The sequence below is a fragment of the Impatiens glandulifera genome, chromosome 4, assembly GCF_907164915.1.
Source record: "Impatiens glandulifera chromosome 4, dImpGla2.1, whole genome shotgun sequence".
Taxonomy (NCBI): domain Eukaryota; kingdom Viridiplantae; phylum Streptophyta; class Magnoliopsida; order Ericales; family Balsaminaceae; genus Impatiens; species Impatiens glandulifera.
The window spans coordinates 51,636,209-51,708,297 of NC_061865.1; the positions used below are offsets into that span (position 1 = coordinate 51,636,209).

The 72,089-nt window shown below is 32.5% G+C and overlaps 4 protein-coding genes across 5 annotated transcripts; 2 read left to right on the top strand and 2 right to left on the bottom strand.

Annotated features, from left to right (window-relative positions):
* Positions 1-22,613: 22,613 nt before the first annotated feature.
* On the top strand, positions 22,614-26,590 carry LOC124935835 (anthranilate synthase beta subunit 2, chloroplastic-like). The gene is made up of 7 exons (XM_047476268.1): positions 22,614-22,999; positions 24,597-24,667; positions 24,746-24,783; positions 24,872-24,982; positions 25,938-26,037; positions 26,121-26,256; positions 26,365-26,590. The coding sequence occupies exons 1-7, from the start codon at positions 22,670-22,672 to the stop codon at positions 26,467-26,469; spliced, it is 891 nt and encodes a 296-aa protein (XP_047332224.1). The 5' UTR covers positions 22,614-22,669; the 3' UTR covers positions 26,470-26,590.
* An 896-nt stretch (positions 26,591-27,486) lies between these two features.
* On the bottom strand, positions 27,487-35,110 carry LOC124933605 (cullin-1-like). 2 transcript variants are annotated; one of them, XM_047474037.1, is made up of 20 exons: positions 34,887-35,110; positions 33,940-34,091; positions 33,732-33,831; positions 32,785-32,970; positions 32,520-32,567; positions 32,162-32,365; positions 32,003-32,080; positions 31,249-31,338; positions 31,090-31,170; positions 30,924-30,983; positions 30,258-30,287; positions 30,079-30,165; positions 29,841-29,990; positions 29,479-29,534; positions 29,276-29,396; positions 29,030-29,191; positions 28,812-28,955; positions 28,406-28,624; positions 28,129-28,296; positions 27,487-27,851 (listed from the first exon to the last, which is right to left on the bottom strand). In XM_047474037.1, the coding sequence occupies exons 2-20, from the start codon at positions 34,071-34,073 to the stop codon at positions 27,750-27,752; spliced, it is 2,220 nt and encodes a 739-aa protein (XP_047329993.1). In that variant the 5' UTR covers positions 34,074-34,091; positions 34,887-35,110; the 3' UTR covers positions 27,487-27,749. The 2 variants fall into 2 exon arrangements, with proteins under 2 accessions (XP_047329993.1, XP_047329991.1); XM_047474035.1 differs by having other exon boundaries at positions 34,884-35,110.
* Positions 35,111-42,079: 6,969 nt separating this feature from the next.
* Positions 42,080-44,965, top strand: LOC124934184 (mediator of RNA polymerase II transcription subunit 27). Its single transcript, XM_047474676.1, has 7 exons — positions 42,080-42,468; positions 42,643-42,808; positions 43,575-44,037; positions 44,126-44,185; positions 44,320-44,388; positions 44,462-44,505; positions 44,599-44,965. Exons 1-7 carry the CDS (start codon positions 42,189-42,191, stop codon positions 44,786-44,788), a joined length of 1,272 nt encoding a protein of 423 aa, XP_047330632.1. The 5' UTR covers positions 42,080-42,188; the 3' UTR covers positions 44,789-44,965.
* Positions 44,966-50,190: 5,225 nt separating this feature from the next.
* Positions 50,191-51,136, bottom strand: LOC124937029 (zinc finger protein 4). The gene is made up of 2 exons (XM_047477544.1): positions 51,084-51,136; positions 50,191-50,882 (listed from the first exon to the last, which is right to left on the bottom strand). The coding sequence occupies exon 2, from the start codon at positions 50,873-50,875 to the stop codon at positions 50,324-50,326; it is 552 nt and encodes a 183-aa protein (XP_047333500.1). The 5' UTR covers positions 50,876-50,882; positions 51,084-51,136; the 3' UTR covers positions 50,191-50,323.
* Positions 51,137-72,089: the final 20,953 nt, after the last annotated feature.

Below are 72,089 nucleotides of genomic sequence, written 5' to 3' on the forward strand. Positions count from 1 at the left end.
CACTTGGGACACAAAAAGCGTGATATACAGACACAAGTGACATCAAGAGCTAAAAGCATTTAATATAGTGTGGTACTCTAAGAAAGCCTAAAGTGTTGAAAGAGCCTAAGTGTAACTACAATTTCGGTGTAAATTGTACGAGTGTTATCGAGCAGGAAATAAGTCTCGATCGGATTGTATTTGTATTCCTTAGTGAATATCCTTCTCGCGGTTTCGAGAGGAAGGGGTGACGTAGGAGCTTTATCTCCGAACATCCATAAAATCTGTTGTGTTATTTACTTTCTGTTGGCTTCTTTACATAACCGACTAATCTAACAACATCACTCAGAACCGAATCTACATTAACTACACCAAGTATCCAGATTGCCGAAACCGACCCACCATCCTTCAAATCTCCATCATCCGAAACCGACTCCGCCTATCACACAAGCATACCGCTTCAACTTGAAAGCAAACCTCTTCCGCGCTTGAACCTAGTTCAAGGGTTTGTGACAGGTTGTGTAGTATTGAAACCCCGGTGTTAATCTCTAACAGGATTAATCACCACCCTACGAGTGAGAACCGCTAACCGGTCCAACCCCCGGTCCACCAGCGGCGATCTAGATCCTAACAATTGGTATCAGAGCAGTTAGTTTCAATACTCAAGCAAGCATGTATCAAGATAGGCCTCCAATGCTAGAAGGTGATGACTTTGCCAACTGGAAGGCACGTATGCACCTACATCTAGTCACCTTGGATGATGAAATGGAATCCATTCTGATCGAAGGACCGATCTTCATTGATAAAGAAAGAAAGGAATGGACAGCTGAAGATAGGAGAAGGAACAATCTGGACAACCATGCAAGAAACCGGATCTCCAACAGCGTGGACAGAAACACATACTGCAAGATCAGAGACTGCAAAACCGCGAAGGAGACCTGGAACACGGTCATCCAGATCTTTGAGGGAAATGAAAGAACAAAGGAGAACAAAGTAATGGTAGCTACACAGAGGTTTGAAAGCATCAAAATGAAACCAGGGGAAACTATGAAGGAATACAGTGACCGGTTCACTGGTGTATTAGATGAGCTAGCAAATCTGGGCAAGAAGTATGAAAACAAAGAGGTCATTATGAAGGTTCTGAGATCTCTTCCGAGTGCTTGGGACATAAAGACGATGGTCATGAGAGAATCAAAAAGCCTACGTAAGATGAAACTATACGATGTATTCGAAGATCTTAAGGCATATGAGTTCGAAATGAATTCCAGAACTGAAGAGGAAGTCTCGGTCTCGACGTCAACCAGAGCACTCATCACATCTACGGAACCGGCTGCACCTGCTCCTGCCCCTATACCTGCACCTGCATCGGTACCGACTCCTGCACCTGCACCGATCAGAACAGCCGAACAGTTTACTGAGGACGCCATGGCAATGCTTGCACAGAAGTTTGGGAGATTCATGAATAGAAGCCAACCTACAAACAACTACTATGGTGATAAATCCAATGTAAGATGCTATAACTGTAACTGTATGGGACATTTTAAGTGGGAATGCAGGAAACCAAGGAGAGACACCCAGAAACCGGACTACCAAAACAACCGGAACAACTATCACCAAAATGGTGAAGGAAGTGGTAATAACCGGAATAACTATCAAAAAGTCGAAGGGAGTGAGATACCGAAAGCACTAATAGCCGACGATGGAGGAAGTCTATGGGCTCACAGTGACAGTGACGATGACCTCACATGCCTCATGGCAAATGAGGAACAGGTATTTGACTCTCCCTGTGAAGAATTTACTAAAGATGAGTTGTACAATGCATTAAATGACATGGTAGAGGAATATAAGAACCTATTGACCATGCTACCTAAGCAATTCAACTTTAGAACTGAGCCTATAGTACCTATCCTAGTAGAACCAGAGGTACCCATCATAACCGAACCAGAGGTCATTGATACCCACACCTTAGAAACCGAATCAGACCCTAAGATCGAACAACCTAGTGAGCCGACCAGAGAGCTAACCGAAAAAGAGAATGCCCGTTTTGAATACACGATGGCCGCCTATAGGAGATCTAGCGATATAGTAAAGAACCTGAATAAAGAATACAGGCATCCTCGTTGTAAGAATGGCCTAGGATACACAGAGAACAGATCTAGAAAATGAAAGACCTATGTGGAGAGCAAAGCTTACAAAAGGAAACCTTCCCTTTATAAAATTCCTTAAGAGCACCTGTACAGCTGAAGAAGAAGAGACCGAATACTATAGGGAAGAAAAGACAAAATACGACTATGTTAACCCAACCGACTCATGGCTTGACCTTGAGAAAAGGAAAGCAGAAATCCTGAAATATAAGAAAGACTTCCCTGAACCACGAAGGTCAACCTATAGATCATCAAAACAAAGACCATCACCATTTAGGTCATTTGCAGGAAAACCGAGAAACACCAGACCAAGTGTCAAAAGAACAGTTGAAACTTTAGCAAAGAAGACCGTACGATTTATCAAGGTTTGGGTACCTAAGGGACTAACCACATGTGGACCCAAGTAAATGTGGGTACCAAAACAGTTGTAAATATGTACATTTTGCAGGACCCAAAGAAACGGCTAGGAAACTCCGAATGGTTCTTGGACAGTGGTTGCTCCAGACACATGACCGGAAATAGCAATCTGCTAACCGACATTAGATCAGCAACCGGTGCTCTAATCACCTTCGGTGACAACTCCAAAGGTAAAACCGTGGGCAAGGGTAAGATTGTCCATGGTAACCTAACTATTGATAATGTACTTCTCGTTGAAAACCTACGTTTTAATTTACTTAGCAATAGTCAAATGTGTGATGCTGGATACACGGTAGAATTCCTTAAACATGCATGCTTAGTTAAGAATTCTCAAGGAATAGTACTACTAACCGGAAACAGGATAGGTAACATCTACAAGGTAGATTGGAACAATAGAATAGAACATCCTATATGCATGATAGCTAAAACTGATCAAACCTGGCTATGGCATAAGAGACTAAACCATCTAAACATGAAAACCTTAAACTACATTCGTGGTAAGAAATTAGTTGAAGGCATTCCAGATATAGTATTCAACCAGGATAAGGTCTGTTCAGCATGCCAGATGGGTAAACAAACTAGGTCATCATTTAAAAGCAAAGGAAATCTCCAATCTAGCCGATGCCTAGATCTTCTTCACATGGACTTATTTGGACCAATTCAGGTCATAAGCCTAGGAGGTATGCTTTACACCATGGTAGTTATTGATGACTACTCTAGATACACATGGGTAATATTCCTACCATCTAAACGTGAAACGGTATCAAACCTGATTAATCTTCTTAAGCGTTTGCAAAATGAAAAATCAACTAGTATTAATTGCATTAGAAGTGATAGAGGTACCGAATTTACTAATAGCACATTAACTGCATATCTTGATGAATCCGGCATTAGACACGAGTTGTCTAGTGCTAGGACTCCTCAACAAAATGGCCTGGCCGAGAGAAGAAACTGAACTCTCAAGGAAGCCGCACGGTCCATGATAGCTGACTCCGGCATTGCTCAGAAGTATTGGGCTGAGGCTATCAACACTGCATGCCATACACAAAACCGGTCTTTGATTAACAGATTTCACAATAAAACACCGTATGAGGTTTATTTTAACAGAGTTCCTAAACTTAAATACCTCAGGATTTTCGGTTGTAAATGTTATATTCATAACAATGGTAAAACTCAACTTACTGCTTTTGATGCAAAGACCGATACCGGTATTATGTTAGGATACTCCTTAGTAAGCAAAGCATATAGAGTGTATAATAATAGAACTGCAACCATGGAGGAAACAATTCACGTTGTTTTCGATGAATCGGTTGAGAGCAATACTGCTTCATGCTTTGATCTACACAACAGACTGGAAAACAACGATATTCATTCTGATAGCGAAGATGAGACTCCGGTCTTCAGGCGGTTTGTCCATGACCTAACGGGTAATATTGATACCCAGCCGGATCAAGCTGCTCTACAGCAGGAAGCTGACACCTCGGTTCAACCCGAGGAAGCCGGTCGGTCTGACAATCTCGGTCAGCCTACCGACATGTCTAGCCTTGATCAAACAAACGGTAACTTGGTAGACACCCCTGAACTGAATCTCAGAAGAAATAGTAAACATCCTCCTGAGCACATTATAGGTGACCCTTCAGAACCTGTTCGAACTAGGAGTCAACTTCTGGAAGGATACTTTAACTCTGCTTTCATATCCCAGATTGAACCGAAAAGAATAGATGAAGCATTGTCAGATCCGGATTGGATCTTGGGAATGCAAGAAGAACTAAACCAGTTTGAGAGTAGTAAGGTCTGGTACTTAGTTCCTAGACCGAAGGATCAGTCGGTCATAGGGACAAGATGGGTATTCAGAAACAAGCTCAATGAGGATGGTTTGGTCACGAGGAACAAAGCCAGATTAGTGGCTCAAGGCTACAAACAGGAAGAAGGCATTGACTTTGAAGAGTCATTCGCTCCTGTAGCCAGGATTGAAGCCATTAGGATTTTTCTTGCTTTTGCTGCTTTCAAAAATTTCAAAGTTTTTCAAATGGACGTTAAAAGTGCATTCTTAAACGGTGAACTACGTGAGGAAGTGTATGTCGAACAACCACCCGGTTTTAAGAATGCGGCACTTCCAAATCACGTATACCGGCTAAACAAAGCCTTATACGGTCTAAAGCAAGCACCTAGGGCCTGGTATGATACACTAACCGCATTCCTAGTAGAGCATGATTTCACCATCGGTTCAGTAGATAAGACCTTGTTCAAATTTGAAAAGAAGGAACATATCCTACTTGTTCAAATCTATGTAGATGACATCATTTTTGGTTCCACTGACCCCAAACTATGTGATAAGTTTTCAAAAATGATGACTGACAAGTTTGAGATGAGTATGATGGGAGAATTAAGTTTCTTCCTAGGTCTTCAGGTCAAACAACTCAAGGAAGGAACATTCATAAGCCAACCTAAGTACACCAAGGAGCTAATAAAGAAGTTCGGAATGGACACCTGCTCCTCGGCTGCTACTCCAATGAGCTCATCAGTTAAGCTGGATAGGGATGATGAAGGCCAATCAGTAGATCAGATTGCATACCGGGGAATGATCGGCTCCCTGCTGTATCTGACAGCGAGTAGGCCGGACATCCTGTTCGCAGTCGGTGTGTGTGGGAGATTTCAAGCAAACCCAAAGCAATCCCATTACACAGCCGCAAAGAGGATACTAAAGTATCTAAAAGGCACACCTGATGTCGGTCTGTGGTATCCAAAGGACTCATCATTCAATCTAACGAGCTACTCAGACGCAGACTATGCAGGTTGCAAGATTGACAGAAAGAGCACAAGCGGAACATGTCAGTTCCTTGGTGACCGACTGGTATCATGGCACAGCAAGAAACAGACATCGGTGGCTACATCAACCGCAGAGGCTGAATATTTGGCGGCCGGAAGTTGCTGTTCTCAACTTCTCTGGATCCAACAGCAACTGCGGGATTTCGGCATCATAGCCGAAGAGTCCCCGATCTTCTGTGACAACACAAGTGCCATAGCGATTACCTACAATCCGGTTCTCCACTCCAGAACTAAGCACATCGACATAAGGCATCACTTCATTCGAGAGCATGTCACGCTGAAGCATATCCGGCTGGAATACGTACCAACAGATCAACAAGTAGCCGATATCTTCACAAAGCCTCTACAGGAAGCTAAGTTCTCTCAATTCAGACTTACTCTCGGTTTAACCGATATTAGTCAGATCCTTCCTAAGGATGCTTAAAAGGGCAAACCGGCTTCGACAGATAAAACAGGTAGTTCTTCTTAAGCTGTCGATTTTTGAATTTTCAAGATGCCTATGGAAGAACCGCCCAGCTCATCAGATAGAGTAAACCGACCGGCTACTTGGTGGAAACACCAACTAACCGCATCGGGATGAACAACTGATGACTGACCGGTTCGGAAGCAGGTTATCCTAGATTATTTGAATTTCCCAGTTGTGGAACAACTACCAATGTTTGCAGATGTCTGATCTGAAAAATTGCCTTTTCAAAGAAAACTGGTCGTGCCTAAAAAGACGTGAAGATCTTTTTGATATCTTTCATGGTTCAGGCCTATGACCGACACCTAGACTGCAAACATGTCTATTTTGGTGAAAAACCTTTTATCCTGCAGTTAATATATGTCATTCCATCTAATACCTGGACAATAGGTTAGCCCTAAACTAGTATTTAAGAGAGGTAATCACTCACCACAAAACTCACAAGTCACAAGAACATCCTCTCACTAAGGCAAACTAACCATGTCTCAATTCCCAAACATCCTCCAAGTGGATTTTGAATCCTGTACCGGTACCGAACACTATGAGGTGTATAGGATGATTAAGAAACTGGAAGACACTGGTCTCGAGCATTTTCTGGATGATAAGCAGATCATCTACCCTGAATCAGTTATGGAATTCTACTATAACGCCAGGGTATTCCGGGGCACACCCCACTTTGAGACCCACATCCAATCCAAAGTTGGGGGTGTAATCTTCGACTTCACCGAGCAGGAATTTGCTCGGTGCTTCAGTCTGCCTAAACAAGGTATCACAGACCTCAACCCTCCAGCTGACATTAAGGCTGAGGTTTCCCTAGCCTTTGCTCGGTCGGATGAGCCCGTCAATGACCGTGGCTCTAAATCTCTCCTGAGGGCTGAGTACCAGCTCCTCAATGATGTCATAGGTAGGGGCATCTTTGGAAGAGATGTCACTAATACCTACTGCGTGGCAAGTTTCAACATGATGGCCGCAATCATCACCGGCACTCCGGTAAACTGGTCCCGGGTGCTGTTCGACACCTTGGTTTGGATGATTAACGTCCAGTCAGTTAGTCTCATTCCCCAAATGAGCACCCTCCTGGTGGAACTCGGCGTTCCAACATGCCCTGGCGAAGGCCTGAACCAGGCTCAGGTGCTAACTAGGGAAATGACCGACTCCTTCTACAGTCGGTTTGAGAGGGAATGGAGGAGGAGAAACTTCAACCCTCCTCGCTAAGTTATTCTGGCTAGCATCCGGTCGTTTTGCTGCATGTACCGGATGTGTCATTAACCCATTCAACTTTAACCATATCGGCCTCATCCATGTCCACTTCGGTTTTATTTGTGCTTTTCTTAACTTCATCACTTATGTATGTCATTTTCGGTACTGTCTCTACCATGTTCGGTCTCCATCTAATCTATATCATTATGTGTTAAAATGCATTTAATGAGATAATGGCATTTAATGAGATAACTCCATTTAATGAGATAACTCCCAACCACCCGCACATTTAATTTCCAACTAATCTGGTTGGTTTCCAACGAATACTTATCTCGAGATTTGCAAACCGCCACTTCCCAATGTGCTTTGAAAAGGAAAAGATTCTCTTCCTTAATAAAACAAAACTGACCATCAATGCTCAGATTTTCCCTCCAAAAACGATCCTATATAAAGAGCCACTCTCTTCTCATTTCATCACACTTGAAAGTACAAAATCTTTCTTCCTAAATTCCGTCTCTCTCTCTAAGTACCGAAATCATGCCGAGCCGAACACTAGGAAACTTTCTAAGTGTCGATTTCGACTCTTGTCTGGCAGAATGGGACTATAATCACCCGAAGAAACACATGTTCGAAAGCCTCATAGTTACCGGTCTTCAATCATTCCTTAGCGAATCCGGTCCTATACTAACTGAGGATGTAAAGGAATTCTTCAGAAATGCGGTCAACTGGGGAGATCGCATTGTCACAACTGTAAGGAACCACACCTTCCGGCTCGATGAAGCCGAATTTACAACCCTCTTCAATCTGCCCAAAGAAGGGCTCTCTCATTTTCCGGCCTTTGAGGGAGTCAATGCGTACTACCAAGAGTTCCGCTGCTCCGCATCACTTAATACGGTGGAACCCCACGGGTTAAAAACCCGCCTCGGTCCTAGCACTCAGCTACTTCTTGAGATTGTCACTCGGTCCATTCTGTGCCAATCTCCGAATCAGCGGTATTCAAAGAATACCTATAATATCATGACTCACATCTACCACCACTCGCCCATCAATTGGGGAGCGATCCTATTTCAAACCCTGAGAAAAATGGTGCGGACCAAGAAAGGTCTCGGCTTCGCACCACACATCAGCAAGTTCATCCTCAAGTACCGGCCAGATTTTGGACCAGGCACACAGGCATCGGCCTCTAACATTCTGGATAACGATGCGGTGGTGGACAAGTATTCCAAATTCGTGTTTACTGGTTAAACATCTTTATTTAAATGTCTTCCTTTCGGTTTCCATTCTAATAAAATACCGTTTCAGTTTTGATCGCTTCTCTTCACTCTTTGTATCTATCTAACATAACCGGGTTAATATCTTCCGAATCCGGTTTCATAAAATCGACTTAAAACTGTTAAACACCGATCAATCAAAATTTAAATTAGAAACCGATCTGCCATTCGGTCTCAAGGAAAAGATTGCGTCACCGATGACATAGGCGAAGAATTTTGGAGGGAAATCTCCCGCCTAACAAAACCGCCCACCGTTTCGTACGAAACCGCTCAGATTAACGTCTTTTCATTTTGGAGGGAAATTTCCCGCCCATTTATGATGGGACGGTTTGGCTTCCAAACCGCGCCTATAAAAGGGGAGCCTTCGTCATATTTTTCATTCTCACTCAAACTCACTTTCTCTCTCTAAAACTCTAAGCTCTTTGAAGCCGATTTCTTCCCCTTTTCAAACTCTTCAAATATGGGTCGTGATACGGCATTATTCAAACTATACTCTCAAGTAGACTTTGAGGAGATTCGGCAACATGGAACGGCCGAAGCAAAAGAAGTAATTAACCGGCTAATTGACACCGGTTTGGAATATTTACTAGACGGTCCACACATAATATACAAGGAAGCGGTAGAAGAGTTCTTCAAAACAGCAACCATCTCTTACGATAGAATTCTCGCAACGGTGTGCGGTTCTCGAGTAGAGATCACCGAAGCGGTAGTAGCCGAGAGTCTGCGTCTCCCAACGACCGGCATGGACGCAACAGCAGAGATGGACGATGACGTTTTTATGATGGCTCGTCGCCGTCTATCAGCAACCAACAAGCCGGTTCCCACATTCGGAAAGAAACAACTGCTGAAACCGGAGCTCATCCCGGCATGTGACGTTTTTGCCAGGGCGATACTGGCAAGGGGGGGAAACTTCAGCAATCTGACCAAGGATAAAATCAGAATGATTTTTCGTCTAATGGAAGGCACAGAGATCAACTGGGCGAGAGCGGTCTTCAGCAATCTTATGGCAATGGTGAGACCGGACTCGGACAGGTCTTGGGGGTATGCCGTACAACTCGGCAAGATATTCTTACATCTGAAAATCAAGGTCGGCCCCGGCGTCGGGATAATAAAACGAGGCATCATCCGATCAAGGCACTTTCTTCCAAGAAAGCCATCGGCCTCCAGCTCCACAGGTGGCCGAAAGAAGAAAGCCGCAAAGAAGAATACCCCGGCGAAAGAAAACACCGGAAGGAAGAGAAAAGAAAAGGTAGTTTTCGAAGACCTACCTCAACAAACAGAGGATGAGGAGTGGGCTGATGAGGAAGCCGAAACAGAGGCAACCGAAGATGAAACGGTCCATGAGGACGATCTCTCGGCTCGGAGTCCGACCGATGCCGAACAAAGCTTAAATCCTGAGACCACCGAGGGTGGGGAAGGGAATCATGAGGGAGCCGATAATGAAGGCTACAACCAGGAAGAAGCCGATGAGGCCGAAGCCGAAAGATTAGCCCAGAATATCTTTCAGGGCATCATCAGGCGGAATGAGGACGTTATAAACTTATACTTGGAGTGGCATGAGCACCGCTTCAACACGAACTATACAAACATGATGACAGACTTGAACAAAGAGGACTGCTTCGCCAGGTTGGAGGACGTGGAGGACAATATCTTAAGCCTCACAAAATCCAGTACCATTCATGAGGTACAATGCCGAACCTGCCTACTGATACCGAGAAGTCATCTTCGACAGTTAAGAAAGCGCATGAAAAAGATTAAGGAAGAATATGTCAAAGGGGGATCGGTGTCTACAATAGCACCGCGAGTATTGGACAAGCTTGCAAAGGGCAAACTGGAAATTCGGCAGGAAATAGAGCGGCTGGAAGTCATATGCAGTCAGAAAGAAGTACCGGTATATACCGCTCCGGTAGTCGAAGATTTTCAACTGGACTGGGCATCAACTTCGAGAGAAGACACCGCGACACCGAGGGACATCGAGCTTCCGATGCCAGAAGACGATGAGGTACCGACTCCAAGCACCGATGAGGTACCGACTCCCAGAACTGTTGAGGTACCGACTCCAAGAACTGTCGAAGTACAATCTTTAGAGGATGTCGAGGTACCGATCCTGGAAAATGCGGCACTGAACTTGGAAGAGACGGTCACATCGGAAGCGCCTACTGAGGTTGTTGAAATACTGGACTCCGATGTTGAGAAAGCCGATCCTAATCAGACCGAGCAGTCCACTCCTACTCCTCCACCGGCAGCCACCGTCTCAGTTCCTTCTAAGGAATGGATTGAAGACCGGCTTCAAGAATTTGAAGCATCCCTTTCGGGACGATTTGGCGAACATCTAAAGAAACTTGAAGTGTCCACATCGGGGCAGGTTGAAGACCGGCTTCAGAAATTTGAGGCATCAATTTCAGAGATGATTGATGACCGGATAAATGAACAGAACGTCTCTAAGCTTCAACCGCTCAAGGATAGATGTGAGACCGTTTTCGACTCGGCCATGCAATTCGCCGATGTGACAAAGAACGTTGTGGATCTCCATCAAGCGCGCCTGGAGCAACTCAGCACCGGACTATGGGAAGAGGCCGGTGAGCGAGAAAATTGTGCTAGTCATATTATAGCTCTGGAGGGTCTCACTTCGGAATTACAGAAGGATTTCGAACGGGTTGATCCAACAATTGAACGAGTCTCGGTACTAGAAAAGAAAAACGACGATCTCGTGGCCGAGGTAAAGGCACTAACTGAGCAGATGGCCGAAATTCTGAAGGCTAAGGAAAACGCTGATGCCGCGGCCATAGAGGCCGATGCTCTAGTTGCCAAGAGGGTCCAAGAAAGGCTGGACGCCGAAGTAAGCAGGAACAAAGAGCCGCAGCGAGCGTCTCAGATGACCGAGGCAGATGAAGAGGCCGAAATAAGAAGGGGCGAGGCCTTATTCCCAGGGTATGCTGAGAAAGTGGCCAGACTGGCTGCAGCGGATGCCGAACGATTAGAAACGGAGCAACGAAGGCTGGCAGGATTTGCAAAGGAACACGAGAAAAAGATGAAGGCAGCCGCCTCTGTTTCAGCACCAGCAGCTTCAGCTTCGGCCTCAAAGAAAAGATTAATAAGGTGAAACACATACAGGTTTAATGCGCAATCTGATTTCTGTTACACAACTTGATGAAGAAGGTCACAATTTCAGTTGTGGAAATGATGCGTGGAAGGTGACTAAAGGAGCAATAGTTGTTACTCGAGGTCACAAAACTGGAACGTTATACATGACTTCAATTTGTAGAGAAACAGTTGCTGATGTAGTTGATAACTCGAAGAACAATGAGCTGTGGCATTGCAGGTTGGGTCATATGAGTGAAAAAGTGATGAAAGTTTTTTTGAAGAATGTACAAATTCCAGAACTAAAGTCTGTTGAATATTAGTTATGTGAAAACTGCATTTTTGGAAAACAAAAACGGGTGAGTTTCTTAAAAATTGGGAAGAAGCTCAAGAAAGAAAAACTAGAATTGGTACACACTAATGTGTGGGGACCTGCACTTGTTTCTTCTATTGGTGAATCATAATACTACGTGACGTTTATAGATGATTCGACAAGAAATGTATGGGTATATTTTATGAAGCACAAGTCGGAAGTATTTGCTATTTCAAGAAGTGGAAGACTTTAGTTGAAAATAAAACAAATCAAAAAGTTAAGTGCTTGAGATCCGACAACGGAGGTGAATATATCAATTCAGATTTCAAAGAGTATTGTGTTGTGAATGGGATCAGTATGGTGAAGACTATTCCCCGAACGCCTCAAGAGAATGGAGTAGTTGAACGAATGAATCAAACATTGAACAAGCGTACTAGAAGCATGAGATTGCTTGCATGGCTGCCTAAAACCTTCTGGACAAAAGCTATCAATACTGCTACCTATTTGATAAACAGGGGACCCTCTGTTTCTCTTGAATTTAGAATTCCATAAGAAGCCTGGAGCAATAAAAAGGTAAACCTTTCTTATTTGAAAGTGTTTGGTTGTTTATCATATGTTAATATGATAGGAACAAGTTTGACCCAAAGTCTAATAAATGTTTTGTTAGATAAATTTGTTAGATAAATTGATACCGGTTCAAATAAACCTAACTTAAACAAACTTCCTATGCAGGAACAAGGAACCGGACCGGATGAATAAGAAAAACAAGTCAAGGTACCGAACCGGTCAAGCTACCAAACCGATCAAGAGCATTCGGTACGTGACCGCACAGAGGAAGGATCGGCCAAAGCTCAAACAGCCGATCAATCCACAAGACCGGAAGAAGTCCGGTCACTTCACCATCAAAAGATATTCGGCCAAGTCAAATGGTCAACACAGGCCAAGTCAAGAGGCCGACCTGCACAAGAAGACACTTTGGGTATCTGCTGAGAATGATACCAAAGGAACAGACTGAATACTTCCATATCCATGCAAGTCTGAGGAAAGACTGCAGGCTGCAGAAAACAGTACTACCGGATCCTTCTACTTCGGGATAAGTCAGAGAGGAGATCTTCAAAGTACAGACAACTGTTCAAGCAGACAGAGCCTACATTGAGTAAAAGACAAACCCGGCAAGTTTGCTTTAACAGACCGGCAGGTCTGAAACAGGATGCCAGGTATCAGATTGACTGTCAGGTCTGAGGAGAAGACCGGCAGGTCTGAGACACTGAATCACTGCACCTCTGATTAGCCAATCAGATTCAAGGCAGTGAAATATGACCGTTGGCATATTTCACCTATAAAAGGAGGCAGTTGAAGAAGAGTAAATACAGCCACTTGGGACACAAAAAGCGTGATATACAGACACAAGTGACATCAAGAGCTAAAAGCATTTAATATAGTGTGGTACTCTAAGAAAGCCTAAAGTGTTGAAAGAGCCTAAGTGTAACTACAATTTCGGTGTAAATTGTACGAGTGTTATCGAGCAGGAAATAAGTCTCGATCGGATTGTATTTGTATTCCTTAGTGAATATCCTTCTCGCGGTTTCGAGAGGAAGGGGTGACGTAGGAGCTTTATCTCCGAACATCCATAAAATCTGTTGTGTTATTTACTTTCTGTTGGCTTCTTTACATAACCGACTAACCTAACAACATCACTCAGAACCGAATCTACATTAACTACACCAAGTATCCAGATTGCCGAAACCGACCCACCATCCTTCAAATCTCCATCATCCGAAACCGACTCCGCCTATCACACAAGCATACCGCTTCAACTTGAAAGCAAACCTCTTCCGCGCTTGAACCTAGTTCAAGAGTTTGTGACAGGTTGTGTAGTATTGAAACCCCGGTGTTAATCTCTAACAGGATTAACCACCACCCTACGAGTGAGAACCGCTAACCGGTCCAACCCCCGGTCCACCAGCGGCGATCTAGATCCTAACATGTTTTTTAATTGGTTATGGTGATATCGAGTTTAGTTATCGTTTTTGGGATAATCAAAATCGGAAGATCATTCGTAGCAGAAATGTTATCTTCAATGAACAGTTTCTCTACAAAGATTGTATTGGGAAGACATCAGATGGTGATTCCAAGTTGGAAGAGACTAGTACAGTCGATTTGAGAGAGTTTTCAGCTCAATATATACTAATTTTCGATGAAGAACAATGTGTTGTTGAAGATGAAATCGTTGAGAATGTGGCCCTACAAGTAAATCAGCAAACATTGTTTATATAGTTGAGAAAATCGTCAAGGAATCGAAAATCAGTTGATAGATGGTCTTCATCTCTGAACTATATCTTGTTGACAAATAGAGGTGAACCTGAATGTTTTGAGTAAGCAATACATTCTTATGAATTGGTTAAGTGGGATTCTGCGATGAAAGATGAGATGGACTCTTTGATGTTGAATCAGACTTGGGAGCTCACTGAGCTGCCAAAGGGAAAGAAAGCACTTCACAACAAATGGATCTTCAGGATTAAAAATACATGATAAAACCATGAGGTACAAGGCAACGTTGGTTGTAAAAGGATTTCAACAAAAAGAATGTATTGACTACAATAAGATCTTCTCTCTAGTAGTTAAATTGATGATAATCAGAACTATTTTGAGTTTAGTTGTGAAATAAGACCTTCATCTTCAACAAATGGATGTCAAAACTGTTTTTCTTCATGGTGATTTAGATGAAGAGATTTATATGCGACAACTAGAAGGATTTGAAATCAAAAGAAAAGATGAGCTTATGTGTAAGCTTCAGAAGAGTCTGTATGGTTTGAAACAGGCTCCAAGGAAATGGTACAAGAAGTTCGATAGTTTCATGAAAAGTACCAATTTTCTGAAGTGTGAAGCTGATCATTGCTGTTATATCAAGAAGTTTGATAAATCCTACATTATTCTTCTCGTCTACGTTGATGACATGTTGATTACTGGAGCAAGTTTGTATGAGATTAACAAATTCAAGAAATAGTTGTCTGAAAAGTTTGTAATGAAGGATTTGGGTGCTGCAAAACAAATCATTGGGATGAAAATTTTCAGGGATGAAGAAGTTCTCAAGCTTTCACAAGAAAAATATGTGAAGAAAGTTCTTAGCATGTTCAACTTGTATGATGCAAAACCAGTTACTACCCCCTTAGCTAGTCACTTCAGGCTATCTAAAGATTAGTCGCCTTCAACAGAGGAGGAGAAAAATTACATGACCACTATTCTGTATGCCTCTTTCATTGGTTGTATTATGTATGAAATGGTTTGTACAAGACCAGACATAGCACATGTAATAAGAGTTGTTAGCATGTTCATGAAAAACTCGGGTAAACAACATTGGGTAGTAAAGTGGATACTACGGTACTTAAGAGGAAGTACAGGTCTCGCTTTGTATTTTCGAAAGTCTAATATGAATTTGGAAGGATATGTTGATACTAACAATGGTGGTTATGTTGATAGGAGGAAGAGCACAATATGGTACATTTATACTCTGGGAGGTACTGCAATCAATTAGGTTTCAAAATTGAAGAAGATTGTTGCTCTTTCTAGTTGTGAGATAGAGTATGTTGCTGTGACAGAGGCTACTAAGGAGATGATGTGGTTACAACCCTTTTTTGCAAGAATTGGGTCAAGACTACGGGAGAAGTGTGTTGTGATGCGACAGTTAGAGTGTCATTCATTTGGCAAAGAAACTTGTTTATCATGGTACGACGAAGCATATATATATTCGTAATCATTTCATTCGGTCAACTTTAGAAGATGGAGTATTAGCTCTTGAGAAGATTCCTAGGAGTGAGAATCTAGTTGATATGTTGACGAAAGTTATGACAAATGAGAAACTAAAGTTGTGTGTAACTTCAGTTGGTCTTCTTCGTTACGACACCAGATGGAAAACTGCTACCGATCGAGAGATGATGAAGTTAGTCTCCAAGTGAGAGATTGTTGAGTTATGGAGCATACACTTATAATAAACTCTACATTGTTAATTATAGTTTATTGGGTTTGTATTTAGTTTTTGGCTTGGGTCTGACCAAAAGTTATTTAGGTTTATTACCTGAATGTTTACCTTATAAATATGTGATTATGAAGGATTTACAAAAATGAGATAGAATTCTAGAGTGATAAAGTGTGAGGAAAAAACTTTGTATTCCTTTTTTTTCTTCATAGTGAAATCTGGGGCGGCTGAAGTAGACGTAGCTCAATTTGAGTGAACCACTATAGATCTGTGTCTTCTTTTGTTCTTCTTTTTTCATTTTTTACAGATTGTTTCAAGCAGGTCGGATTTGGGAGATACAAATCCTCACAAATTTATCCCTCGATATACTTTACTCCATTCTCATTTTTTTAAATGCATTTTTTTCTTTACAGCCATTTCTTGAAGCTTTTGAGAGCTTATGACAAGTTTTCCATTGAACATAAAACCTAGTGGTTTAAGCTTATGGCCTGGTTCTGTAGCACCAATTATCACAATATTTGACATTTGTTTCGATGGTATACGTCTCTCAAATTGATGTGTTTGGAGAGTTGCAACATATGGAGGCGTTCGAGGTGTAACATAGGGAGATGCTCAAGGTGTAACATAAGGAGGTGCTCGAGGTGGTTGAGGTGCAGCATGGGGAGGTGGTCAAGGTGTTGTATGAGGAGGTGGTCGATGTGCAGCATGGGGAGGTGCTCGAGGAGGTGCACGAGAAGGTGGTTGGGGTGCAGCATGAGGAGGTGCTCGAGATGCAACACTCATTGGACCTTCACTTAGATCAACTATCACTTCTAATTCTACAAGAAAATGAAATATATTATAAAGAAAATAAACACTATCATCAAAATAAATATACTTCCAATCGGCGGTTGAGAAGCAATTACACCACTCATAATTTCTTCACAACTTCTTTTATTGTGTCCTTCTTGATCACATTTGTTACAAACTGTGATTCGACCAACTCTCCCTCTAGGCCAACTTGTTTTTGGTTCCTCAATGCCTCTATTCTATTATTTTTTCTACCCCTTCTCTCTTTTGAACATTAGGTGGTAGAATCAAAGTCAAGCCGTCATACAGGTTTTTCCAAAATTCTCTTTCACTTAATTGTTTAAGGACCTTTCCATACGTCTTCTTGAACGTTATTTTCTTATACCAATTCGAAATATAATCTTCTAGATTTCCACCATAATGGTATATAACACAAACATCGCGTGCACAAGGTATACTTGTGAGTTTCCACGCTACATGTGCAACTTCTTTATTTATTGTTTATGGAATGTCTATGCATTCCCTTAGTAATCTCATATCTAAATTCTCCGTTAAAGTCCACTGTGCACCTATGTAAATTGTTTTTGCAAGTTTGAGTCTCTTCATTGACATGGGAGAAACGTCTTCAATCTAATTCATCTCCATTTCTTCTTCTTAAACGACAAACCCTTCTCATTATTATCAATCGGATGTGCTCCTACATGTTAATGATAGACATATATCTACTTAGTAATAACCATGAATTAAATATTTCATAAATATTATTGTCTACCATGTCACACTTTGGAACTTCTTTGAGGTATGCCTTTAACCATCTTTTCTCAATAATTCGGATTACAAAGGTACTGACTTATTGCTTGTTTTGTTTGAGTACTCTTAAATTGACATCAAATTGTTCTAGATAGGTGGATCGAGCACACCTCCAAAACAATAATTTCAAGTATTCTTCCATATTTTCTCATCTAGCCCAATTTGGATACCAATGGCGACAACAAAATCTATGTTCTGTATTTGGTAATAATTCAGCAACCGCTCTTATTAATCCTTAACAACATGACATTTTAAAAATCAACTAAATCCCATGTGATTAAATTTAAATATCAAATTGTAATTTGAAGACATATTGTTTGCATGTCTGAAATAATGTTAATATTATCTCCTTTTTAGATCCTCAATTAGAAGTTTGAAAAATCATTCCCAAATTGCCCAACTTTCTCCTTCCACCACAACTCATGCTATCAAGAACATGTGATCATTTGAATCTTGACCAATAATATAAAGTAGTCCCCCTTTGCATGTAGCCTTTAAAAAACATCCATCAACCCCAATTATTGGTCTGCAATTGTTTATCCAACCACTCTTACATATGTCAAAGTATACATACATTCTCTGAAATTTTGTCTCGCTTGTGGTTTCATCTTTGATGATTTTAAGAATAAAATTAAGTACTATGATTTTGTGATAATAGTTCTTCCAAATAGTTCCATAACTCACTGAAGTAATTCTCGATGGGAGAAATGTCAATTTTATTTATAAAGCTGGAGGAAAGTGTCAAATTTATTTACTAAGTTGTAAAATTTTATTTATGTATATAAATTTGTTAAAAAGTGTCAAATTTGTTTAACTTAACATAAATTACTAAAGGCATTAAGATGTAGCACAATTGTCCTGCCATGTCAAACACACATATATATATATATATATATATATATATATATATATATATATATATATATATATATTATTTTTATGGATGAATATTCCATTTCAAACTAACATTATCATTATCACAACAAAAATAATAAAAGTAGGGTTTAAGATTTTGATGAAAATGTTGGCAATAACTTCCCAGAACGGAATGTAATTAATATGTTTATTCGATGGAGGAATTCTTTTAACTTCCACATCCAACAACTCTTGAATTTATTCCCTCTATCTGGGTCGACGAAACTTCATCTCCACTTGTCCACACCATTCTAAATCCAATTTTTTTTCAAATTAAGAATTCAACTTCCCTAGTCATTGATAAGCAGAGATGATCAAGAACGAGACATAATTAATTGATGAAAATCAAAGATATAATTCTTTTTGCTTACAATTGGATCCCATATAAGGTTCACGAGATGAGTTTTTGTCGTCTACTACCGCATTCGGTTGGTGGCCATTAAAACATCCATCAGGGATGTGCCAAAAATCCGAGAAAATATTGAAGAAGATAACAAAAAAAACTCAAAAAGAAGGTAATTTCGGTCATATAACAATTCTATATTAAGCATTAACCCAGTTTTTTTTATCCAAAACGATAAATACAAACATACTAAACTCAATCCGTCAAAAATTTCTATCTGAAAGAGAAACCAATAGAGAGATCCAGAAGTTTCTCCTCAGAAATTCCTGATTGGAAAACCCAATACAAAAATCAGTGGTGAACGGAGGAATGTACGTCCCCTAAACCCTAAGAAGTCGAGCTCGATATGATCTGTCGAATTATCGGAAATGTCTCTTTGGGTTAAAATTTTATTGAGAAATTTCATTGCAAAATACTTTACATATCAATAGTGCTTAAGACAATAATTCTTTATTATCCTTTTTTTTTTCTGCTTTGTCCTTGTAAAAAATATCATAAATATCATTCTTTATTGTATTTCACCCTCATTTTGTGTAAGAGTCTTGTTTAGATCCATTTTAATCTAATTTTGCAATCACATGATAATATGTTATAGTATATTATTTTTTATCATATTTTTTATTCAAACACCATTACAGTGAACATCCTTAGATCCTTAATAAAATGGTTGAATGTTAAATGAGGAGTGTGTCATCTCACTTGTTTGATGAGATATTACATCATCATCAAGTTCCTCATAATTATTTTCTTTAATACTACTCCATAAATAAGTCACGAGTCATTTTTACCAAAATATTCAAAAACTCTATCTTTATATTTTTCATCATCTACGTCATTTATATCAGTAGTATAATCTCACTCAACTTCAGCTTTCTTTTCAGAAGTAGGGTCATCTTCTTCATCCTCATATTCACCTTGAAACCCACTTTCAACCTCACATTTATCCTCAACATTGCGTTGAATTGGGACATTTTGATATTTCTTCAGAATATTATTCTTTATCATCCACATCTTCAACTTTCATATTTTCAACATATATCTCTATAACTTGTAGAGATATAGGAGAATAACTTGATTGAATATCATAATCTTGTAGAATACAGTCATCTTTTTTACTTCAAGATAAATAGCAAACCTCAAGGCACGTCTAATAGAGTTTTAATACATGTAGCAAATGTTGATCATTGTTAAAAGCCAATAATTGTTGATTTGGTGGACACTAAAACTCCAATTTTTCTTTATCCCTATATTCAAGAGATACCGCAAAGTTCACTAAATTCTAGAAGCAAAATCGGTCAACATCTCTAATGAGAATTCAATATTTTTTTACTATATTGTAAAACTTGAAGAAATTTGTAAAACGTTAATAAAATATAATATTAAACCAAAAGAAGTTACCACTTTTAATAATTGGGCATCGATAATCAGATGTAATTGGTCTAGTTGGTTCACTAAAATGTCTACTTATCTAGCGGTGTGTAACATTTGGAGGAGATTTTTTTGGGGGGAAATGACTTAATGTCATTTCATTAAAGAAACCCAGAAGTGGGGAAGAATCCAAAATGAGTCAATATCAAAGCTAGACAAACCCTAGGTTTGATTAAACGAAACACATCAAACCAAATGAGTAAAAAATCAAAAAGCATACAAAACCTACAACATTAAAAATCTAATTCAAATGAGAAATGTCATCTTTGACTAAGCCCCATTGCCTTCAAACATTGTTCTTCATTTTCTTTTATGAATATTCTTCTTTTTTCTATGAATATATTGTTTCTCAACATTAATTGCAATTTTTCTTGATTGTTCCACTTATTCTCTTTTAGTTGATTCTCTATTGTGCTTTTACTAATTCTCTGTTTATAAGTGATGGGGCAAATTCTAACTCCCTTCTTCTTTTGTTTGACTCTCTTCTGTACTATTGGTGATTGAACTATTTCAATTGATGATGACTGTTTATGAGTAATGATTATCTCGTTCCCTAAGACTTTCTTTAGAAGTTTTACTTTAGTTGTACCAGAACTTAATATTTTCATTCTTTCCTGGGAAATTTATTCTATGTGGAAAAAATTTCGTGAGCAGTCTAGATTCATTATGGGAGGTTCTTCGCTTAGATTTTGGGATGGTATTTGATGTAGTGTCAAAAGTCTAGTTACGACGTATCCCGGGCTTGTTTTCATTGTAATGTGTAGAGATGTCATAGTTAAGGCATGTTTGATCATTTGTTTAGTGATTTCGCTAGTCGAATTAGATATAAAAGGAAATTAAACATTATGAAGATTTTGTTCCGTAATAGAGTTTTATTTTTTGTAGGACGCAAGCAAATGTCATCGTCTGAACTAGACGTATGCGTTGACAAGATATGGATAGCTTCCATGTGGGTCATTGCTGCAAGTTGTATACTAAGATGATTCCATATAATTTTTTTTAACATATAATATGTGCATGAAAAATATTGTGTTATGGCTAGTCATTGTCGTATTTGTCATGAATAGGTTGAATCGACAACTCACTTATTTTTGCATTGTCGATGAATGATTGGTATTTGAAGTCTTTTGTGGAATATTACTGAGAACCATTGGGTGATGTTCGAGTCTTTCGGTAGTTGCTAAGAAGTTTGAATTGATACGGCTGATATGACAGACAAACATATTTGAGTTATCATCCCAATTATTTTTTAGTGGACTATCTAGTTGTAGAGAAATCGTCGATTTTTCAATAATCATAGTCGTCCGATGCATATCATTCATTATACTATTATTATGACGCTTTCTGATATTTGTGTCGGAAAGTATGTAGAGTCTGTTTGGGGAATTAATCGGTATTCCCAAGAATTTATGATCTTGATGACTTATTAAGTATTTTTATTTATTTTTACTATCATGCTTTATTGTTATGTTTAAAAGATTTTTTCATTTTAATATAATATGAACTTTAAAAAGAATTTATGTTTACATTTTTTTTATTATTATATAATAAAAGGATAGAATAGAAATATCTGAAGAGCTTATTTGATTTGAGTTTTATTAAAAAATTTATTCCAAAATCTTAATTCTATATATTTTAAATAGTTAAATTATTAAATTCATTAATTAAAATATTCTTACTTTATTTTATAAATTATAAATAAAAATATATTATAATAATTTTATAAGATAAAACTCCAAATAAAATTATTTTTTTAATCAAACAAGATTTTTAATAAAAAAAATCAAATAACTAAAATAATAATTATTGTATTTATTTATAAAAAAAAGTTATTTATTATTTTTATATTGTTTCATAATAATCATTCGTGACTATTGAATGAATCTGCAAATAAATTCTGGTAATATATTAAAATGAAACTTTAATAAAGAAAATTTGAACGAAATAACAAATTTATTATCACCTACTTACTCATTCATTTTTATTAATCAAACAATATATTTTTTATTAGTCAACCATTTCTTCTTTACCGAGTTTTCGGTCAACCAACAACCTTTTTTTTACTCCCTTACCAAGTCACTTTCGTTAGCCAACATATTTCCGACAAATAACAATATTACTCTCACCAACTTACTAACTCACTTTTGTTAACCAACCAACCAACATATTTTTTAATTCATCTTCATAATTATTACAAATTTGCACCGGTTGAAATTCAACTACTATCTATCGATCTTTATTAGGTAGAACGAAAATCTGACCATTAAAATAAATTATATAAACGAATTTAAAATATTATTAGTTTAATTATATAAAATGTTAAAATTATATTATTATGAATGTCATACGATTTGATCAATTTTGAAGTTGATTTTAAAATACAAAAGTGATATTAGTTTAATTGGTTAGAAGGTTAAACTTCATAATAAGTTCAAAATTTGTTTAAATTATTTTATTTTAAGACCCGACCCAATCTAATTATTCATTTACTCTCGCATATTCAAATTTACCCCAACTTTTTACCTGCAATTTGGACACTTTAAAAAATTAAGTAATATATATATTCATGTTCAAGACTCAATCTGAATACACTATTACAGTCAGAGACAGAAAACTGAGCCTTCCTTCTTTGATCTCTCCTCCTACCTACTATGGCTATGGCGGCATGCGGAGTTTCACGTTTGGATGTTACAGTTTCCACCACCCTCGTCCAGCTAAAAACCTTATCGAGGCCACTCCAAACCCTAAACCAATTCAATCCCTTATCTAGTTCTTCGCTATCTTCATGCAAGATACCCACCACCAGTCAAGAATGGCAGCAGGGTTTGCGTCTCAGGGCAGAACGTAAGACATCTCTTTGTGGACCTCCAATGGCTGTCAATGGAATCGCTCCCATATCGACGAGCATTCCTGATATTAAAACCTCGAATCCGATTGTGGTGATTGATAATTACGACAGCTTCACTTACAATCTTTGTCAGGTTTAAAAATCATTTCTTTATCTCTTATTGCATATCAGAAATTATTAGATTTGTGGGGTTTTGGTTTAACATGAATTGTCTGTCATGATATGTAAAATGGATCGGATTATGCCCTTGGAATGTTTGATTAAATAGAACTTTTTATGGGTTAATAAGATTGATGAACTAGGTTAAATATCGAGCTTTGGTTGCATAGCTATAGAAGTAGGATGTTGGAGTTTCTGGCTTAATCAAAATGAGGTAAGAATATGTATAACTGAAGAATTTGCCAATTTGAGAAGTATTGAAGTAATGCCAAAAGGATTTGTTAAGATTTATACAGTTGTTTGTTTGTCGTTATGCGAGAATCTGAAAGATTCAAGCTTCGACCACTTTAATGGAGTACACGTGTTCTTAAAGAAACTAAAGATGTACTATAATGAAGAGAAACTTTCGTGGTTAGGTAAGATGGAAAGGGATTATATTTGTTTGTCATCTAGAATTGATCTCATGGTATAATTATGCAAGTTCTTGGCTTGATTGAATCAGTCTCATGTGAATTGGCTATAGTTTTTATACTAAATACCTTTTCGAATGAATAATTCTTACAATGAAATATGCTATTGCCTATGATTTTTCTTCTATGATAGATGAATGAAGAATGTTTTGGCCTCTCATCTTTGATTTATCCTTGTTTCTCATCTAAGGGCTTAGTCCAGTCTATTTCCTCACCCCAGTCTTTCTATAAACCCTACAAATCGTAACAGAATCTTGCTCCAATAGAGTACAAAGGGGATGGTATCACCTTTCGAATCCTAATGTAGGTCGAGATTAGGACTAGTTATAAATCACAACGATACCATTGTGATTTAAGTGGGTAAGGTTGTAGATTCTTGTATAAAAAATTCAAAGTCTTCATCCTTCAATTTATAAGGCTATAAAGGTACCTGGTGTTATGCCCTTCGATATGCCAATGCTGATGTCACGTGTAAGCGGTTTATGGGACCCATACAGTTATACTAAAAATTGCAATAACCCTATAGACATTTGTAGAGATTCCATTTGAGAAAGTTGAGGATTACAAAATCATGCATTTTAGAATTCCATTGAATGGCCTTTCATTCCATTCAGTTTTTAAGATGTCACTAATAAGCCATTTTATTCATGTTAACTGATTTTCATATCATTCGCGATCTTGCACGCGTATTATTATTCTCTGGGTAATTGTTTTTCCTCATTATAAAGCAATGAATTCTGGCGACAGTTTAATTGAAGTGTTAACTTTATTGTGTATTTGGGAAAACCATACTTTTAAATCATTTTTAGGTGTTAAAATTATATTAGGGGTAGCTAAGGGTTCAGGACTAGTTTAAATTGAAAAAGGGTATTCTGGGTATTTCTATGAGTACTTGAACTGGGATGGTTTCGGAAAGAATTTTTATCCAAACATTAATTGGTCGTCTATTAGTCGACAATGTATATATCAAGATATTGGTATCGGGGGCATATTAATCGATTCATAAGCTTTAGTGCATGATATTTACTTCACAAGATTTGATCATTTGGATATTTTCTGTTATTCCGGTTTAACTGATGCTCTGGCCTTGTAATTTTGAAGTATATGGGAGAGCTGGGCTGCGAGTTTGTAGTTTATCGAAATGATGAGCTAACCGTGGAGGAACTGAAGAAGTAAGAATTTGCAAATACTGGTATATATATATATTATTTGACCTAATAATTTGACAATTGTGACTATTCCTTTCATAGAAAATGTCCAAGAGGAGTGGTTATTTCTCCTGGGCCCGGTAAGAACTGCCTGAATCTGAATCTTCGCTAAATGCCTTTTGAAATGATCTTGATTAAGTTGTCTGATGTATACTTTATTTTGTTTAGGAACTCCCCAAGATTCGGGAATTTCATTGAAAACTGTGTTGGAACTTGGTCCTACAATACCAATATTTGGTGTCTGTATGGGTCTTCAATGCATCGGAGAGGCTTTTGGAGGTAACTCGATTGCTCGAGCATTCCTATTTCAGTTTTCTAGAAAATGAGATTTGTTTTTATTAAATTAGCAATTATAAGTGTTTCTAAAACACAAACAGGAACTATTACTTCTAGTTACATCTGCAAAGACTAAAATCAACTAGTTCATTGTATTTTTTGAGGGATGAATACCATATTCCTTGCATAGTAACTCATTTTGCCACGAGTTTCCTATTTGCTCTGTATTCCACTTTGAGAAATAGCACGTTTTGTACATGTTTCCATATTTCTTCATTGCTTATTTTCTTATTTCCAAAAATTATTGTATTCATTTCCGTCTAAATTTCATAGATACAGTCTGCAAACCTACACTTATATAGATTTGAAAAGAAACTCTTGCCCTTAGTTCTTAGAATCAACAATTCTGTGATATTGTTCCATTTCTTATGGGCAATATTACACTTCTCTTCGTACCTTTATTTTCAGCTTGATCCAAATTTCAATAGTATAAGGGAGTTTAAACAAAAAGCGATTTCTGATATGAATTCGGCGTGTCATCCCCCCTTCACTTTCTCTGATCATAAAACCTCCTAATCCCTTTATCTACAAAATTTTGCTTCTTCTTTTTCATTTCAGCGACCAACCTCATTTCCCAGAGCTAACCTCATTTCCCAGAGCTAACCCTAGCTAACCCTTGCTTGGAGTATTGCTACGAGGAGACATAATTTGACTCAATAGGGCTACATAGTTATGGCTCATTTTTGTTAACTTGTAATTGACTTGAAGAAGGGAATAGCATGGGGATCCTATTAGAATTGGGATCAAGTGTTTTCTTTTCACCACAATGGGATCTTCATGAGCTTTCCTATTGCGATTCTCATGGTTTTTAAAGTTCAAGTTTTTATTAAAGTGTCGCGATTGATTCCTATTGCGATTCTCATGGTGCTGTTATTTGATTTTTTTTCATTTATTGCAGGGAAGATTGTTCGATCGCCTTCTGGAGTAATGCATGGGAAAAGCTCACCTGTGTATTACAATGAGGGAGAGGAAGAAGGCTTATTTACTGGGTTATCAAAGTAGGCGATTTCTTCTTAACAGCCCATTTGGATTCATCGTTATATATTGTTAATTCATAATCTAATACTACTACTTGTTTCAGCCCATTTTCTGCTGGTAGATATCACAGCCTGGTGATTGAAAAGGAAAGTTTCCCCCATGATGAACTCGAAATTACTGCATGGACTGAGGATGGTTTGGTTATGGCTGCCCGTCATAAGAAATATAAGCATATAATGGTAAGATGTTTTCATTCGTGCATTTGAATTACATTCTCCTTATTTTCACTCGGTTATGATACATTTCTTTTTGTCTTGTTCATTGACGATGACCTTAATAAATTACAGGGCGTGCAATTTCACCCGGAAAGCATTTTAAGCACGGAGGGGAAGGAAATTGTTAATAATTTTATCAAGTTTATAAAGAAAAATGAACAGGCGAAAACAGAGTAAGAGCTGAATCTAGAAGGTTTATTTGTACCTTGTTGATTGAGAGATACAATAATAATATATCCTCTTATGAATAATTTTATGATTTTTGATGACTTTGGAATTTCATATATCAAATATCATTTACATTGATGAAGTTTTTATTTAAACAAAAAAGTAGTTATATTTGTTGTTAAACCGTGTTCATCCGACTTCTTAATGGGTTGTGTTTCGTTCAATTTTAATCAGATTCTTGATTGAAATTTGTGTGATTTGTTTTGTTTAGAATAGCCACAAGGGACATTTTTGTCATAAATTTTGTAAGCTTATTGCGTTTAAGGTATGTTAAACGCGACCCATTATGAACCCTAGACTGAAACGAGGCGCAAAATCCAAAACCCACCACTAGGGTTGTAAATGAATCAAATATTTTTGATTCGATTCGATTCGGTATTCGAATTTTGATATTCGTAATTTTGTGATTCGGAATAAAAATATTCGATTCAACTAATAAACGAATACATAATCAAGATATTCAATTCGGTATTCACTAATATTCAATTAAATATTCGATTATATATAAATATATATACAATTTTATTAATTTTAATTTTATAAATATTATTTATTCTAAAATCCTAGTACATATATACAAATTTTCGGTTGAAAACTTGAAACCCACGTTAAAAAAAATTCAATCGAATACTTGAATCGTATCGAATAATACGAATATCAATTTCAAATCTAATACGAATATCAATTTCAAATCTAATACGAATATCAATAATTATTAAAAAAAAATTCGAATACGAATTTCACGAATACGGATCGAATACAGTAATATTCACTTCGAGATTCGTTTACAACCCTACCCACCACCGCATTTAAGTACTTCACAATAGAGAAAAAATAATGCATATATTTGGGGAAAAGGAAAGAAGAATATTGCCAAACTGGAAAAGTAGAAAATCAACTAGAAAACTTGTCTTGGCCATAGGAAATGAATTTAGGAAATATAAGTAATAGAAACAAATATGCTGAATCTTAAAAACGCTCAATCTGTCTATTAGCTTTTTGTTTGTTTTTGTTTTTCCAAACAACACAATAATATTGGGACGCAGCAGTGCCTATTAGCTTTTGGTTTTTCAAACAATAACACAAATATTGTGGCGGAGACAAAAAACAAAAGAGTGGCTGAGAAGAAGAACAATTTACATCTCAAGTCCAAAAAACCAAACAAAGTAGTAATAATGATAAACCCGCTCTCTTTCGATGGAGCCTGCAAATAAACATTCCGACATTCCTCATGCCAAGTACCTAAAAAGGTTTGGGTTTGTCTTGTCCCTCTCCAAGTAGTCCCGGGTTATCAGATCTTCAATCCTCTTCTTTATCGCCTTGAAATCAGGCTGCACACACATAATCGTTGATCACAATTAAAAACTAAACTTTAATTTTACTCATATGCATAAACATCATCATGATCTATATGGAGGATTGATCACATTTAAAAACTGAACTTAGTTTGACTCGAGATTCATAAACATATCATGATCCACATGGAACACATTTAAAAACTGAACTCTGACTCAGATTCGTCCAATGTAATTTACCATAACATAACATGCAGTAACCGAAACATAAAATACTCCCCATAGAAATACTTTTAAAAAAAGATATATATACCTTGAACATGCGGCTCAATTGCTCGACACATTCCATGACTAACTGCTGATGACCCAAAACTTTGCGGGACTTCATTATGCGCACGATCGAAGCATCAATAGCGTAGCGCCTGTCTTTGTCAACATCTTCAACCACCTTCTTCCTTTCATCCACAGGCGGGAGAGGAATCTGGGCAAATTACAAAAGAGGAGGCTCTCATTAGAATAACTAAACAGCTAGAGAAGAAAACATGAACAAGGGAAGAAAACCCCGTGAAGTGTGAGAGTTAGTCGCTAACCCTGATCCTCCTCATTCTGTCAGTAAATTTGGCGTTGAATAAGAAGGAATCATTCTGAGATACAACTTTGGATGCTGGCTCCTTTATAAGTATCTTGTACTTTCCACATGACAGAGACTGAAGAACTCTCACCAAATCTTCATCAGCCAAATTTAATTGGATCTTCATTTCTGAATAACTGAGCCTATCCGAGGCATTGAACAGCAGAAGAGCAGCAGCCTATAGATTACAGCTAAACTACATAAATCTTGTTGAACATACAAAACATCAAAAGAAAGGCTTCTCAAATAACCCAATATCCCATCTATTTAAATATATAATATACACTAATGGATTTTTACTCAAATAACTGCTCGATTATTCAAATAACCCTAGATCAAACAAGGGCCGAAAGTATCTATCTTACCTGATAGGTTCCCAATATAAGCTCTACAGTTTTCGACTCAAACTTGCCGTTTATATTGCATGTACCCAAAGAGTAGATCCATGTCAGCTTTCTATGTTTTGTTTTTGTTTCATAGAATTCCTTAAAGACTTCAATACACTTCACCTGGAGGGTAATAATAAGCGAGTCAACAACCAGTAGTAAATATCTCCAAAAGAACAGACAAAATGTTTTCTTACCATCTCTGCAGGAAGACTCAGATCAGATGATTTATATGTGGGCCAAAATCCAGTAGTAAGAACATTAACAGACAAATCTATTCCAGGATTTGCGTTTGAATTATTGGACAGGTATTCCTCAAAGTGGTTCTGGTTTTCCCTCGCCAATGTCAAATCAGTAACCTGGAGACCAAGTAGAAAAAATATGAAAATCCTAGGATGGAAAATCATAACACAAACCTTCATTTAAGTAATGGTTTTACTTACCATCCCCTCCATCTTGGATGTGAACTGACCACCACATTGCTGCTTTAGCTTTGTCAAAATAACTCTTTCATGGTCGTCATTAGCACTCTTGTCAAAGAGAAGTCGGCGAGAAAGCTTTTTCCTGCCATAGCAAAGAATTTATTTTAGATTATCTACAATAAAATAATTTTGTATTGACAAATTAGAATATTCAAAGTTATAACCTGTAGAATTCTGCGAACATGTCTTTATCACTAATATAAGCAAGTAGCTTTACCACCTGTTTAGACAAAAGTAGCTTTCTTTAATACACTTGACAACACTAAGAACTTGTTTGATGTAGGGTTTTTTCGAAATAAATTGATTTAGGGTGAAAAAACTAATTAGATGAAAAGGTTGATTTGAAAGTATCCTTTGTTTTGAAAGTTTAAATTTTTTATAAAGAATGAACAGGATATTTTGGAATTTTAGTTGATGTTGTGAATAATTTGATAGAATAACTAATTGAGGATCTGGGGTGGTTAATTAACTTCAGACAAGCCCTAAAAGAAAAGAATATAATTGTACACTATGTAAAGAAACTAACCTTGTCTAATGTATCTTCAATAGCTTCATCACTCAATTTCTCACTTCCCCCCTTTTTGAGAATGTTATCACAAAATGAGGCCAATAACTCCGCACTTGAGCATCCAGATACAGTTTTGTTACAAAATACCTCAAAAGCCTCTTTGAGAGCCTGACATTAAAGAAAAAATATGCGGTGCTTGTTAGGAATATAAACTAGCCTGAAAACAAATGGACCAATTATCACAACAATTACGAACCTTGTGAAACAGTGAGTGATTGGCAAAGCAGTCATTTACATACGTCAAATACTTGTCATGCAGCTCAATTACTTTCCTCACAAACACCTACAACAATAAACTCCGGTCAGCACCTATGACATACCATTGTAAAAAATGCAATTAGATATTATAAGTAGGTATGCACAAAAGGGATAAACCTGCTCCTGTGAACCAGCACCACTCTCAGCCTGTACGATAATAATTGTTCGAAATCAGAAAGGAACAATAGACAGTCCTTTAAACAACAAACTCAAACAACTATATAAATGAACTACTATAATTCAAATGTATAGTCAAACTTAAGGAACCGTTCTAACTTGCTTGATTTCAAACATCCTACGGAACTTCCAAAGAAAAAATTCATTGTAATTGTTAGTGTCGAAACTTCCTGAGGATCCATAGATAAACGTGTAATATCTATATACATGAGCACAATGCTTCCAAAGAAAATAATCCTTTCTCTTGAAATGTAGAAACAATCCTTCTTTCAAAATATCTAATATTTTGAAAAGAAAATTTCACCGGCTAACGATAAGTGAGAAACATTTATGAAGGAAAAAATATATCAATAGCCCCTTGAACTTAGACCTAAAGATCAAATAAGCCCCTAACCTTTTAAGGGAATGTTTATGTCCTGAGTGTACATTTTAAAAGGTAAGCCCTTTATTACATTACCCTTAAAAGTTTTGGTAACCATGGATATTTGAATTTATCAACAACTTTTTAAGAATTCTATTATTGTTAGCCAGAAGAAAATACATTCTCTAAGATAGCATAGTTGCATAAAGCTATCAAAAATAAAAATTGAAACTTAGACAACAAACCTTATTGCTTGCCGCATCCTCAGCCTGTTGCACCAAGGCTGTCCCTTCAGAAGTAACATGCTGCATTATGTTACTCTCCAGAATTAGGAACGGAAGAATGAGAAGTTCCAGAGAAATTCCAAACAGAAAAAGACATCATAAACAGAAGGCAGGAAGGAAAATGGACCTTTTTGAATATGTTTGCCACAGGCTCCAGACCTTTAGGAATTTTACAGAAGAGCCTATAAATCCTCGAGAGGTCCTCCACCTAAGATTACCAAGTTAAAATGAATCATTTGGAAAATCCCAAAGCTTACAAATGCCAAAAACAACCTGAGAACAATACCTTGTCATCTTGAAGCAAGGCATGGCATCCAGAATGCTCTTTTTCCAACAATTGAGTACTATATACAACTAGAAGCTCATTTTGCACTTTCTACAAATACAAAAAATATACCACTTATAATCATATTTATTTAAATGTTATCGTATGCTGGTTAAATACCACTTAAATAGGAGGGAGCTCTCAATGAGAAGACCATTGGAAAGTATGATTATATTAAACACTAAACATCTTTTTTCAGGAAGGAATGCATAGTAATAATTTTCCCGTCTCACAATAACAGAGTACCTAGGATTTAAAAGGAACAAGTATTGAAATGTTTCATGGTAAAAATACTCAGAAAAGTCTTGGATGGAAAAGAAACAAGAAACATTAACTGAAGTCACAATATTTGGCTTTAGAGGAGTTAAACTCTTCTTAGCTGACTATCGACCACTGCACTGTAGGGTCGTTCATATTTAACAGAAATGTATGACATATACATTGTTTGGGTAAAATGGGTAACAAACCTCCAACCCGAACAAAAATAAATTACCTAATCACCAACCCTGAACTGCACACCCAACCAGGAGCACTTTGTTGGAACTATTAAAAAATGTATTTGGGTTGGGTTTCGGTTTACCCATTTTTTGCTCACCCGTAGCACCAACCATATAATATAACTGGGAAATGTTTCTATGTAATAACTTAAGTTAAACTGTGAAATATGACTAACTAAACTGACTCCCACCATCAAGTACAAGATTAAGAAACTAACCTCCACAAGTTTTTCTTCACTACTTGAATGCAAATAATTGGCCACCCTATCCCTCTCTCTTTTCAAGCATTCCTCCGCCTATTATTTCCAAAAGATGATAAATTTTTTACCATAAGTTATTTCAAGAATTAAGTGACCAAACCATGAAAATTAGTTTACCTTCAACATGTAAGCAGGACAAGAATCTTCCACAATCCAATTTGATGCTTTCCGAGAGTAATAATCTCCAGAATCTTTAAGCATGTCTTCTTCAAAGTCATTTATGTAGTAATCCATTTCTCCCATCCCAATTTCCACAAATATATCAAGTACATTCTTGAGCAATGCTCTGTCAATTTGCTCTCCTTCACGTTCTTGATCAATCTAATGCACAGAATTTCTCAGTAAGCACATCAAAGTGTATACAATCCTTTACATATGCAAATATGTATACACACTAACAAGGGGCTTGATCTTCTTCATACTTTTTGAGAAACAATGGACTTGATCTTGCTCTATATAATAAAAAAATTCTTACCAGTGCAATAACCGCCTCTTTCATTTTTCCCTTCAATTCCTGATAAACCTGAGGTTTTCAAGGGAATGATAATTAAGACCACATAAAACGTTGCATGATGCTTGACTTATCATACTCATTTTGACAAAGTTTTTCACCCTTTTCTGTGTTTCAAATTGTGTCATAATTAATTAATTAATGATCTTTGGGTACTTAGAGAAAGGAGTGATATATAAGGAAAAATAATTAGTGTAGTGTTGTGAGGTCAAATAAAATCGTAGCATACCAAATCTCGGAAGCAGGTAAGCCCAACTTCATTAAGAGCGGGAAGGGACCTTCTAGTGATGAAATATCGATCAAGGTAGTGGAAAAATCGTGAAAGCCACCTGACCATCACCTTGTGATTTGCCCATCTCTGTACAAGTTCCCTCAACATGAACTCGTCATGCTTCTCTCTCAGTGAAGGTAACACCTGAGATGTTTATAGGAATAAATCATTCAATTAAAGGTTTACATGGAAGAAGGCATTTATATCAAACAAAAAACAAGGAGACTTGCAGAATTCAAGATATTGAACACATTTAGTAATGATTGATAATAAAGTATGGTGGGATTAGATATACTTATATGCAAGTATTTTAATATGATGTTTATAAATGGTAATTGTAGACGATGATAACAGGTATGGAATTTTAACTTCTACTTTGATAAGAAACTCAACAAGAGAAAATCATAGGAGATCAACATATTGAATTCAATGATTGTTTATACATCCATAGGTTGTGCTCACGTGAAGCAAAGATAAGACTTTAAATCATAGGAGATAAACGTAAGTAGCAGAAGTACAATATAAATAAAACCAACAGCACATCATTAACATTATATTTTCCTTGCAATTATTTTTTTTCAAAATTTGTCTCCAAAATAAGCAAACAGGTAAAGAATGTTACTCTACATAGATTTGAGTCTCCAAAGGGAAAGAAACACACACAATTCCCAGGAAATGGCATCAGCTGAACAAGAGTGTGCAATCACAAATTCTTCACTAACGTTAGCACTATCAAAGAATCACCATATATGACATATTTATGGAGATAGTTCTTTGAAAGTATATAAAAGATAGAGAAAAAATTATGAGCACATATATTTCTCTACCAAAAAATAAGTTCAAGCAACAAATACAAAGAGAAGTCTTTAAAATCGAAAGGAAACATAAAAAAGCTGAAAGGTTACCGTTGAATTAATATACTCCTCAAAGGCTTCTCTATACTTTTCATAGAGTTGCTGTGAGTAATCATGAGGCGGCTTCTGGGTACACATATTGTAGATAGTACTGTTGTAAGATTGATGAGAAACCATGTTATATTAGAACTGCTTACCAAATCATGCAGACAGAAGGCAGTAATACATCATAATAATAAGGTATTAAGAAAATACATACGTGTATAACATCATATACTCTTCTGAATTAAAGTTAGATTCTGGTAGACCTTCGAGAAGTCTCTTCAGCTTTGTAATACCCCTTTGCATGAACAGCCATCCTTCCTCTAACTCGATGGTTTTTAGTTGATTCATCTTGTTCTGAGTATGTCTCTGATAAAAAAATCATCAGCATCAACGTAAGTTAACAGGTTGAAACTAAGCATCTTAGTATAGACATGGATTAAATTGCATATACAAACCAACTCCTGCAAGAATCCTTGTCCATATGCAGGATATGGAATGCAACATGTATCGAAGAAGCTAGATAAACCATTATGGAGCCTAGTTAATATTAAAGATTCACTATCATTAGGTTCTATAGTTTGGGATTATGAAACGCTAATAATAAAGGGCTTAGATGCAAGCGCTAATACTAAATCGGATGGCTGAGGAGTGTCAGATATCTTCGTTAATTACGCCAACACGCGCGTGAGAAGCGTATGGAGGATATCCAATTATGAGATAATGTCTCTTTAAGGAATGTTTCGATTCGACATAACTTACGATTAGCCTATAAATAAGGAAGGGACCAATGTAAATCAGTTTCAGTGTTCAGACAATAATAAAATTAACAAATTCTAAGTCTCTCCCAAGAAATTCCCTTTTTCAATAATCTACAAACCAATCTTAGGGTTTGCATGATTTGAGACTATTCTAATCAATCACAATTCAAAATTTGACAGAATTCTTGAACGTAAGCGTAACTATTCATTATAGCAAGAAACCTAGATCACAAATTTTCAACACATCTAATGGTTAAAGATCAAACAAATACGCAATTAAATAGTTTCCAGTCTAGTTTCGAAATCATATATATACAATCGTGAAACAAGATACATCATAAAGTATCTCAAACGAAAAACGAACTATAAAGAGAAAAGTGAAAGATTCCGATTAACTCACTACCGGTAAATCCTTCTGATTACGCTGATGAGAGATGCTATGATATGGATCGCGAGATGACGAAGTCAACGAGGCTGCTGCAGAGAGGGTAAAGTAAACGATGGTCGACGAACTTGAGATATCGACGGAGATAAAGATAGTGCAGAGGCTAAGCAGGTAATCAAAGATGGTTAGGGTTTCTGAAACGAATTTGGGGAAGGGGGGGCGTGGAGAAGAGATACCCCCTTTGTAAATTGATTGACCTTTGGTAGGGAAGGTAGGGATTATATACTTATTCAATCAATCTGGTACACAAATCTTTATTTATTTATTTATTTATTTATTTGGGATAGGAATAAAATAAATATACTTTCATCCTTAATATCGAGTTAATTAAGTGATAAGAGTGTTGATTAATTCCCGCTAAATATGTCTTAACTTGTTAAACTAATTTTAGTTTCTTAAACTTTGAAAAAATAATTTGTCTTGAACAATAAAACTAAATTGAAATCGAACTTTGAATTTTGTTATATAATGTGAACTATCACAATTTTAATTATGTTATAGTGCAAATAAACCGAATTGAACTGAATAATACTAAAAATTTGATATTCAAATTCGAACTCGGAAAATAAGAACGGTATTTGAATTTGAATTCGAATTCGATTGAAGCTCGAAAATTCAATATAATTTGACTCGAGATAAATTCTAATTATTCAAACAATAACTCGAAATAATTCATTCTTTTCAAAATTGAAACAACGTGAAAGAGAAATAGAAGAGAATAAGAGACTTACTGTATACATGAATATTTGATTTTTCTTCAATTATCAACTATTAACCTAGAAAAAACGAGGAGGAATAAAAACTAAAAGGTGAGATTATAATTCATGAGACGCGCATATAAATAAGTAAAATTTTAGAAATATATTTAGTTAGTTTTAGAAAAGGAAAGTGATATATATATATATATATATATATATATATATATATATATATATATATATATATATATATATATATATATATATATATATATATATATATATATAATAATATAATACGTAATATATATAATAATATAATATATAATATATATATATATAATATAATATATAAGATGTAATATAATAAAAAAATATATATATATAATATATTTGAATTTAAAATTTGAATCAAATATATATATAATCGGCTTGAGAAACTCGCGAAGGTTGTTCGTTTCGTTTGCACTAAACTCTTAAAATCGAGAATTTACGTAAAATTATTAATTAATTATAAACTGGTTAACTCAAAATTTTAGTTGAAATATTATTTTTAAAGATCAAACTCCCATGAAAGAGAAGCAAATTAACGATAGCATTTTTAATAAATTTTTCTAAAAAAAATCCTTTCAAAGTGTTACTTAACCCATGAAGGCTTTCTTATTAAAAACAAAATTTAATAAAAACTAACAAAATTATGAACTAGCTTATTCCTACCTCTTTTAGCAAAATTGAACTTGAAAATCATTCTATTATGGTCAAGAATATAGTTAGTAATTGTTTTAATTTCCCAGGACAACTAATGAATCATATCTTAAAGTTGTTAATAACTTCAAAGAAAAAAAAAATAACACAACCAAATGTTCAAACTAGAGGAAGTATAATCAACAACTTTTAAATTAATAAGATTTTTCAAATTAGAGAAAATTAATTAATATAAATTTAGGTAAATTTTTACGATTTTATATATACGATAATAAAATTTTACGATTTTACGAGTTTATAAATAATTTTGATTTTACGATTTTATATTGTTTTACAATAAAAAGAAAATTTTTATTAAAAATATATAAATATATAAATTAATATAATTAACTTTTGTAAATATAATTTTTTTGATAAGTCATTTACTTATTATTATATTTTAATTAATTATATATATTTTTTAAAATTATTAATGTATAAACTTAATTATATATATAAATAACAATAATACTAATATTTATTTTAGTTAAATTTTGATGATTTTAAATATACTATATATTTTACGAATTTAGAATTAGTCAATTATTTTAAGTAATTTATGAATTTTGTGTTTGTTTGCTTCTAGATTTTATTACACCAAAATCTATACTTGAGTAGGTATATATATGGAATTATATATTATATAATTTGTCAGATTAATTTATTTTGAGATTATTTTATAACTTGTGTGATTTATCTCTTTGATAAATAGAAGTTAGATTAATGATTAAAATAGAATATATAAAAAATGTTGAATAAGAAAATAAGTAAGAAAAATTAGAAGATGTGAACTTGAGGCCTATGAATCTTAAACTCTTATACCATTAAAGATAAATCTTTCTTATTTATTTTCATCATTATTAATCCTTTATATAGTCTATTTTAGCTATTAGTCTATTTATGAAAGAGATAACCCACACTAAATACATAATTTAATTTCTAATTATGGAATAGATAGTTCACGCAAATTACATAATTTGCGTTAGTCTTAACGTGTGCATGTATTTGTCTCTCGGGGTCATGCATACACAAACACACATGCCCTTGATACAAGTGTGAGGGGAAGTTTACACAATAACACATAGAAACATGTTTTATAATTTCAACAACACATTTTCGATAAGATAATATAAGAAGCATCTTTACCACAACACTCAACAAATAATATGGTCCAAATCTTTAATCATAACTAAAATATAAAATAATTAACTTGGTAGATCTTTCCGTGTTGATAAATAGAAAAATGTAAATTGAAGAAAAAAAAGATAAAATCAAACTCCTAAGACAATATTTATGTTTAGGCTTGGGTCTAACAATAGGAGCTGAAAACTATAAACTATTATAACATTTAAGAATATATACCAAAATATAATATCATTCACTTATAATAAAATACAAGATATTTCATGATTATCTCTACAAAAGCGGATGAATATAATTCATCGTATTGTGAGCAAATTCAAAATTATGGACAAAATCTGCATCTTGTTCATGCTATACATTTGAAATATTGTCCAATACCAACCACACAACATGATCCATATCATATTAAGATCAAAATACATTTTATCTGTAAAAAATTACATTATGGACACATACAAATGCTTCATATTGTCACAATATCAAATTGTAGATATTTTCACAAATGATCATTGAGGTTATGTTCCTATGGTTTTTATATATATATGTCAAATGTGGGGAGGGTTAGAACATATATAAAATAAATATTATGTAATTTGTATGATTTGTTTATTTTATAGTTAAAAATTAAATTATTTTATAATTAGTATTAATTAATTTTTTTTTATAGATAGAAGCTAAATTAGTGACTATAAAAAAAACTAACTTTCATTAATCAAATTAAAAAACAATTTAACTAAGAATAAATTTAAATAATCCAAATTATTTAAAAATTATTTTATTTTCTCTCTAATAATTAAATCACTCAATTCATTAAAAAAAAAATTCTTTATATTTTTTAATTATTAATTATGATTTTATTATTATATAGTCATTTAGTATTTTGATCAGAAAAAATTTTTTCTACCTCCTCAAAATCATCACAAATCATTAATTTTTTTTTTCATTTTTTTAAATAACCCAATCCAAACAAAGCCTAGGATATATATATATATATATATATATATATATATATATATATATATATATATATATATATAATGATGCTTAATTTTTAAAGTGTCCGGATTGCCGGGTGGAGAGCTGTGGTTAATTTGGATACTTGGGTCGGATTGTGGGTTGACCCGTTTTTAAATTTAAAACGGTTAAAAATAAAATTAAAAATGCTAGAGATATGTTTCAAACTTGCAACCTAACAAAACAAGTACAACTCTTTAACCAACTAGGCTACAATCACTTTATATTTTAAATTCAACACCAAATTTGATAAACGCGGGACGTTTTAATATTAATATAAGTTCAACTTTTTAACTAACTAATCTATATATATATATATAATGATGCTTAATTTTTAAAGTGTCCGGATTGCCGGGTGGAGAGCTGTGGTTAATTTGGATACTTGGGTCGGATTGTGGGTTGACCCGTTTTTAAATTTAAAACGGTTAAAAATAAAATTAAAAATGCTAGAGGTATGTTTCGAACTTGCAACCTAACAAAACAAGTACAACTCTTTAACCAACTAGGCTACAAAGACTTTATATTTTAAATTAACACCAAATTTGATAAACGCGGGACGTTTTAATATTAATATAAGTTCAACTTTTTAACTAACTAATCTATATATATATAATGATGCTTAATTTTTAAAATATCCGGATTGCCGGGTGGAGAGCTGTGGTTAATTTGGATACTTGGGTCGGATTGTGGGTTGACCCGTTTTTAAATTTAAAACGGTTAAAAATAAAATTAAAAATGCTAGAGGTATGTTTCGAACTTGCAACCTAACAAAACAAGTACAACTCTTTAACCAACTAGGCTACAAAGACTTTATATTTTAAATTCAACACCAAATTTGATAAACGCGGGACGTTTTAATATTAATATAAGTTCAACTTTTTAACTAACTAATCTATATATATATATAATGATGCTTAAGTTTTAAAGTGTCCGGATTGCCGGGTGGAGAGCTGTGGTTAATTTGGATACTTGGGTCGGATTGTGGGTTGACCCGTTTTTAAATTTAAAACGGTTAAAAATAAAATTAAAAATGCTAGAAGTATGTTTCGAACTTGCAACCTAACAAAACAAGTACAACTCTTTAACCAACTAGGCTACAAAGACTTTATATTTTAAATTCAACACCAAATTTGATAAACGCGGGACGTTTTAATATTAATATAAGTTCAACTTTTTAACTAACTAATCTATATATATATATATATATATATATATATATATATAATGATGCTTAATTTTTAAAGTGTCCGGATTGCCGGATGGAAGCTGTGGTTAATTTGGATACTTGGGTCGGATTGTGGGTTGACCCGTTTTTAAATTTAAAACAGTTAAAAATAAAATTAAAAATGCTAGAGGTATGTTTCGAACTTGCAACCTAACAAAACAAGTACAACTCTTTAACCAACTAAGCTACAAAGACTTTATATTTTAAATTCAACACCAAATTTGATAAACGCGGGACGTTTTAATATTAATATAAGTTCAACTTTTTAACTAACTAATCTATATATATATATATATAATGATGCTTAATTTTTAAAGTGTCCGGATTGCCGGGTGGAGAGCTGTGGTTAATTTGGATACTTGGGTCGGATTGTGGGTTGACCCGTTTTTAAATTTAAAACGGTTAAAATAAAATTAAAAATACTAGAGGTATGTTTCGAACTTGCAACCTAATAAAACAAGTACAACTCTTTAACCAACTAGGCTACAAAGACTTTATATTTTAAATTCAACACCAAATTTGATAAACGTGGGACGTTTTAATATTAATATAAGTTCAACTTTTTAACTAACTAATCTATATATATATATAATGATGCTTAATTTTTAAAGTGTCCGGATTGCCGGGTGGAGAGCTGTGGTTAATTTGGATACTTGGGTCGGATTGTGGGTTGACCCGTTTTTAAATTTAAAACGGTTAAAAATAAAATTAAAAATGCTAGAGGTATGTTTCGAACTTGCAATCTAACAAAACAAGTACAACTCTTTAACCAACTAGGCTACAAAGACTTTATATTTTAAATTCAACACCAAATTTGATAAACGCGGGACGTTTTAATATTAATATAAGTTCAACTTTTTAACTAACTAATCTATATAGGTGTTGAGTAAATAGATACTTGAGTCGGATTGTGGGTTGACCCACCCATAAACTTAAAACGGTTAAAAATAAAATAAAAAATGTTGTCCGTAATTTTTTTCACGGTTTTTTTTATTAATACTCGTGCAAATGCACGGGCTAAATGCTAGTTTGAATAATTTAGAAAAGAGAGAAACATAATGAATAATGATTGGTGGTAATTTTGAGGATATGAAAAAAGATTTAAGCCTGGTTCTTTTTGGGTTTTTAAAAAAACTCAAACAAAATCAAATTTTTAATCAATCACTTCTCAACAATCATATCACTCATTTCATTAACAAAAATAATAAAATATTCTCTATTTTAAATTATTATTTTTTATTTTATTCATATATATCAATACCTTTTAAGTTTTTTTACAAAAAAATAATACCACTTCCTCAAAATTATCAACAATCAATATTTTTTCTCCCTCTAAATTTAAAAAAAAGTTCTAACTGAACAAGGCCTTAAAGAGAATATATATATATATAATAATTTTAAAATATAAAATATTTTAATATTTTGATTAATAGATTAATTAATTTGATAGATTAGAGAAGAAGTGAAATGAGATTTGAGTGATTTGAATTATTTAAATTAGGGGTGTAAACAAAATTGAAAAAATTGAAAAAATCGACTGAAAAAATTATAAATTAATCGAATCGAGTTTTAATCAGTTTAGATTTTAATCATGGTCGGTTCAATTAGCGGTTTAGATATTAAAATACCGACGAATAAACTGACCGACTATATATATACACGTATTTCTTATAAAAGAGTGGCAGAAGACAAGAATGTTATTTAGGTTGGTTAAGGATTCATATATTGGTATATAGATATTTGATATTTAATATTTTTTTATTCCTTAAATTTTTTTGAATTAATTAATATTCTAATGTTTCTTTTTTGAATTAATTATTATTCTAATATTTTTTTTAAAGTTAAATAGTTGTTTACTAATTTGTTAAAATTTTATTCATATAGAAATAAAAATTCCACATAAAGAAATTCGACTTGTTTAAAAGAATTGTGTGATAAAAAAATAATGCGGTGATGGTGATAAAACACTAGATAAAACAGGTAACCTTCAGTTTTGACGCTATTCTAACTGAGCTATTTCCGCTTAATTATATATATATATATATATATATATATATATATATATATATATATATATATATATATATATATATATATATATATATATATATATATATATATATATATATATATATATATGAGTTTTTTTCCTAAAAATAATTATGAAAACTTGTTAAGTTAAACATATGTCTTGTCCTAAATTTCTAATACTAAAGGCCCAAGAGGTTTAAGTGTGCCTCCAAACTGGCCCAATATAATCCATTATTTTAACGGGCCAATGAAATCCCAAAGAACAATATAATTGTTGGAGACTCAACGAAGAAGAGCTCAGTATCTGGTTTGACACTTATAGGAACGAACAAAGAAGAGTAATTCAAGCTTAATCTCACCGGCGATCTCACCGGCGAGGGGGTGAAAACGAAAGAGAAGCATAAAATGCAACGAGCGCCGCCATCTCATCCGGCCGCCGTCTCCGTTCAACCTCCGACGGAGTCACGAGAGTCAACCTCAGAGGCTCCGCCGAAGCAGGTAGCCCTGGCGATGGAGAGACTTGGACATGCCGGACGGTTAATAGCAGATATAAGACTCAGCGCCGACCGTCTACTTGAAGCTCTATTCGTCACCGCGCAGCCTCATCAAGCTAACAAGTCATTGAATTTGATCCTTAAGGAAGAAACTTCAACGCGACAACACCTTGAAGACCTCCGGATCATAGGTATCTTATCGTTTCCAGCTACATGATTGGATTAGTTAGCTTATATCATAGTAAAGGTAAGAATTTTGTGATGTAGAGATAAGTTGCATTTTGACTGTAATTCAGCTAGGGTTTGTTATGTGATAGGAATAGTTTTAGATAATACTAAATCTGATTAATTTTCATGTTTGCTAGGAAGGCAATTGGAAGAATCCGGAGTAATTAATGAATCTTTGCGTTCACGAAGCAATTCATGGGGCCTTCACATGCCTTTGGTTTGTCCAGATGGTGCTGTTGTTGCATATGCATGGAAAAGACAACTTGCTGGTCAAGCTGGTGCATCAGCTGTTGATAGGACCAGGTTTGTGACAAGTCATGAAGGATAGTAATGATCTCCTTTTATTTGGAAACACTTTTTATATGGATCTGAATCTGGATCTTGGCTGGACTAAGTTCAAATACACTATCTTGCCAAATGGGATTCCATCTAAATCCACACCCAAATAAGAAATTGAGGTCAAAAACTGCTTACAAATGAAACCATTATTGTACATTTGTTTCCATGCTTAAGCACATTGAGGTTGACCTAATGTTAGATGTGATTTATCTATACGAGATGATGCAGTTGAATTGACATTATATTTGCAACTACTTTGTGCTTGAAGTATCCTTTTACATTGTTATACGAACTATCTGATAGTTCTCATGAGTTGAGTTAGTCAAAATAGTAAGGAAGATGTAAATCAAATCTGCGCGATCAAAATGAATTCTGCAGCATATTTTTAGATGAAGAGAGACTTCTTGATTGGTTGCTGAATGGAATAGAGCGATTTCATCCATGTTTCTGTTCATTTGTTTTGTGAAGTTCAGGAATCTGACAGTGGAGGTTCTGTGAATTACACAACACATATCAATCCAATAATCTTTTTTATCATAATCTTGAGGGAACTCAAGATTAGTAGTTCAAGTGGTAAGAGTCTTGAACTAAGAGTTGAAGATTCGTTTCCTAGTGAAAGCACTCTTGATTGAAAAAAACACCCTGGTCTAAATAAAATGTTGTATTCTTTTTGCGTTGTCTTTTGTATTTCAAAACTCCCGCTGCTCTAATATTTCTAGTGTTGATGCAGATTGGCTCTCAAAGCATTCACTGACCAGAAACGACGATTTTTTCCTCACCTAGACTGCAATGATGTTACAGAACCAGCTTCGAAAAAGCATTCAAGTTCTCAAGTATCAACCATAAGCCAAGACGAAGAAGGTAGTGGTATATGGACACTGTCCGATCTTCTATCACACATGGGAAGAGATGTTCCAAACATCAAGATCACTACTTACCAACGGTTGGATTGGTCAAAGAGAGCTTCTTCACTTCCCTCTTCATCTAACAATGGCAGCAACAACACAGAATTAACAACCGAACATGCTTTTCACACCCCAAGTAAACTAAGACCAGGCTCAGCCGGAGTTGTTCCTGTCGATAAAGTTGCTGTAATTGAACTGTTTTTGCCATCCGTTTTTCGAGCCTTAGTCTCATTGCATCCAGCTGGTTCCATCAACCCCGATGCAGTAGCTTTCTTTTCTCCTGATGAGGTATGAATATTTAATTCAAGATTTCCAGACAAAACATATTGATAATGCATAAACTTTTTTTTTTTCTTTTTTCTGTTATTGTCGATAGGGTGGCAGCTATATACATTCCAGGGGTGCTTCTGTTTATCATGTATATAAACACATGAAGGTAATGCCTTATTCTCCAACTTCTTGCATATCAAATTATACAATGAAAAACAATTCTCCTGAAACGATTACCACTTTACCACTAGGGAAAGAAAATACCCTAGTCTTCTAATATGGCTATTGACATAAATTCAGGAACATGGTGATACGGCTCTTCAGTATTTTCTAGGCTTGAGACCTGAAACTGCTCTACATTCTTTATTGGTATTATACCCGACATTCTCTATCAATCCTCTCCTATTCGCGACGCTGTTTTGAAACATCTTTTTTTTTGCAGCATTGGATATGTAACTATCAGGGTCTATTCTCGAAAACTTGCAGGTATTATGAATTGTGACTTCATTTAAAAAAAAAAAACCATTTGGATGCAAGTATTATTAACACAAAACTAGCATTTTTCTTGATTCTTCACAGTAAGTGTGGACGGCTATTGTCATTGGATAAGCAGTTAGCTTTAGTGTTACCTCCGGTTCATCGCCCTTACAGGAACTTGCCTATTTGTAAAGCTTCCTCGAATCAACATGGTTCTTCGACTAGGGATCAGAATTCGGCTAGTAGTAGCATGCATGCTTATCATATTAACTGTTCTGGGGAGGAAAGATAGTATTTTTTAGAAAACATCAGACATTTTTCACAAGTTGAGTTTAATAGACCTGCAGATTGTCAAATCTATCCACACTTAGTGAAGATGTTTTTTCTTTTATCCAACAATGGTCTAGAGATTCACTAGTGGATACTGATTTGCATTGTACCCTTGTTTGTTGTTTATAAATGAAATGCCTTTTTTTATCCTCAACTAATGTTCATTTTTCGAAAATAATAGAACTTTAAAATTTTAGGTTTTGAGAGAGAAAATATATAGTAGAATCAGTACATTCTATTTATTGTTTTGTCACTGGTATCAATAATTTTGACAACCAATTACAATTGTCTATCTAATGGAATTTGTACAAATCAATTTTTGTTCCAAAGGCATTCATCAATTGATGATTTCAATTTGCTAAGTGAACAAATAATAGTAATTTTATTATCATTTCTTTTCTCTTTTTTAGCAACCGTAGTGTATATGACATAATTGATAACTTTTTTTTTGCAATAGACCTAACTAAACATGATGATTATTGAAGTTTTTTTATTTTTTTTTTCAAACTTTTGAATTTTTTTTTTTACTTTTAGCAAAAATAAATCTTCAAATACCAATAATTTAACTAATAGTGGTGGGGGAAATAGGGTCTAGGACATTTTTCTTTTCTTTGTATTTTTCTTTTGCTTTGTTTGTATCCTGTTTTTAACTGATATTTGTTATGTACAATTGAGTTCAAATATAATTATATCTTTAAATCCAATAATAATAAAAATTAACATGTCATTATAATTCTCATTCAATCAATATCCTTCAAATAAAATAAAAATATTGACATATATTCTTTTAAAAAATTTGTAATTTTTTGAATATTCTTACATTAATCAAGTATTAATTCATTTGGGATATTTAGACCTAATCTTTATTATAAATTCAGAAAACTTAACTATTAAAATATTTAAAAATGTCTATTTATATTTATAATTTTATGTATAAATATATTAATTAATATAACTTATATATATGTTGACTTATGTATTCACCAATTTAGGGGTGTTCATCGGTTCTGTTTTCGGGTTGTTCGAGTTTATTCAATTCGGGTTATTAGAGTTTATTTATTTATTTTTTAAGTTAATTCAAAAAACTGAACCTAATTAAAATAAATTATATTAAAACCGAACCGAATTCGATTTAATCGAATTCAATTTATGTAAAATTTTATTGCCAAATCAATTTTAAATTCGAATTATTCTAATTAAAGTTTAAAACTATAAAAAAAAATCACCCTAACTATTTTTAGTGATTTACCGATCTTCAATGTTTTGCAGTTAAACGGTGAAAGTAAAACAATATTGACGATTATTAATATATTACTAGTCAAATAATTTGAAATGTAAAAAGTTGTAGATAATTTTAAAGTTAGAGATGAGGTAAACAACTAGAAAGATAAAAAGACAAGCGAATGTGGACGTCTAGAGAAAGAGAAAGGGAAAGGGAATGAGGGATTAAAGTTTTATTGTGCTAGATAAGAATTAATATTATGGATATATTAGGAGGTCCGTGTTAATTTAATATATACTTATTTAATTATATGTAATAAATTAAATATGATATAATTAAAATAAATAATAATAAATGAATTCGGTTTGGTTTCGAGTTGAAACTCAAATGTTTAAAATTTAATTCGAAAACCGAAAATAAAATTTGAATTCAGTATGAATAAAATTCGAATTCGGTAAAATATTTGGTTAATATTAAATACCCCAATTATATTATCTATAATTATTTACACACAAAATATAAATAAATGAAAATTCTTGGTCTAATCAAAGTATTATAATATATATTTAAAATGTAATGATATTTTTTAATAATTAATTATTAAAATGATCTTATATTGGGTTAAAAAAAAAGTAGTTCAGGTGAAAAATATATAATATAATATAATACTTAAAATTAATGAACACCATAATAATCTACGTCATATTTTTTTTCTCTTCTCTCTAATTTTTTATTTCTTAATTAAATTTTAAATAAATTTTATCTTATATTTTTATTTCTTTCCTAATTATTTTCTCATTCATTATATATATATATATAGATATATATTCTCATCAATCATAAAATATATATTTTTATAAATAATATATATATATTAAATATAGTTACCTTATATATATTATATTATTTTTATCATTAATTTTATATAAATATATTTTATTTTTTATTATACATTTTTCTCTCATTTTATATATATATATATATATATATATATATATATATATATATATATATATATATATATATTATTAGCATAAATAATTTTTTAGTTAATATAAAATTAATAAATTAGGTAATTAATATTGAATACAAAATATATATACATACACAAAATAATAAAATTATTTCAACAATTTCAAGTGGTTTAGCGGTTAAATTGTTCACATTTTATGCTTGAGACTAGTGTTCGAATCCCAAAACATGCAAATTTAAATTTTCAAGAATGTGTTGACTATAATATATGATGATGCAATTTTTAAATAAAGGATACGAGGAATCTAAAAGTGTGAGGTCGGAATTAGTGGTTGGTTGGAGAGCATTTGAAAGTGTGATGTCATGAGATGATGGTCGGGTGGTGAGTGTAAAGTCGGAATTATTGGTTGGTTTAGCGAGCATTTAAAAGTGTGAGGTCACAAGATGGAGGTCAGGTAGTGGGTGGTAGGGGTGGCCAAAAAATCCGATCCGAAAGACCCGATCCGTTGATCCGGCCGATCCGATCCGAAAAAATCCGTATCCGATGGATCGGATTCGGATATCGATCCGATCTGATTTTTTTACCGGATTTCCGGATCGGATACGGATCGGGCAAAAAAAATTTCGGATATCCGAAGCCGATCCGGTCATTTTTAAAATTTATTAAATAAACAAACCCAAACAAAAATATAATTAAATAAATACAAACCCAACCAAAAATCTCTCTCTTCCTATATTTTCCTTCATGTTTCTCTTTACAAACCCAAATAAAAATATTATTAAACAATTACAAACTAAACAAAAATCTATCTCTTCTTTTCTTCTCTTTACAAACCCAAACAAAAATACAAAATCTCCCTCTTCTTTATATTTTCTCCAATTTTCTTTTACAAACCCAAACAAAAATATGTCTCTTTCATTTGTTTTTCTTCCCATTTCCCTTTAGATATGTTCTTAAATCGTTATTATTCATAATTGATAGAACAATTTTAATTTTTTAGCATATGAAAAAAATTAAAATATGAAAAAAAATCGGATCAGTGGGTATCCGGCTGGCCGATCCGATCCGATCCGGTATTTTCGGATCGGATAGTGGTCGGATACCGGATCGGATACGGATCGCAATTTTTGAAAAAAATAAAAGCGGATATCCGATCCGAAATACCGGATCGTATCCGATCCGTAGGTTTGGCCACCCCTAGTGGGTGGTTTGTCGAGTGTGAGGTCGGAATTAATTATTGGTTTAACGAGCATTTGAAAGTGTGAGGTCACGAGATGAAGGTCGGGTGGTGGGTGGTTTGTCGAGTATGAGGTAAAAATTAGTTGTTGGTTTGGCGAGTATTTGAAAGTGTGAGGTCACGAGATGGAGGTCGGGTGGTGGGTGGTTTGTCGAGTATGAGGTAAAAATTAGTTGTTGGTTTGGCGAGTATTTGAAAGTGTGAGGTCACGAGATGAAGTTTGGGTGGTGGGTGGTTTGTCGAGTGTGAGGTCGGAATTAATGGTTGGTTTGACGAGGATTTGAAAGTGTGAGATCATGAGATGTAGGTCGAGTGGTGGGTGGTTTATCGAGTATAAGGTCGGAATTAGTTTTTGGTTTGACGAGCATTTGAAAGTGTGAGGTCACGAGATGGAGGTCGAGTGATGGGTGGTTTGTCGAGTGTGAGGTCATAATTAATTGTTGGTTGGACGAGCATTTAAAAGTCCAATGTCACGAGATGGAGGTTAGGTGGTGGGTGGTTTGTCAAGTGTGAGGTCAGAATTAAGATTGGTGGTTGAGTTTGACGAGAGATAAGAGATGTGTCATCAATTAAGGTTGACAAAGATTGATGAGTGGTTTCCCGAGGGGATAAAAATGATATATAAAAAAGTATGAGTCACAAGATGATGGTCAATTGAAGAGTTAAGTGGGGTGCGAGAGGATAAAATATATGTTAATATTATGTTTAAGATTAAACTTAATTTTTACAAACTAAAACAAATTTTAAATTAATTAGATTTGAATAATATTATTTTTATTTAAAATATTTATAAATAAATAATATTTTAAATATATTTTTATTCGTGTAAAGCTAGTATTGTTAAAAGGAATTAAAAGTCTCAATTTTGATTTTTATAAAAAACGTGAGTAATTGAAAATGAGAAAATGACTCTAAGGGTTTGGACCAACTTACTTCCAAAGGTAAGATCAAATTATAAAACTCAAATTTAATTAGTTGTTAATATAAAAAAAATTAACCTCTAAAGTAATCCAAAAGAAATAAAATACAAAAGACAATATAAGCTATGTAACATATAATAATAGACCAAAACAAGTCGAATACAGGAATATCATAAACAGCAAATATAGACAAACATTATAAGACACAAAATCAATGTGAAGCTCAATTCTCTTATTTTTGGCTTCACTTGCATGCACATGGTGTTAGGTTTGTTAGCACTTTCCTCTTGATTGTTCCGGAATATATATATATATATATATATATATATATATATATATTTATATTTATCTCCTCCTTTAGTCTAACAACGACAAGAGTTATCTCTTCTCAAATTTTTGGTTTGAATTCGTCAGGTGACAAATTTTGCTTAACCCGCAGACTGGAGAAATCAGTCTCCAAGTGAGCGCATTATAGAGGATCTTCAAACACATCGCAATCCGAAGAACAAGCAGAACTCAACTTTCTTAAAAATATATATATTTTGTAAATAATCACATAAATCGTATATGGTAATACAAGTTTATGGTCAATGGTGTTACAACTTATGCATTAACATCCCCGCCTTCAGAAGTTTGAGGGCGTAGGCCTAGGAAAATAAAAATTTGTTCTTTTATATATATATATTTTAATATATTGAACATTAATAATTTTATATTAAATTTAATATAAGTAATTTAGTTTAATTTGTTAGAACACTTAAATGTTATAATAATTGTAATTAGGTTAGAAATTGTGTAAGTTTTTTTATTATTTTATTTTATTTTTAAATTTTAATTTTATATATCTCTATACTATTTAAAAAAATGTTGCAAATAATTATTAAATTAGAATAATACCATATTTACTTACTAACTTGGTTCAATGTGATGAATTTACTTATTTATTCTAAATATTGTATTTATAACCGTAAATTTAACAAAAATGTGTCAAATTAATCAAGTTAAAAAACATAACTAATTAACTCTTAACATGAAGCCACCAACCAAATGAACAAAACATTATCTAAGAGATCATATTTAGATCAAATTATTCTAGATCTCTCAATGTACACAATCATTAACATAATAATATTCTAAACTCAAACTCACAATTTTAATGTAAGGTCCGGTTTGGATGAATCTGTTTGTTGTAGTTCCACAACAAATGAAGGCAATACTTCTCCCTCCTCTCCCCTAAAACTTCCCGGCCAAAACATCTCCCCTTCATCAAACGCCGGCGCCGGCAAAACCCGATAACTATCTCCGAACCTAGCTCCACCACCTCTACTCACGTGGAAACTACGCGCCGCCGCCGCCGCCGCCGTTTCATGGACCGATGAATGAGCCTCAATCCCAAGTAATGGGAGTGAAGCAAGAGTGGCGTAACGATCCATAGACCACATTTCTCCCATTCTCATCGCCCTTTTTGCAATCGTTCTTTCCCTTTTATGTGCGTTTTGATGCCCTCCGAGTGCTTGTGAACTGTAAAACTTTCTCCGGCAATAGTTACATGAAAATACCCTCGTCGGCGCCGGACGAACAGGTTCGTCGATTTGGAGGGTTAGATCAAGGTGAAGTAAAGGAGATGAATTGCTTTGTTTTGAGACTTTTTGACTGCAGATTTCTGACTCATCTTCTGATTCTACTACCTGGTTCATATTCGAACTGCAAAAACACTAGACAGACAGACCCATTGTAACAATCTTGAAATGGATCTCATAAGTTAAGTAAAAAACCCAAATGAAAATGGAGTAAAAATCTTGACTTTGCATTATTGTTGTTTTTGGTAATGACTTGGGAGTATGAATTTTGGATGTTTCTAAATTGGGTTGTGTCATAGATAGACAATAATTGAATTTTGCATACCTTAATAAGTTCTGAAATAGATGATGTAATTGATGAAGATGGGATGAGGAGAAGAGAAAGTTATTGCCAAATTTGGAGCTGGTGAAATTGATGATGATCAGATCATGAAGAAGAAGAAAGAAGAAGAGTGTAATAGTAATAAATAGACAGAAAATATAAGTAGGTCAGGCTTTGGCAGGAAGGGTTAGGGAAGGAGAAGAAATTGAAAGAAAGAAAAAAGAGTTCGATGCTACCTATACAGGTAGTGCCTGTATCCATTAAGGCACTGCCATTTGTACAAAGAGAAAATAATCAACAAATAAGGAAGGTGATGCTTCACTTTTATGTATAGGTGTCATTTTATGAGTGGAATACAGGTACTGCCTGTATGGGTAGCATCGAAATAACCCTAATTTTGTTGAATTTTGAGATTGAAAAAAATAAAAGTAATAAATTGTTTGCAGACAGACAGTCCCCACAAAAAGAGGAGGATGGTTTTCCTTTTTCTCTCCTCCATTAACGGATATGATTCCGTGGTTTCTTCAAAAGGTGGTTAGTATGTTTAGATTTCTAAATTGGGAATGGTAGTCCAATAATTTATTTAAATCAAACACTTATACCTTATTTATTTCTTTTTTTCACTTAATTTAAAAGATAAAAAATGAGACAAATGATTAATTATATAACTCGCAAACACACATAATTATTTAACTAAGAGTATAATTTGTCGTCTGAATCTCAAGAATGCTGAGAAAGCTCAGACTAGAAGAGGAATTTTTCATTTATATATATATATGGTGTATTTTATTAAATTAATTATCAATATATTATTTGTTTAATATATATATATATATATTTTATTTTTTTATCTTATTTATATAAAAGATAAAATGATCCAATAATTTAAATAAATTAATTAAAAAAATCAAATCAAACAAATAAATTTGAAAATAAGTTCTAAGTGTTGACCTAAATTGGATACTTTTAAGCAAATATGGAAAACGGGTAATAAGGATCATCACAAATAATTTTTTTTTTTTTTTTTGTTATTTATTAAAATAATGTTGACAGTATAAATGTTGTATTGGTTATAAAGTTTTATTAATTTAGTTGGTTAAAATGTACTCTAATTTTAGGTCATTTTTAAAACACGACGAGTGTTTATATTAATTCTTTTTAATTCAAAAATATAAAAGAAATAAAAATAAATAATATTAATTGGGTAATTTTAAATTGATGATTTTTTTAAACAGAATTAATATATAATGATAATATATATTTAAATAAAAAATATTTTAATATTTTAGTTAATAAATTGATTAAGGAAAGGACAGACTAATGTGATGTTTAATTATTGATGATTTTTTTTAAAAAAACAATTCAATTATTCAAGTTCAATTTTTTTTAGTTATTTATTAACAGTTTATTTGGAATCAATTTAGAAACATTTTTTTTATTTAATGTTGATTACATAAAAAATGACATTTCCATCTAAGTCAAAATTCAGAATTAAATTCAACTTAAAAGGTATATTAAAAAAAGTTGTTCAAATTTTTGGTTATTAGGATTTAATCACAAATCATTGATAATCTAATTACTCAATTCAAAATATATTATATTAATCAAATTATCAATTACATTTTATTTCTTATAAAATGATGAAATTTATATTTTTAATCAAATAATTTTAAATAATACATTTGTAATAACTTCTAAGAAACAAAATTATTTAAAATACCTCAAAGATGGATACTTTTAGTTTTGTTTTTAAAGTGAGAATTTACATTCGTTCGCCTAGCTTTTAATAGGAAATACAAACCAATACATTTTTTTTAATTAACTAAATTATTTTTAAAAAGTTGCACTTGGCATGAATATTTATTCCTAAATTCTTTATCTAGTGGAAAGTTTGTCTATCATAAATTTATGATTAACAACTCCTAATTTATTCGAGCTATAAAACATTGAATTATATCTCGATCTTTCGCGGAAATTTACATTTAGATTCTTTATATATATATTTTTTCAAATAAGTCATATCCCAAAACAAAATATTATTTTCAAAATTTGGTTTCCACCATTAATGATAACAAACAATTATATACACTTGGAATTGATCAATGTGGAGTTATTTATATTCTTTTTCATTTTTTATATAGAGATTCTTGACATTTTAATAATAATTCCAAACTTTATGAGATCTGTTTTTAGGTTATGAAATGGACACCCATAACCCTTTCCCATGCCCCATCTCCATTCCTTGTCTCACATTATTATTTGTTTTTAATAATAAAGTGGGAAATAATTCATTCTCATGTTTTTGCTTTTATACAATTGTCATAATATAATATGTCTAATACCATTATTTAAAACCATGGTTTATTGTTAGAAATTAATATTCTAACATTATCTTACCGTTATTATTTATTATTTAAATCATAATATTTTTTTAATGAGAATCTTGAAGCTTCTTGAGCAATTTGTTTAAAAAGCATTAGATCATAAAACTTCTTCTTGAAACTTCTCATCATGCTTAAATTGGCGGTGACTTAAATCAAGATAAAAAAAAAAAATCACTTTTTGAAAAATAAAAATATCAGTTTAGTTAACTAGCAATTATTTCATTTATATAAGTTGACTACCACAAATCAATCACAAGTTTATATTGAATAAAAAGACTTGTTTATTAAATTAAAATAGTAACATTAGATAACTGCAACCTTATATTAAATAAAAAACACTTGTTTATTAAATTAAAATAGTAACATTAGATAACTGACACTGTAGTATAACTAAGTGTTTGTTCGAGCAATATATATCTCATTTTGAAATTGTAACATAACTAAATTAATTAATTGGATGCCAAACAATAATATATTTATCACCAAAATTTAATCTAAACTATATTTTTTTTAAATGTTATTTTAAAATGGTAATTTATAATATTAGGAGATTTAAATATATATAGTGATGTTGAATTTCAAGATAGTTGATCAGTTTTTCCTATATGTCATATTAAATGAAGAAAATTGTCCAAACATTATACTAATGTTCCCATTTTAAAAACAAATTGAGGGTAATTTTGATTATGTCTTCTAAACAAGATGAACGTGGTCAGTTAAACTAAATAATCTATCGCAAAGTTATACAAAGTTATATATATAAAAAAAGTGTGTCTCAAAACTGATAAAGAGTTATCATTATCAATGATTCAAAATATTATTACTTGGAATGTTTATGTATTAAATGATAGTGTGAAGAGAAAGCAGTTAAGACACAAATGTGAACCATTGATTGTGGTATATGCTGTTTTAGTGAAACTAAAATTCAAAAGACGAATCAATGAATTGTAAGAGATATGTAATTGACGACTATGTGGTTGAGAGACTCTTGATTCTATAGGGACGTTAGGTGGAATTCTTATGCATGGAATGAAAAAATGTATAAAAAAATGAATGTTAATTTGGGTAGATATTTGGTTAACATTCAGTTAAAAAATCAGGAGGATATTTTCGTTAGGTAATTTTGGCAGTCTATAAGCCAGTTCTTTCACAATTTAAAATAGAGATTTTTAATGAGATGAAGAACGCGGCTAGTCTTTGGGACTTACTAATTGTTTTGCGGACAACATGAACAAAGTTAGATCCCCGTATGATAAAATGGGTCAATAGACCTAGCAGCCTAATGCGTGAGAATTCTGAGTGACAATTGAAGACTTTGAATTACATTTGAAAGACATTCAATTCACCTTTAGAAGAGATAATGACAATGTGGGTCAAGTTCATTCTCGTATCGACAAATTTCTATTTATTGAATCAATTTTTTGAGGGATTTTTAATATATTTCAAAAAGTCATTCCATGAAGTTGTTCAGATCACCGACCAATCTTAATAGAACGTTGAGTGATGATGATAACATGTTGATCATTTAAATTGAAAATAAACGGTTAATTAAAGAAAAATTTATACCGCGTGTGCAATCATGATGGATGGGTCATGCATTGGTTGGTTCTCCGTCGAGTAACATCTTTGTGAACTTAAGAAACCTACGTAAACTTCTCAAAGTTAGTTCGTGAGGGATCATGCTATATTTTGTGCTAGAATTAATGACTTATGTAATGAAATTAATTTCATTGACGGGATTGAGAAGATTCGTGAGCTCTCTGAGGAAGAGATTAGTTCTTAAATTTACATTATTAGTAATTAAGATACCCTCTATGTGTAATAAGGCATAAATTGAGGCACGCCAGTGTAGTAGATCTACATGGTTAATATTCGGGGATAGAAACATCATTTTTTCCATGAGATCTCTACGCGCAAATAAAAATAATGTGATATTTTTGAAACATTATTCCACATCGCGCTTACGGGTTCCCACTCATGCTCAGATTGATAAGAAGACTAGACAGAGCTGGGGCATCTAATAGCTAGCTTAATCGAGGGAGAAGTTCATCATAGTGAACCAGAAATCTCTACGAGTATTATCAAGTTCTATAAGGTTCGAGAATTTTAACATCGGTTTGTGTGTTAAGAATTTTTTAAAATAAAATATTATTTTAAAAGTTTTTAAATAATTTCTGACAGCTTTTGAAATTAATTATGAAAATAATTAATTTGGGGTTCAAATTTAAATAATCTTTTAGATTTGTTATAATCAAATTAAAATTTGATTTCTAAAAATCTGTGTTTAAATTAATCAAAAATAATTTATTTAAAAGATTATTTATTTGAAAATAGAGTCGCTAATTGATTTTAGAAAATCAATAAAAAGATGTACGTATATAAACATATTTTTCACTAGAGATTCATTTTAGTTCGAAGTTTGGTGATAATCGGGAAAAAGCTTTCGTGCTTCATCCTTAGTACCTATTTTAAAAACAGTCTCTACTATATAATGTCTTGGCTTTTGAAAATCAGTTGTTTAACATTTTATTTAACCAATTATTCTTCTGATTCTAAACATGCATAAGTTTTTGTGTACCAGTTGTTGATGAAGACTAAGGAGGAAAATACCTGAAGAACATCAATTTAAAGGACATTAAAGTTTAAAAATAAATCCTAAACGAGCCTTTATCAAAATACTTTTGTGTGAAAATATCCCAAAAATATTTTGAAATTATTTCCTAAGTTTTCGGGAATTTTAGAAATTTGGTTTGAGATTCCAAAACTACAAAATAATTTTGGAATTTGAAAGTTGGAACCAAACAGGCCTTAGGATCGGTGTACTAGGTCCTGGATTTATTTTATCGGTCGGGGCTAAAAAGCCCTCGGTTCTGGTCGAGAACCCCTCAGTCAAGGATCATGATCATCGGTCGGGGTGCGGAGGTCCCTCGGTTGGGGTGATAAAGCATCTCGATCTTTGGCTAGAATTCTCAATTGGGTGCTACAATTCTCAGTCCTGAGTGGAAGTCATTGGTATTGGGTTTGGGAGTTCTCAAACGGGTGCGAGACTCCCTCGTCCTATGTTCAACTTCCCAGTTGGACACCTCGGTCTTGGGTGAAAGTCATCGGTCCTAAGTTCGGGAGTTCTCGGTCGGGTGTAAGACTCTTTGGTCCTAGGTCTGACTTCTCAATTAGATATAAAAATCCTCGGTCAGACCTCTCGTTCCTAGATGAAGAGCATCGACCAGACCTTGGGTCATGGCTAAAATTTATCGGTCGGACCTGTCGGTCCTCAAGAACATCAAAATTGTAGGTTTTGTAATTTTGATGGAACTTGTATCTTTTGATCCAAGAGTTTGGGTAACTTCATAAAGCTCACGGAAATATTAGAAACATCATCCCAATGCATCATTTGACTTGGGTGATGATCACTTTGTTCAAAACATTTTGAAGTTCAAAAATAGGGCTTTTGGTTTTAGAGTTTAATGAAGGGTAAAGAGCTTGTATATAGTTTCTTTATACTTTACATACTTGATTCATACAAAAATATGAACACTAACTATTCATTTTGACCAATTCAGGAACTCAAAATTCTCATTTATTTTGAAAACTTTGATTTTAATTAACATTATTGGGATTTATCATACATGATTCAAATAGTTGTCCAATATCATTAAAAATATATTGGGAACATATGGAAAATTTAAATTTGGATTTTTTCATTTGAGATCGATTGATAGATCCTAACTTTCATAGAAAGTTTGCAAATGATCTTAAATCGGGTTCTATTCAAAAAATTCAAGAACTATACAACATGCAAGCATATGAAAACTAAATTATAAAAAAAAAATCAATTTCAAACTGGAAGTATGAATTAAAGGATGATTGAAAACTTATCAAATCTTGGAGAATACTCCTTAGACCTTAAGAAAATTTCTTGAATGCCTAAATCCAAGATTAAAGGTCTTATGCGAAGATTTCGAAAAATCCAAAAGCTTGAGCTTTAATGGCAAATTTCCTATAAATCCCGATTCAAGGATTGAGATGATGTCTCTTAGCTTCAGAATTGTTAAGGGAGGCCATTTATAGCCTCTCGAAGTTGGTTGAGGAAGTCAAGTGTCTTGAATTAGTCAAAAACCATTAATGATATTTTGGTTGTTCTTCCGGCCAGTTACTGGAATAATCATGATTGATACTTATAGATGTAGAAAAAATAATCACCGAAGTAGGGTGATCATTCCAACTTTTGAACGGTGTCAATCCGTTCAGAAACGACGAAATTCCATCTTTGAAAAATAAAAAATAGCTACGGATGGTTATCCATCCGGCGCCGTGACAAGGATGATGATAGGGGGACGAAACAACGTTGTTTTGGGTGAAAACGCAGACGTAGAACATTCTGTTGGCGTTTCGTCAACGCGCTGTTGCGTTTTGGTAGTTCTGTCGTGTTTCAGCTACAAAGCGTTAACTAATCCTATGCGGTGCGGGCGCATGTTCCTTTTAATGTAGCGGGCGACGCGAACGACTCATGGGCGTTGGATGAAAATCCCGCGTCCATCCAAAGATTGCGGCTTCGGCTGTAGCATATTTTGTTATGTATTTCACTACATCCGATTACATATTTTATTGGAAAAAATCTAACTTAGACGTATGTACTTGTACAACTAGCTCACTTAAACGTATGTACTAATAAAAGCTCATTTAAACGTACGTACTATCAAAAATTGGCTCATTTAGCCTCTTTTAATAACCATAGTTAATTTTTATTTTTAAATTTATATATTTATTAATTAAATATTAATATATTTTCTCTCTCCTTCTTTTTCATTAATTAAACTAGGTAATTTATTTTATTCTTAAATTATTTATTATTTTAATATTAATTTCTCTTTTATATTTCATCTTTTTTTATTAGTTTTTATTTCTAATATTTTTTAAATTCTCATTTTTTTAAAAAAATTTAACAACTTATTTATAAATTTTATGTTTTACTGTAATATTTTTTTGAAGAGTTTTTTCTTATTTAATTTAATATAATAAAAATGAAAAAGAGTTTTTTCTTATTTAGTTTAATATAAATAAAAATGAAATTAATAATTTTTTATTTCATTTTTATTCATGACTTATATTAGTAGAAAGGAATTGTTTTGTATTATTACTCTTTTAGTGTTTGATGAATGAGTTTTTATTATTATTCAATTCTTAATTCTTAATTCTTAATTCTTAATTAATTTATTTTTGTGTTGGAGGATTTTTATTGCTGAAAAAATTTTCATTATTATATTCAATTATTGGGATCAAACAATTTAAGATAATTAATAATTAATGTGAATATAAAAAAATATATATATAAAAAAGAAGAAATATAAAGTTAAAATAATTAATGATGAATGTTTATATATATATATATATATATATATATATATAAAATAAAATTAAAATAATCAATTATAAATACTCATATAGAAATAATAAAAAATTCTAAAAATAATAAAAATAAAGGGTTCATTTATTAGTAATAAATGAAATAATAAATGAAAAGGAGAGAGAAAATATATTAATATTTAATTAATAAATATATAAATTTAAAAATAAAAGTTAACCATGGTTACTAAAAGAGGCTAAATGAGCCAATTTTTGATAATACGTACGTTTAAATGACTTTTTATTAGTACATACGTTTAAGTGAGCTAATTGTACAAGTACATACGTCTAAGTGAATTTTTTTCCTATTTTATTTTTATTTTAAAACAGGGATTATTTGAAATTAATTTTTCTTTTACCCTTTTGTCATTATTTTTAAATCTTTAAAATACACAATATTTAAAATAAATATGACATTTATTTTGTCAATTTATTATTTATTATTTTTATATTTTAGGTTAAATAAATAACTTTTGGGGATAAATGGGTACCACATTTTATCTTAAATTATTTATTTTAATCACTTTAATTTTTATAAATGATTTTTGGATAAAATGAGTACAACATTTATTCCAAATAATTTTATTTATTTTATTTGGCCATTATCCTTTATTAATTGAGTTTTATTTATCACAACAATTAATCTAATTAATTGTTTTAATTAGGCTTTGGCCTTGAAGTTAATTATTTTGATTTATTTATTCAAAATAATCAAAATAATTATTTTAAAATTTATAAATTGAGTATGTAGATTTTTAGTGTTTACAAAGCCATTTATGGTTAGACCTAAATTGAATGGTATTACTTTTGACTTAATTAGTACATCATAAAAAATATACTGAAGGCTCTTTTTTTGACGAAGGAGGTTGATGAGATCGTAAAGAAATGAAGAAGTGATAAAACGTTATAATGTGACATATTTACCTTAGTTTTTTTTAACAAAGTATTATCTTTCCTTACCATTATAATTATAGAATTAATTATCGTTTCTCATCATTTGATAAAAATTGTAACTCTACTTTGATATGTCTAATTCGTAAAACCCTAAAAACTATTGACGTGGAGAACTTTAGGTTTATCAGTCTTGTTTTGTCTTTCTATAAAATTGTCTCAAAATATTTAGGTAATAAGTTGCGGAGGGTGTTAAAGACATTCATATATATTAATCAAATGTCATTCATTAAAAGTCGTCAAATCTATAATGCGGTATTAATAATCACCCAGTGCATTGACTTAGCTAATTTAGGAGGCAACAAATATGCTATTGTCAAACTAGACATCGAAAAAACTTATGATCGCGTTAATTTGTAGTTTTTGTTTGATGTCATGGACAGAATGGGCATGTGTGTGAAATGGATTGTCTAAATTAAATTTTATTTGTCAACGGTTAAGTTTTCTGTCATAATAAATGGGAGTTCTCGTGTATTTTTTTAGAGCTTTCAAGGGATCAAACAGGGTGATCACTCCCTCCTTTATTGTTCGTCATTATTATGAAATCCCTCTAAAAAATAATGACATTCGTAGAAAACTCGAAACTCATTTGTGGAGCAAGTTGTGGGACAAAAAATTATCATTTTGCCATATCACATTTATTTTTCGATGATGACACGCTCTGCTTGGTTCAAGTCACATACATTAATTTATGCATCTTCGAGATATTTTATGGTAATTTGGTGCATGTTTAAGTCTTCGCATTAATCTTAATAAATGAGACATCCTTTTCTTTTTCTTAGATTCTGTTTTGAATAGGAGAAGGAAGATGTTGATAAATGTTTTGGAATTCAAAATTGGTACTCTTCCGTCAACCTATCTTGGTATGTCATTTGGTGCTAAATTACAATCCAAGGTCTGTCGGGGTTCGATTATCACTAAAATGGAATGTATGCTATTTAAATGGAAACACAAAATAATCTTGAAAGGGGTAGACTAATCCTCATTATGATTGTGTTGTCATATATGTCCATATGATGTCTTTATTCATTCTCCCTAAGAATGTGGTGGTTAAAATGGAGAGAATAATATGTAAATTTTTATAGGGATATTTTAAATCATTTTTTTGTCATCTAGTTAATTACGATAAGATTAAATTTTTTAAAAATTAAGGAGATCTCGGTATTCAAGACTTTGTTTCCTTTAATAAAGTTTTTCTATTAAAATGGTGTAGTAAATTTACAACAGAGTCGAATAGTCTTTGGGCATCGATGATCAGATGTAAATATGATCAAGATTGATCCTATTGGTTCACCAAAATATCTAATTATCCAGCGTGGTGTAAAATTTGGAGAAGAAATTTTTATATGTTGAAAAGTTTTTACAAACAATTTAGATTCATTGTGTGAGATAGATATTCGATTAGTTTTGGGGACGAAATTTTATGTAGTGTCAAAAGTTTAGTTGCAACGTATCCTTAGCTTTATTTCATTGTTATATATAGAAGTTTCATAGTTAAGTAAATGTTTGATCCTCGTCTATTAGTTTTGCTAGTCGAAATATATTTAGAATGAGATTAAACATTAGAGATAGTTCTTCACATAATAGAGTTTTACTTTTGGTGAACACAAACAAATGTTTTCGTCTGAACAAGATGTTATGCATTAACAAGACATTAATAATTTTCATGTGAGACATTGCTAAAATGTGTTCGCTAAGATAATTCCATATGATTTTTGTTGAGAGAAGCTTTGGGAATCAAATATTTCATCCGAGATTTCGTTCTTTGATAGAGTGCTATTCACGGTGGAATTCTTACTGATAATATGTGCATGAGAAAATGTTGTATTATGGTAAGTCGTTGTCATATGTGTCACCAGGGCCGGCCCTGGGGTAAGGCAACCAATTAATGCACTTGCATAGGCCCCCCACTTTTATAGGGCCCTCATTTTTTTATATTTAATAATATTTTATTATTAATATTATTTTTTCCTCTTTTTTCTCTTTTAATATTAAATATATATTATAAAAATAACTTTTTTATCTCCTTTTTAGACTCGTATTATAACATATTAATTATTTATATTTTATTTTATTAATTAAAATTAAAAAAAACAATTTTTACTATTGTAGGGGCCCCAAAATTTAAATTTGCATACGGCCCCAAAATCTCAGGGCTTCTTAGTGTGTCACGAGAAGGTTGAATCGACAACTCACTTACTCTTGCATTGTCGATGTGTGAAAAGTATTTGGGTAAGAGTGTTGTACATAGAAGTAGGTGCTATGCGAATGTGTTGTATAAGAGTGTTGTACATATCATTACTCATATATATATATTATATAAATAAATTTTTGACTTGCAGGATATTAACTTACAAATTATCACTCATTTACACTCACAATAGTATATAGAAGAATGATATGGGTAAAAAAGAGACAATGAAAAGACCACAAATCTTACGTGGTTGCCATATGTACAGAAGAGCAAAAATATATATATATGATAGTATAAATACAATCCAAACCCAAAATCCGTCATAATCATTAAATTATTTCTCTCTCTCAAACTTTTTTGGTTCCGGCAAAAATCATCTTCCAACCCAAAACCCTAGCTCATAGTATTTCAATTTTTAGATCTAGTTATACATAACATTTATTTTATTTATAATTTTATTTCAATGTTTATAGTCTTGAGTTTTTCCACTCTTGAAGCTATATTTATTGGTAAAAACCCTAACAGTGTTTACAAATTGTCAAAAGAGGCAATACTTGATGCAGACAAGTTGGAGAGACTATTTTCTTCCATCAAGAGAGCAAGTCACTCCGTCCGGAAGAGCTTAGGGATTGAATCGATGGAGAAGCAGTTAAAAACGGTCTGTTTATGGTACTTGAAGAATATAATATGTTGTTATACTTTGCCTGACAACTTAAAAAAAAGAAATCGCCACTTGCACTTTTTCTTTAACGGACGAGCTAACCCTACATAGTCGAGATCTTATAACAAGTCGAATAACGTTGTGCAGAATGTTGCTTTTGAACATTCTATTGATATCCATTTTTACTCACATGTAGAGTTTTAAACGAAGTTCACATTGTTTAGATATTAAATTTGTTTATTGTTTAGATCTGTTTATTATTTAGATCTATTCATTTTCCCGAAAAATGAAGTAAAACGCTTATTTATTTTAGTGGTCGTCTATAAAATTGTGTTCTTTGAAGTAAATACTTATACATTATTCAAAAACTCAAATTTAAAATGTTCATCTATAAAATTTAAAATTATTTACAATGTTACAATACATCGACAACATTTATTATTTACGGATAAATAAATAAATGAACCATGAATCTCGCTAAAAAGATAACAAATAAAATTCGGGAAAAAACGTCTCGAAATTGAATACTTTCAAGAGAAAAACGTCCCGAAAATGTTCACTTTCTAGAACTTTTAGGAAAATATCCCGAAATTGTTCATTTTCGGGAGAAAACGTTCCAAAAATAAAAAACTTTTGAGACAAAAACGTCTGGAAAATTTCATTTTGGAACATTTTCTCCCAAAAATAAAAACTTTTGAGACAAAAACGTTCCCAAAGTTTTATTTTCAAGAGAAAACGTCTTGTAAATAAAAACTTGATTTATGTTGAAATATACTTGTATTGGAAAGCATAACTTTGTGTACGTTTGACAGATTGAGACGATTTATATTTTGAAATTGTGTGTTTTTCATAGATCTACGACGTCCAACCAGCCAAATGCGGTTTGGGTGACAAAATCTTCAAATTAGATGTGTTTTAGGGTTAATTTTATGATTTGTTTATATTTGAACATTTTACAATAACTGAATGCTTTATAATTTAACAAATCGTGAAGAGTTTAGTTTTTTAATCACTTCATATTATGTATTTTGAGACTTTTGGGAACTTTCGGGACAAAAACGTCCCGAAAATATAAACTTTCGGGACAAAAACATCCTGAAAGTTTTATTTGGGGGAGAAAATGTCTTGAAATTTTATTAGAGGCTTAAAATCAAGCCCAAAATGCATTCACAACCTTTCTACGAGTATTTGGAGATATATTTATTAATGAAACTTGGAAGTAGACAACAAGGAAGAAGACGAAATTTTATGAGAGGCTGAAAACCAAGTGCAAGATGTATCCACAATCTTTCTGCGAGCATTTGGAGATATATTTGTTCATAGAACTTTGAAGTAGGCAACAAGGAAAAAGATAATAAACAGATCTAAACGATAAAAATATCTATATATTTTTTCGAGACAAGACACTTTATTCCATCCCACTGAAGCTGAAGAAGAAGGAGAATGAAGAAGACGCTGAATTTGCACAAACTGAAAGAAAGAAATCTTTATTTTTCTCGTCCTTTCGTATTTCTCTGCCACTTTCACTCTCTTTCAGCTTGTGCGACTTCGACGTCTTTTTTTTCAGCTTGTGTGAATCGCCGGAGAGAAGAGAGTGAAAGTGGCAGAGAAATACGAAATGACAGGGAAAATAAAGGAAAAAGAAAATTATATATATTTTTAAATGCCGACGTGGGGCGACGTGATATACCACGTAAGATTTGAGACCTTGTTTTCACTACCCCTTCGTTGTTCCTATCATTTTTTTTTAATATCTATATCTAATAATCGTGGTTTTGTGATATTTCATTAATATTTAATCGTACAAGATGACTTATATATGGCCGCACTAACTAATTAGTTTTTAATTTATTCCTAACATATTGATTTGTATATAAATATTAAAATACATACTTTATTTAAAATTAATAGTATTGTTTAAAAGTGATATTTTTATTTTAAAAAATGAATATATTAATTATTAAAATACCCATTGTAAATCATTTTAATTTACAAAAGTTCACATGCATCTAGCAATAGCCATTTAACCCCGAAAATAAACACTTACAATATATCTATTTTGAAATATTTGGAGTTGGAGTTGAAGTGAAGTTGAAATGAAACTCAATTTTAACACACAAATCTATTAAATTTGTTATATATACATAATTATAAAAAAAATTCAAATATTATTTAATTTAAAATAAATACTCAAATAAAATATTTTAAAAAATAATTTTTAAGTAAATTTAAAAAATAATTGTCCAAGCCCAACTTCGAAGCTAAGTTTCAAAACAGTGAAATCTGAATAAAAAAATAAAAAAAGACATTATTATGTAGGGGACTAAAGACAAATTAAAGACTACTTGGACCACGGGAGGTGGGGGACTGATCAAATCTCATTTCTCAAGGTTGTAGTGACATTAAATATTCTCTTATATCTAGTTTGATATTGGTTATTTTTTAGGATTTGTCACATTATCTGAAAAAAAATATTTTTTAATAAAAGAAATGTGTTGTTTGAAATTTTTTAAGTTAAATTATTTTTAAAAATAAATAAATTTGGTTGTGCCCAATCTATTGATAGATTTTGGGAGGTATTTGAGATAACAAAGATGTTAGAATTTTGTCATGAAACTTTCAATGATTTCAGTTTACTCATAATATTAGATCTTTCTTTTTCTATTGAGTTTGCTTGATATTGTGTTCTATGGAATTTTATACAAACCTAATATTTATACCTTTTTATAGATTCTTTCTTTTATCTTTATATGTTATCTATTTAGTGAGTAAAATAATCATTAAATTATAAAATATTAGTTTAAAAAACACAAATGTTTTATTCAAATTCAGATAACATCCAAGAGGGTAAAAAATCTTTAAATATATTAATATATGATATTAGTTACTCGATTTTTACACCCGAACATATTTTAAATAAACTCGATTTAGTAGGTTGATTATTAGACCAGAGTTTTCAAGATTAAATAATTAATCTAGAAAATGGCTATCTCAGAACAAGTTTTGGGTAATTAAAATGTAAATATTTAATAAAAAAAGCAAAAATACTAAAAATATATAAATATTGTTGATAACGTGAAAATGGGAAACGTTTGGAGACTAATGTTGTGATTTTACGTTTTAGTAAAACGCTCGTAAAAAACAAAAATAAATATTTTTTTCAAAAAAATGTTGTTGGAGCTCCGCCGTACACGATGAAGCGTGGCGTCCGGGACAGAGTTCGCACACCTAGCAGACGAACTACAGTCAGCAAACCCCACAGTGAGTCAACACAGGCAATCCAGGCCCGGGTCAACCCAAAAATCGTCTAGTAAACTCATGGTCAACACTCTACATCAATCAAACTTCAGAAAAGGGGCACAAAATCCTTTCATGCGCAGGGCTACGTCACTTTCTTTCTCGGGCTTCAGGTCACCAATTTTAAACGATCTTCAAATGCTCAAGAATGAACAAAATCCCTAAGCCAAAACTTGAAAATCCTTTAGGACACATCTTTCCAAAAAAAAAAAACAAAATTATTCCTAATCAATTTTTTTTTAACACTAAATTGGATAATTTCGGTGCCAATAGAATCACAAGATTGGTGAGTACTAACTGTTTTTTTTTTTTATACTTTTGCTCTCTTTTCTACAAGAATGTAATACAATCCTATTCAAACATAATTTTAAATCACGGATATTTCAGAAATCTGAAGAGAAGTCAAGAACAATATTATGAAGTCCATTTTTGACCACATTTCACTCGAAGAATGATTGAGGAAGTTGTAGTGCAACAATTTGAGCCTATAATGTGCCAAATTAAATCATAATAAGCAAGAGATTGATACCGGTCTCAATACATCTTTCAGCGTTTAACCTACTTGTGGTGTAATGCTAGTTCTCCTTTATTTAAAAATAAAAATAAATAACATTAAAAGGTGAAGTGTGAACACAATTTAGCGTTGGGAACTAAGTAGTGATATGCTCAAGTTCATTTGAACATAACTCAAGCTACACCTAACCATTAGGGCATAACTCAAGCTACATCTAACCATTGGGGTTCAACTTGGTTTCAATCTAAAGGCCTTTGAGTTACTTTATTTTGATACCAAGCACGACACACCCTTCAACCCACATAAATCGTGAAATCGCCCGTAAGATACCTTGGTCAGATTCGGGCCACATGTCTTCCATTGAATATTGAGACTTACAGACCAACTCGTTCGTTTGATGAATTGTAGCCCTTCGAACGTACATTTTCATCCAAATAAAGGTGATTGAGCACTTTTAGCTATTTTAATACTGAGTTTTCTAAAACTTTATCATGTGTTTTAAAAATTATCTTTAATATCATTCAAATCACTCATTTTAAATTTTAATAATTAACATATTAAAATATCTCTATTTTATCTTTATAAAATTTAAATTTTAAAAATAAAATACATTTTAGTAATTAAAAAATTCAAATAATTTTTTTTATCAAAAAATATATTTTTTACACAAATTAAAAAAAAAACCTTAAATAACCAAATTATCAAACAAGACTCTAAGTTTGATAGTGCAAAACTGTGACGCGGCGTGGGGGTGGCCATTGAAAATTCAGAGAGGCCTGGCCAAACAGATACGAGTGGGTCCAACAAGTCAAGTTGCGTGGGCCCCATATATGACAGGGACAAAGCCTATAAACCATTTTCCCATGTTTTCAAGATGCCCACATAACTTATTTCTTTATTTTAAAATGAATATATATATATATATATATATTATATCTACTTATTTATTTATTTAAATCAGCTTTTTTGAATTATTATTAATTTTTAATACATTAAAACAAACAAAAATAAATGATTTGATAGGTTAAACTCATTAGTTTTTCAGGTTAATTACTCTGAATTTATTTTTGCATTTGTCATAATAAGATTAGTCTTAAGTTAATAAATTAATTTATTATTATTACATGTAGAAATATGGTTAGTTATTGATTCATTAAATAATATAATTGAGATGCACCAACATTAAAACAAAAAATAAAAGATGCAAATTATATTTTTTTTCCCTTGGATATTGGATTATTTATGATTTTTATTAGGTTATTTTGAAACAAAAATTTATGAATAGAATATGATGAAATTACTATTATTTAGTATTTAAATTATATAAGAATAGAATAATAATATTTTAATTAATGAATTAAATAATGATATGATTTATAGAAAATAAAATATAATAGGATGGTTTTTGAAAAAAAAAATCTATATATTTTTATAAATTCTGGGATGGGTTTATTTACCTAAGCCCATTATCTAGTTAAAAAAATCGCTCTAGTTTAAGCCCACATGAAAAATCATTAGGGCCTCTCTGGGCTTGAAGGCAGATTTATCCAATCCAATCCAGTCTAATATATATGGTCATTTTCAATCCATTTTCCTTATGAGTATTTGGTTTTATCTCATAATTTGTTTTAGTGATAAAATCAAAAGGTATTAAGATCCTAATACAATTGTCTATGGTATAAATTTCGATTTTCATTAAAAACGTTATTATTGATTAGGGTTAGTTTTATTAGTTTTGGTCACCCAAAAAAAATATATGCAACAGCCGTTCTTTAATTTTTTCAGAATTATGATTGTGTTACGAAAGAATTTGGATTTTTTAAATGTAAATCTTATTTAATGTAAAATACAGGGTTATTTTGACAATTTATGTTCATATGTGAGTTGTTTATCATTTTTTATTAGGTTCACAAAAGAAGATATATTAGCTCAAGTCAATTTAGCTGAACATGTTAAGTTTGACAATAAATTTGAATGCTGAATCTTAAGAATAAACACAAATTAATAGAAAACAATTAAGCCAAATTTGGTTGGTGACCTAACCGTATATATGATAAAAAAAATTATTTTAAAAGTTAATTTATTATGTATCGTTGTTTGGTTTGTTCATTAATTACAAGTTACCGTGAACCATTTTGCATCATTTCTTGTTGTATTTTAAGAGTTTTTGGAGTTATAGGTTTATGTTTGCTTAATGGATATGTTTTCTAAACCTGTTATTAGGGTTTGTTGTCATATTATGGGCTAATGCTAATAATTTTGTTGTTAAACTTAAATAAGGTTAATTAACATGTAAATTGTTCATGTTCTAAAAAAAAATTATTATATGGAAAAATTGATAAGATTAAGAGAGGCTAAAATGTGATGAGCATTATGGTTTTCTGTACATTTATTTCTAAACCAAAATTTCAATTATCATGAAGTATGAATCTGAGTGTTTTTTCGACAAATGGTTTGGTAGAAAGAATCGACTTAATAGACAAAATATCATGAGTTCGATTTCCAACAAAAACGCTTTAAACATAAACGTAATGAGTGTCATGTTATTCTCAAAATAAAAAATAAAATGAATCTTAGATTTTTTAAATCAAATAATAAAATGTATCTTTGTGACCTGTCATGGAATGACTTGGGTTTGATAATACATTGGAAGCGCAAATCAACATCTCTACCGTCTAAGTACCTAAATTTACAATTGAAAAAAAAAATGGTTAACTTGGAATTTGAGATTTGGAATATTAGAATAAACATAAATTGGATTTAAATTTATATGCCAACTAAAATATAAATACATATTATATTAATATGTAAATTACTTTATTTTATTTATATTATAATTTCATCAAATTTAAAATGCTTAAACTTTTCAAAATATATATTAAATTTCCATTATAATATTTGATTATATTTTTCATGAACTAAATATGAAAATCACATTGAAGTACAAGAGGTTATAATATTTTATGAATTTCAATGAAATTAAATAAGTTTTGTCTAAGCTATGCATAATCAACATGTAAATCATTTGAGTTGTTTAATGATAATAACTCTATATAATAATTTTCTTTTGTCTTTGTAAGTCTAAGTTACTCCTCAATTAAGAAGTACAACTATTAAAGTTAAACATATGTTTAAAATATTTTAAAAAAAATGTAAATGTTCAAGTATGGTCAAATAAACACGATACACAATGGTTAGAGATATATTTTATGCATCGTTTTCAATTTAATATTCATATTTTTTTTCAAGAATTTAATCATAGTGGGTATTCATACATATTTAGTGCGAGGTAATATAAATTATAAATCAACATAATCTATCTATCTTTAAACCTTTTTTTTTATGTTTTGAGTAAGCTTTATTGCATTTTAACTAATCTTTTAAGGAGATTGACACTTCAATTCATCACTATGTCCCTTCACTTATTTTTTTTTAATAAGAATCAAATTTGATTTTCAAGATAAATAAATATAGTTAAGGCTTGCCACTCAAAGGCCAAAAAATGTTAAATATGTTAGGAGTGTATTTTAGTTGTACTTTATTGAATGTGGAAAGCTACTTTTATTTTATTTTATCTAAATAGTCTTAGTTTTAACTAGTCAAGCTCTTTATTATTTTGATAATTTGTATTATATAATTAATAAGAAAATGTAAGATGATTATCAATGAACTATTTGAAAAAATTTCAAATAACCTAAAATGAATCGATGCATTAATCATAGTTGGCTAAATTTAACGTTTAATAATTGAATTATAACACAATAATTTGATAGCCCGCTAATATAATGCAGTCAACCTAACATTTATTTAAATTTATGTTGATGTCACTCTCTAACAAACTAGACAATCTAATAAAATTAAGTTTTATGGTTATAAATCAAAATCTTAATTAATAATATATTGAGTTTTGATATTGAAAAGATTGACAAAAAGTTTGAAACAGGGACGAGCAATGTCAATTATCTTTGCTTTGACATTTTATTTAATTATTTTAAGTGATAGTTTATATTAAATTAATATAATTTGTTTAACTTATCATTGTCTTTGTTCTAACATAAATTAATAAAAAAAAAAGTGTTTTAAAATAAAAAATATATATATTCATTTTTTTTAGAGACATAACTATGTGGGCCGGCCTACGTGGACCTGCAGGCTCATCTACTCCATTAAATTATCATAATCCAATGTTTAAACAAATGTATACATAATATTTTAGTTCATCTACATCATATTATATATTATATACATAGAGACAATTAGACATCTTTCATTTTAATAATTTGGAATAATAAGTCAAAAATGTTAGGCATAAATAGCCAGATGTTACACTTAAATGGGTTCTATAGGTAGACAAACCCTTCATTATGATTATTTAATTGCCTCCCTTTTCTCTAAAGGAGTTAATTAACTACACTAAACTTTAGGTGTTGTCTGGATTTTTTTTCCTTAATCATAATTAATTAGTTGTAGACCCTCCTCTACCCGTTCAAACTCGACTCGACGGCGACCAACTTCTTTTTGTGTCCCATACCCCGGTTTGACATGTCCCAATCTTTGTCCGATAACATGATATATTCGGCACCATAAATTTTTCAATGTGTCTAAACTGCGTATAGAAACTCACGAGTTAGGAAAGGAGGAAGTCATAGAATGTAAACAAACAAGGCATTCTATGACCTAAGCAAATTAATGTTGTACTTTAATGTTTATCTCTTTGAACACCTATAGGTTTTCATATTCCAACCAAATTATAAGCATTCCCTTATGACTAAGAGCTTCTAGACTTTTTGTCTTTTAAATTAAGAGTTTCCAAAATCTTATGAGAAACTTTATTCATCTTGTAACAAAGGGGAGTGTTTGTGTTTAATAAAGCTATTTTTTTCGAAAAATTGTTGGAGGTTCTCTAAGAATAAAGACAGATTTAGGCGAAATAGATTTAGGTCGTATGAGGTTGATTCTAGCAGTGGTGTATGATGGTGATTTTCCATATTCATGGTGTTGAGGTTTAGTGGCATCGATCTTATCAGAAAGAATTTTTAGTGGGTATTGAGAAGTCCATTGAATATTGGAGTGATTTAAGATGTATTTAGGGCGCTAGTGTGTAAACGATGTTCGAAAGTATCGGATGAGGCTTTATGAGTTGTCTATGATTTGAGATTGTCTTATTGGAGGTAGCATAACATTACAACGTAGCAAATGATTAGTTTGAATAAGGGTGTTTTTTCTTTCTCAACGAGTTATTCCTTTTTTTTTGTCCAGCGACAACAAAACGTGGATATTCTCCACCTTCATGAGGAACTCTTGGGTTCGAGTTCGTTAGACGACAAGTTCTGCGCATGGTTAAATGCTTAAGTGTGTTTGTGAGATTTGTGTTTAATCTGTTATTTATTTATTTTTTTCTCAACCAGTTATGTTTTAGAAAGTGTAATTGACTCTTTTATTTACTTCAATGCTCATTTGTAAAAGAACTTTGGGATCTATTGATGAGTGATCAATCTTAGTTATTGATTTTTTGTTTTTTTTAATCAATTAGCTATGTTGTATGGTTTGCTATCAGCATTATCAGGTGAGTTATTAATATCTAAATGAATTTTAAATATTATAA

Excerpts from the sequence above, each read along its gene's own strand:
- LOC124935835 (XM_047476268.1), top strand. The coding sequence starts at position 22,670 with ATGGCTATGGCGGCATGCGGAGTTTCACGTTTGGATGTTACAGTTTCC. Across the intron at positions 24,784-24,871 it reads GGTTATTTCTCCTGGGCCCG|GAACTCCCCAAGATTCGGGA; the intron begins GTAAGAACTGCC and ends TATTTTGTTTAG. Across the intron at positions 26,257-26,364 it reads AGAAATATAAGCATATAATG|GGCGTGCAATTTCACCCGGA; the intron begins GTAAGATGTTTT and ends AATAAATTACAG.
- LOC124933605 (XM_047474037.1), bottom strand. The coding sequence starts at position 34,073 with ATGAATCAACTAAAAACCATCGAGTTAGAGGAAGGATGGCTGTTCATG. Across the intron at positions 30,166-30,257 it reads GTGCTGGTTCACAGGAGCAG|GTGTTTGTGAGGAAAGTAAT; the intron begins GTTTATCCCTTT and ends TTATTGTTGTAG. Across the intron at positions 29,991-30,078 it reads ATCACTCACTGTTTCACAAG|GCTCTCAAAGAGGCTTTTGA; the intron begins GTTCGTAATTGT and ends CTTTAATGTCAG.
- LOC124934184 (XM_047474676.1), top strand. The coding sequence starts at position 42,189 with ATGCAACGAGCGCCGCCATCTCATCCGGCCGCCGTCTCCGTTCAACCT. Across the intron at positions 44,186-44,319 it reads ATGTATATAAACACATGAAG|GAACATGGTGATACGGCTCT; the intron begins GTAATGCCTTAT and ends ACATAAATTCAG. Across the intron at positions 44,389-44,461 it reads CTGCTCTACATTCTTTATTG|CATTGGATATGTAACTATCA; the intron begins GTATTATACCCG and ends TTTTTTTTGCAG.
- LOC124937029 (XM_047477544.1), bottom strand. The coding sequence starts at position 50,875 with ATGAACCAGGTAGTAGAATCAGAAGATGAGTCAGAAATCTGCAGTCAA.